Below are 72089 nucleotides of genomic sequence, written 5' to 3'. Positions count from 1 at the left end.
CGGAGCAGCTGTACCCAGTCCTTGCCCTGCAGGGTCTTTGCTCTTGCTTTCCACTGAACTGTGCTTAAATGAGCTTGGGCACATTATACTCACCCTAGCAAGAAATCTGGAAAAAAAATAGCTTATTAAAAACTGTTTTAATTAAACATCAGGACTTACCAAATATTTTTACCAGGTATCAATGGCATAACATGAAAAAATAAGAGAATGTTTTTGTGAAATATAGTACAGTTTTAATATCACTAACAATTAATGTGACAAATAGTCATGTTAGTATTTAATTTACCTTTAAAAAATATTTTTGAAAGTTAATTTTTCTTTGATTTCTAATTTACCACTGTTTATAACCAGGAAAAATAAAGCAGTAAAATAAGAGCTAGTAAGACACCAGGAGGTGAAGCTGGGAGATGTATGAGTCATGCCTAAAAGCAGCATGTTCAGAGTTGTTGGCATTTCTAGCGTGACTTTTCTGTTACTCTACAAATAAGTAGCCCTCTTGGGCACTGAACTGTTTATTCAAGTTCTGAGGTTCTGACTTTTCTCTGTATGAATCAAACTGTATTTAAGTCATGTCTGCTTAAAGCTGCAATGAGGCATAACTGATCTTGCCGTCTGCGAGAGCAGATCTACTCAGCTCCACCTCTGGGTTCTGGAGAGCTGGAGAACTTGTACTGGGCAAGCCTGGCGGACCACCAGTGTGGTGGTGGACTCATGCAGAGGGCATCAGTGCCAGCACAGCAGTGGGTCAGTGGCTAAGGGGTTAGCAGAAGGCAGAGGTGGCAGCTTGAAAACACTCTTCTCTCCTTAGTAAGCTTTGCTTTACCTCCACCTGTTTGACTTCCAATTGTTTATGCTGTAAGCAAACAGAGGACAAGGTAATGAGTTCTTTGCCTGCTTGGTTGCTGCTGAGATGTGTGATTACCAGTTTAGACACATCATCTCAGAATTTAAATGATTCTTTAACTGTAGGAAAGTATAGGGTGCATCTGCATACAGGTGTGTGCGAATACAAAAGCTCCTAAAGATATGGCACTGTCAGCCACAGACTGCAGCATCACCTGGTTCAGCTGGGCATGAATTAACACGGTATATCCCTGTTAGTATTTAGAGAAAATATAATTTATTAATAATCACTACCTACAGAGTGGCTACTCTATAGCTTTTGCATAGAATTTCTTTTTTTTTCTTGCTGAGAGCTACGAGTGCTGGTATTTTAAAGATGGAGAGATGCTGGCCTAGGGGTTTGCACAGCTCCAGGAATACATTAGTGTGCTGAGGTGGTGCTTGCCCTGAGGAAGTATAGTTTAAAAGACAGGTGGAATTGGAGTGGGGGAAAGGAAGCGTTTATGTTAGTTGTATAATTTGTGTCTTCATCACCTCTGGATTTGGTTGCATGAGTGAGAATAGAACTAGGATTTTGTGTGTTTTGGAAAGGTCAGCTTTCCTCTTCCAGCCCTGATATTTGGGCAGGCTTGCTCGCATGCTTGATCACAGAATTATTTTCAGCTCAGTTTCTATTTTCTGTTGGTATTTGAGGAAACGTGTTCCAGCTGCAAAAAAAAAACCTTAACGGTGAGAGAAATGGAGACATTTTCACCTAGCAGGCAAGTCCTCTGATTTTTTTCCCCCAGTATCTGCCTCTGTCTGTGTGCACGTGTGTGTGTTGTGTTTGGGGAAGGCTGTGTGTCAGGAAATCAAAAGTTTGCCAGGAAAGTAATGCAGGTGCCTGGGAAGTGAGTGTGTGTCCCAGCAGCAGACCTGACTTTCCTCACATACCTTTTGTAGTCCTTTGGGATTTTTAGACCAGAGTTTGAAAAACACAGGTTCTGTGAAACCCACTAATGAGAATTTCTTGTTTTCAACAGGAAATACCAATCTCTAAATCTTAGGCAGAAGAAAATCAGGGGTGGACATATCTTTATCGAGAAGGGGCGCAGCCTCTACAGCCGGTTGAGTTTGGACCCAGGGCTGTTGCCATATGCTGTAGGAGCCTGACCCCCAGTCTTAAATGCATGGCTTTGGGCTAGCTGTGTGTTGTTATTAGTGTTTGTTAGAAATGAAATACATTACTCATGAGGGGTACTGTGTTCCTGGCCATTAGGGTGGGCTTTTTGCACCAGGTGGTGTGGCCACGTGGCCACTCAGCTCCTCTCCTGGGAGGACAGGAGACACTGGTGGGACACCGGCCCCTGCTGCAGCAGAGGTGGGGAAGGAGCTGCCTCGAGGCCATCTGGGGACAGGCCATCAGCTGGTGGAAACAGGGCCCTGGGGGGGAGCTTCGGTGCTCCTGGTCACTCAGACTGCTAAGAGAGCTTTTCTAGTGCTTCTGGCTGTGGTCGATGCTATGAGGTGTACCTGGAGACAGGCGTCCCCTACACGTCACCACCCTTGATCCCGCTGTTTCGCTCTGTGCATTAGACAATGATAAGGAAAGAGAGAGGATGCTGTAGCAGGGGTAGGAATAGAAAAGCTTTGTGAGCTGGGTTGGAGCACTGATTCTGGCTGGTTTGAGCCAGGAGCCCAGCCTACCTACATGGGGTAAGATGGGGTCCCTTTCCTGAAGCTTTCAGCTTCATAGGTACACTCATGCTGCTCCTGTGCACCTCTCCCCTGGTGTCATTCCTCATGCCAAGAAATTGCTTCTCCCTTGGCTCTGAGGTGGTACCCTTGGTGTTTGATGGGATTTGGAGGTGCTGAGAACAGCTGCTCCTGGGTATTTTGTTCAGAGGAAGCAGAGGTGACAATCTGACCCACAGACCATGATGGTAATTCTCCAAAACGTGAGCCTTCTGCCAGTTTGATGAGACAACATTTGGGGATTCAGTGGAGCAGGAGGTTAAATCAGACAACCAAGGAATGGCTTTGGAAGCATAACTCTACCCTCAGATGTTAAGTAGAGGCACGGTTGCAATCTGAGAAATTCATGAATGTCACCAATACAGTCTGCTGAAGTGATAGCTATAAAATGAAAGATTTAAAGGAGGCAATCATAATGGTTAACAGCGGTATGAAAGAGCTTAAACATGTTCATAAATTTCAATAACTGCCGAGCAATATACTGGATTCATCTAGGAGAGATTTAATTTGAAAAATGCTAAATAGGAGATACAAAGACTGGAAACATAGACATTTCTCCTGAAGATGGAGTCTTTTGGTGAGAAATTTACATTGTACTTCAGCTGAAGTGATATTAAATGCAAGTACAATGTGGTAGAAAAGGAATTATAAAATAAATTATAGAAAGAGTTTTTAAATTTGCACATTAAGGAAAAAAGCTTTATTTTGTGTTCTCACTTCAGATGGTATTTGTGTCTAGCTCTATAAATGACCCATGCATGCTGAACGAAATGAGATAAAAAAATGTTGGTGTCAATTATATAGATATTTAATAGAAAATAAAAATGACTGAAGTCCTATCACAGGGAAGTATAAGCTTATATACTTGTGTGCAAGTATCTGGAATATATACATCATTTAAATAGATGCATAGTATTTAGAATACAAATACTTTAGATGAATTTTAAATTTCCTGTGTTTAAAATTAATTATATTCTGAGGCAGAACCTTTCATTGCAGATAGTTTTAGCAAGGTGCATCAGTGCACCAAGATTTTTGAAGTGGTGAATACCTTCTTTGTGTTGCTAATTGCAGCTGTGCAGTCTGCAAATGAAGGATATCCAGCATCTTATTTCCAATTTCAATCATTTTATTCCTGTTGATAAACAGCCCTTATCTTCTTCCCACACACCAGAGAGTTTTTACATTATTTTATAAATGAGAATTTTCCATTGTGCTGCAGCATATTGTTAGCAAGTTTGAGCTTTATTAAAAAGAAATAGAAACATAGAATTTGGAAACTTTCTCCTTGTTGAAGTGACTTATTTTTAGATGTACTAATGGTGCTTGCAGTAATGATTAAATTAATGAAGGCTGTGTGGTCTGAAGTGGCAACACTAGTCATTCCCATGCTCTCTTCTGATCTAAGCCCTGCTGCACTCTTATCTCAACCAGAAAACCAGCTCGCTTCAGATAGGCATGGGAGTGATCACAGCTCCAGCTGCGCTGTGATTCTTCTCAACTGAGGGCCTGAATTTAAGGAAAACTGAGCACCAGCTACCCCAGTTGAAATAGCTGCTTGGCAGGAATGCTGAGCATCCCTCGCCTGGCGGTCTAATTTCTTGTGTTATGATCACAGCGAGATGATAAATACCTGTGAGAAATCAGCTTGATCTGGGTTGCTACCTGTGATGAAGGAGGTATGTTCTGCTGTATATATCCTGCCCCATCCAAGAAACATAGATTGGTGTCTTGCTTATGGAAATGCCACCTCAGAAGTGTTTTAGGAGCTGAATCTGTCTTTTGAATTCTTATGGGAGCTGACTTTGGGGGAACATCTGAGTAGGTATCCTTGGATACCTAGTAGGTTTGAAACACTGATGACCTTTCTCTAAAGTAAAAAGTTTGTGTTTTCACTTTATGTCTCCCTGTAGCAGGTAAAGATACGCAGCTATTTTCTGAGTTTGGGCTAAATTTCGCTATCCGTTCTTGCTGGTTTTATGTATCTCCCTGATACTAGGGCAGTATTTATTTAAAAAAAAAAAAAAAAAGTACAAACACGTACACTTTTATCAGAGTGGCAAACAGAATGGCTGAAGTTACAAGGAAGGCAGTATTGGGACCAGCGCAGGGAGAGTGAAGCAAAGGGACTTTCCCTTTCTGGGGTCACCAAAAGCTACTCCTCAGTATTGGAAGTCCTCAGTTCCCTGCAACTGACACACGATGTGTTCTCCACAGTTGATTATTGAAGGAAGGTGATAACAAAAATGTGTGCTAAGAGATTTTGGAAAGAGGAAATACAGCTACTGGCAGAAGAGTGATTAACCTAGTAAAGAACTCAATACCGATGTTTAATTCTCAAGATATGTTACGTTTTTACCATGACAGTTTATATTCTGAATGGCTTTACTGGTGCAGTTCCATTTGCTTTACAAACCACTCAAAAGACAAGGAGGTTTCTAGAGAGTGAGAATAATGATTTCCAATAAGAGAATGAAATAGTTTAGCTGACGAATTCAGTGGTGTGGCTCTGTGAATCCTCCTACATTTCCCACCAAATACCACATCAATTTTGTTTGATTTCATGGAAATCTGGGTAGAGAGGTGGGGCTGTTATCTCTGTATACTTATATACAGTCTGTATGTGCGCTTAAATATTCCCAAATACATTAGTGCTGGTGTTTCAGCAAAGCATATGGAATTTCACATTGATTTGTGAACTCCATAAAACACTAATGGAGCTGCTGCTTCAGCTTTCAGTCAATCAGGAAGGACTGTGATGGGAAGCTGCAGGGAAATTCTCCCTTTGCTGCTCCCAGTAGTGCCTTCCTCGTAACTTTAGCCCTTCTGGTTTCCACTGTCCTCAGATTCATTTCTCTCATTTGTGAAGCCGCACAAACTCATTCACGATACAACTTAGAAATGAATTCTATCTCCCTACATCTGATACTCTTATTTATTTTGAAGCACAGCTCTCTAAAAGGGAAAACAAGCCACACAATTCCACGCGTAACGCGTACACCTACAGGGCTGTAAAACGCTTCATCAGGAAGAGATGAGGAGCATCGCTCTTCTCTCCTTCTTATTGTGAAATGTATTGTACTGCTTTTGACAGCCTACACATGCAGATTTGTTATCTCTGTGCTCTGCTGAAAATGATTGTGCATTACGTGTGTTTTATGTGTGCCTGCGGGTACATCAGTGATACCTCACACTGCTGTGTAGGCCACAGCCACAGGACACCTTGATATTCAGAATCGAATTCTATTATAATAAGGTCATCTGCTTCTAAAGAGCTTTTCATTGCCATGTACTTTTTACAAACTATATCATTAGTCCAGTCACTGCTGGAGCGGTTGTTTTTGTGATAAAATGATGTTATTCCACAGCACAGTTGCTGGATTGTCACAGACAGGAGCTAAAGGATGAAATTAAACAAGCAGAAACCTAGCTGGAATGTAGATAGCGATCAGATTTACTGAATTTTACCTCATTTGTGAGAAGGCATGAGATCTCTGATGGCAAATTGCATCTTCCTCACTCAACACCAAATTATTTTTTAAAAAAACGTCAACACCCTACCTATGCAGCAACATGATTCCATCACATGCTGTGCATTTGTGCCATGTGGAATTCAGGATCCGTGCTACCAATTGAAACATCATCTGCTTCTCTGAACACGCAGAAGGCTGCTTGTCTCTCCAGAAGCTGGAGGAGGCGGTAAAATGTTTTTTGAGAGTGTTTTGTTTTGGGTTTTTTTGAGGAGATAAAACAGACTGAAGCCATGCAGCACTGATCATGGACCGGTGCAGGAGCTGTAGTGACTGAGGTCTTGGGGATGGTGTGCTTATTGCTGCCCTGCGTGGAGGGAGGGCTCTGCACAGCAGCTGCCTGGCTCCAGGGCTTTGGCCCGATGCTGTCAGCAGAGGTCATGGATGATGACGTTAGCCACTGGGGCTAGTCTGACTTCTTCCCAAGCAGCCTTCATGCTAAGGATGCACTCAATGGACTGGTGGTTTCTGAAGCCAGAGACAGGCTTTTGACATTGTTTCAGTAACTGCTAGAAGGAATGGTTTTTGTTGGCTTAAACCAAAGTATTCATGTGCAGGACGCTGTTAAAATAAAGGGCTTTAAACTGAGTGAAATCCAGGCTGCTTTTCCATGTACAGGCTCAAGCCTACACATTGGGGCATTTCCTTGCTGTCCCCTGTGAGCTGGTGGAGAGGAAGGGTGGCACACAGAGATGAAAGGGACAGTCTGACTGTTGGGCCTCACTTCCCTAGCTGCACTTCATCGTCTTTATTCTTCCTCTAATCACTTTTGTTCATTTTGATCATTTGTTTTCCCCTGGACATAGTCCCCTGTGGGAACCTTTATCAGCTGAGTGAACTGCTGCACACATTTCATTAATGCATAAATGGGCAGGCTGAGAGCATCACATTGATCAGCAGATGCCTCGTTATCTGAGGTACCCTTGCTGTGATGCCCTGGGGGATAGAGGACTTTCTGCTCTGAGTATATACATTATTATTTCCCTTCCTTTCTTTTCCTAGTGTATGTTCACAAATAATTAAATAAATGTGTCATTATAATTTACTATAATATCTTCTCCCTTCTTCCCAGTAGAGTAATATATTTCAGATTCTCAATCTCACCTTTGAGGCCTATGTGAAGGCTTGTGGTTTTGTTCTTACTCTTACCCTTTGCACAAGCAAGCCTGCTGCTAGTAATGATGGGATTTGCATGGTCAACCTGCAGAACCTGGCACTGCATTTAATATGCTGAGAGTTAAGAGGCACAGTCCAGTGTCTTTAGAAGCTGGCTGGACATCGTTGCTTCTAGGTAAAGAAGAATTTAATCAATAAATAAATACACCTATCTTTTGCCAGTACCTTGTGTTTGGTGCAAAACCAAATGCTTACTGGGAAAGAAATATCAAACCTGCAACTCTGTTCATCATTGTCACCAGGAAAAATACCCTTTTCAAAGTGTAACGTGGACATGTAAAAGCACCAGTTATGTTGAAATCATTGCTTGGTTTAGTCTCCATGACCTTTTTTCCAAAGCTAGAGTGGTTTTGAATGTTCTTGAAAACTCTCTTCTAACATCTTGAGTCTTCACTGATAAAACTTTAGGCATTAAAAGTCTCCATTTTTGTTTGCCACTATCTGTTTTCCTGACACACTCATCTGCTATGGGCTTGCCGGTGCCTGAATAGAATAAGCCTGATGGGATCTTTGCAGCTGATAAAACTTACTTGACCTACACTTCCCTGGAGGCACAACTTGATGTAAAACAAAGTGAGTGCAGAAGTGGACCCAGTTCTTACCAGTCCCTCTCTTTGAAGAGAGAAATCTTCATGATGGTGCCTGGTAGCCCTGCAGCTGTGATAGGGAGAGGCTGGGTCTCCTATGAGCAGCACTATTTGCTTTTTCACAGTACTGTAAGCCATTGCAAAATAACACTGATTGCATCTAGTTCATGTTGTCAAGCTTTTCTGATTTGCAAGAACTAGGGGCTGTAATGTTAAAAATGCAGCATGTGACTCCAGTGGTTGGTATTTGGTTCCCTCTTAATTCGCTGGCCTTGATTTGCCTTGCTCTGAGTCTAGTTATGTTAGAGATGTACTCAAACCCTTGACTTGTGCTTTTAAATTAAGCTAACTTAAATCCTCTTTTATATCATAGATAATAACGGTAGCAATGATTATGAGAATTCATTGCATTCAGTTGCTTTTAGCAACTTCTTAATAAAGTAGTAAAGTTAATATGTAAGAAATGGATTTACAATAGAAATGGAGCAAGCTAATGCACATGCCATATACCCAGCTTCCCAAAATCTGACTCGAAACTTTCAGTTCCAGAATATTGTATTTAGAAAATCAGCTTGCTTTCCAAATTGCTGCTTTGCATTGATTGTGGAGTGACCCATTATTGGGAAGTCAGCATTGGTTCCACACACACATTGCAAAATACATGGTATGGTTCACCACAACACAATCTTTTGCCTTCTAACTCCGGTTTACAGTTCAGAATATTGCAAATAAGAACTTCCAAAATGTCAGATGTACAACACATATAGTATTTATTTCTTTGTTTTGTTTTCAACCTCTCTTCCTCTCTTAGTACAAAAGGGCAAGGGGACAATCCACAGTGCCAGAGTATGGCACGAGTGTGGGCACAGTATTTCAGTTTATGACATTCTTGTACAATTTCTTGGTGTGTACACAGCAGCTCTCTAGGAGCTGTCAAAAAAGGTTTCCAAGTGTAATAATTGTATACCTTTCACAAGTATACATTAATTTGTTTTGATTTTAAGTTCACTGAGAGGTGAATTTTTCAATGGGCCTGCTGGTGAACAGCCTTTTCAGTTTGTATCATTCGTCACTTTACGCATCACTAAAATATGTCTGTCTTTGACTGGGTTGTACAAATAGAAAATAGTAAGGTGAAAGTTTGCCTTATGAACCAGAATTAAAGTTAGCAAAATATACACACTGAAATGTTATGCTTTGCTGTTAAGTCAAGGTATAAAGTGAAAGGTTAATAGAGTATATTCATAAGTTATATATAAAGAGTGTGTTTACCTAAGACTTTAGTTAGGGAGTATAAAAACTTAGAGCACAGTCCTTTCCTCAGAAGCCTTCAGTGTGAATGGACAAGGCGAGTGAGAGGAATGAGGAGAAGCAGAGCTCAAAGAGTTTTCTTTTGGCTGCTGGTTGCAGTAAGAATGGGGCCAGTGCTCTGGAAGACTCTCCTTGGGCCCTGTGTGAGCAAACAGCTTTAGCAGGCAGAGACATGAGAAGTGAAAAAGTCTGTAACGCACTGGGGATCAGATTTGCCCCTCTGGGGTCCAAATTCTTGAATGTTCTGCAGAAAAAAAGTCTAGTAACTGATGATTCTTTAGATGACCTATACAGTGGTTCTCATGCTTGGTTTGATGGGTTATCATGTAAATCTTTGCTACAGATCCGTCAGGTTAGAGTCATTCTTTTTATAGGTTCCTATGTGGCATGCTCTGCAGGGGGTGTGTGGGAAACTTCAGTAGCTTCACATTAAGGTGACTTTTTTTTTTTAATGGACACAGATAAACTAGCTTTAGAACTGGAAATTAAACCCAGACCGATGCCTGGTCCAGAGCTTTACCAATTAGACTGCTATTACAAAAATATTTTTCAGTTAATGCTGTAATCTGCTGTATCTTTTGTTTTAAGTTTTCATTTCCTGTAGAGTTACGTTTCCACAAAACTTGCCCCGGATACTTGTGTAGTTGCATTCTAGTAGCTGGCAGCTCTCTGATTTCAGAATGATGAACTTTTGCAGCTGATGTTTCCATGTATGGGCTGCTGGAGAAAGCCTAGGGGTATTCCTGGCTGAAAAGAAACCATATGCACAGCATTGGGTGCCTCATCGCTATTTTAGTATTTCTTCTGCTGCAATCTTCAAATACACTACACACAGGAGGGAAGGATTTTGGAGATATGCAGAGGTATACACTGTGGCTCCATCAGATCTATGCATTGCATGCGGTAACACAGGGAAGTTTTTCAAATGTCATCTGTGTGATTGCTCAGTTGGCAATATTGAATCTTTTCCTCGATGCCGGGTGTCACAGAAGCTGTAAAAACCCCTGGTGAGAGAAGTGGCCAACACAGAAGGGGACATAACCCGCAATGGTGGGGTTACAAGATGCTAGGCAAAGTTGTGGCTTAGGAAGCAATAAAACCCCAGCAGATTGATCTGCTCTGCCTTTGACTTTCCATACAAGGAAGGTGGTAAATACAGCTCCTGATCATGTCTCGTGGCGCTGTTTACAAGCACCCAATTTGTGAGGCAGAACGTGAATTTATTCCATGCTAACTCTGTACGCTGACATATTTAAGAAGGCTTAAGAGTGATTTTGTGCTGGGTGGCTTATTCCATTCTGCAAACAGAGCAAGGTATCTAATATGGTTATTATCTTAGCACTTGAAGCTGCTGGTTTTTACAGTTAGCTTTAATGATCTGGCATTGGCACTGAAAGCGGCTGACCCGTGGCAGCCCATGGCTTTGTCTGAACGCGTCTGTTTTGCCAAGAAGCAGCACCTGAGCCTGGAATCCACTCTCTGCTCACACACAACCTGGGTGTCCGATGCTGTGTGGTGATGGAGGGACAACTCCCAAGGCTGGATCTGGTCCACACGGACTCTCCTGGCCGAGCTGTTCTTGAGCCAGGTAGTTTAAAGATCAACTTGTAAAGGAGCAGCAGCCACTGCTCTCCATGTGGGACATTCATGCCAGGTCACTGCTGTCCAGAATGACACCTGGGATGACTGCATGTGCTCGTTTTATTGTGGGATTGGTTATGGATCTGTGATCAATACATTGTGTCGCCATGCTATAGATGCAAGCCTGTAAAGTAGCCACATGTTTTAGATTCTTCGCTTTTTAATCAGACAACGGTAAAGAAGCCAGGGTCCTAAGTATTTTGTGTTCAGAAATTTAGCTGCAGATTAATACTGACAGTACTGTGTAAAATATCTCTTAGGGATTTCCTTCCAATTCACCTTTTTCCTCTAGTCTGACATTGATTACACTTGTAAAGCATTTTGTAATAATGGTCTTTCAAACCTTTAGTTAATAACATCATTCAGAGAAACCGTTTGTCAGAATAGAAAATGCTGTACTGTGTTTCAGGCTTGCAAACGCTTCTTGATTTTGCCACAGAGGGATGTTGAGAAAAGGGAACTTTAGCCTTCTACTCTGCTAAGGGCCTGTATTCTCAAGGGTATTGTGTTAACCAAAAAAAAGCTAGATGCTGCTTTTGGTTTCATTTGAGCCAGCCACTAGAAATAGGGGACAATACGGTAATGTTTGAGCAAAAAAGAGCAAGATTTATAGAAGCACAGCTTATATCTTGAGCTTTGGAAAGTTCTTCCCCAGCCCATAGTTATTAATCTTTTCTCAGATGGTCTCTTGACTGGTTCATGGAAACATTATTGCAAAACCAGCAGGAGAAAGTCTTGAGGTTCAAGCAAAAATTGGTTGCATGTGTTTAACAATAATCACTGTTTTCAAACAATCCTTTCTACCCCTCTCAGGTAGAGCCTTTGCATTACTGAATCAGAAAAGGAATTAAAAGAAAAGAATAGAAAAAAATAAAGCATTCACTTAAAGATACCAACAGCTGAGCTACGTTAGCTCATACGTGTTTCTTCATAGGTAAGGAAAGACTTAATATCTGTTCCTCACTTGTGACTTACCTCCTACTTCAGACATGAATTATCCACTGTACCTTATCTTCCCTCCCGTCACACAGACTGTAGGTTGTATCTGGATATCCATTCCCTGTGTTACGTGCACAGGATGACTTTGGTTGAAGAATAAATGGGAAAACTTGCAGCTAATGTTTCAATATGCTTGACAAAGCAGCAGGACACTCTAATTAAAGTAACACAGTGCAGCATGGAATGGGACAGCTTCAAATGCTGCCGATATGTGCTCATCTCTCACTGTTACAGTGTACCAAACAATTGGTGACAAAACCAAACATTCTGTAGCCGCTGCTCTGCCGGTGACACAACTGAAGAAAATTTGTGATCTTGTGATTTTACCCTTGAAAGCTTCCTTCTTAGAGACTTTAAACTTGTATTGTTTGTATGCTTTTCTCTTCAAATTCAGCCATAAGCATTTAATGTCTTTTATGCAACTACATGCCTCTAAACAAAGCAGGCTGCTCCTGCCCTGGAAATCTATTTATGGATCCTCCTGTGTCATGCTGAGCTTTCCTCAGTCACTACGTCACCTGGTTTAGACTCCTTAGAGGCTTCTATGTCAGTCACAACCAGTGATGAGTGGGTGCCTTATATGATGAGGTATTTTTTGTTTTAAAGGAGAGTATGAGAGACAGCTATAGACCTCTGATGGACTTCTGGATGGGGAGAGAGATTTGTGGAAAATTCCTAAATTCCCAGCCCTCTGTAGATGTGCTTTAATAAAAGAGTGTGCTCAACCTTCAGTTATTGTTAAGCACTCAGCTTAGCTTGGCATAAATGATTATATGAACAATATTTAAAGATACTGCACCATTCAACGTAATCCTGTTTAACTGATTTTGGAGCCGATATCCAGTTTTTTTTAAGGTGCTTGGGAATTTAAGTCTGCTTTCAAAGTGTCTAATTAATTGGGAATTTCAGTGCTGAGTGTAATAGTAGCTCAACACTTTAAGAAAGTAGCCTAAAGTTTTACACTTCCTAATTTCTTACTATGAACCATAATCAGAGAATATTCCATACAGGCACACAGAAAATGGGCTGAGCCTTTTACTGCAGAAAGAAATGCTCCATTTTTGTGGCACATCTGTTGTGCTGGTCAGTCTGTAACTGAAAAGGAAGAAATCATTTCAGTTTTTTGCAGGCAGAAAACTGACTCTCCATAGAGACTGTAGTTTTAGATTGTCTTGAGGTTGTCAATTCTCAATTCCTGTTTTGAGGATTCACAATTCAAACCCAGTTCCAGGCTATACTTAAAGTAGGGGAAAAAGTCTATATTTTCCCTTCTTCAAAGAAATCTGTGAAAGTGTCCATGTGAGTGAAGTTCTCCATATACTAGTGTTGGATCTTGGCTAAATAGACATACCTGTGTAGACAGACTCATACACACATACATGCATATGTACATAGATTTACGAGTGGGGAAAAAGAAAATTTCTATGCTATAGCAAACTGACATGGAAAGGAATGATTATAAACTGAGTAAGGGAATTCAATCCATTAAATTCTGGTAGTAAATGTGAATATACTTTAAGTGTAATCACTTTAGTAGTGAAGAACTGCTAAAGTAAATGTCTGTTGGTGAGAATTCTACATTATATCCTTTCACATCAATCCTGCCACCTTTCCCCTCTTTGTCTCTTTCTCATTTGTGTCAGTGGCTCTTGCTGTCCATTTCCAGGACTTGTTTACAGTGAGATCAGCAGCTGTACTAAAGGACACAAATAGATCATTTTATGTGATGGTGACATTAAAAAACAAGCTTACAAACAAAACGTGGGTATGAATCCAGAGCAGTAAAAGAAAACTTGTGGAAATGAATTTCAAAAACAAAATAATCCAACTCTTTTGAAGAGCAAGGCAAGAGTGACATTAAGCACACATGGCCAATGCATTATTGCCTCTTCTTGTCTCTGCTTGCATCGAGGCAGAGGTGGTTTGGCCAATGGCTGCTGCATTCCTATGATTATGGAAACAGGTTTAGTTCTCTACGTTGGTCAGTAAAAACCCAAAGTCTTACATTCTTTACAATTACAGCATCAGCTTTGTGGTTGTGACTGTAGTGGCCTATAACAGCAAAAGGCCTCTTTAATCCAATTCAATTAAATAGCAGAGCATCACAACATACATTTGCTATGAATATAGACTTATGCAAGCATGCTGGAGAAGTATTGTGACAGGATACAACTGTGTACTTTTAATTTCTAGTATTATTACTAGAGTAATAATTACTATAGTAATGCTATAGTATAATTACTATAGTATTATAGTATTATTTATTTTTTTTAATTAGATACTGGTGTTGTTTCCTTTGAAAGAGAGAAATTGGTGTCTTGCATTATGTTTGAAAGTGAGATTCATTAACAGCTTGCAGTGAGGCTGTTGGAGCTGAATGTCTAAGTCACCCTCCTGCTTTTGACAAGGTCTGTCTTGTTCATGAACTTGGTTCCTTAAAGATCAGCTTGCCGTGGGGTGGTGAGGCTGCAGAGACCTTTGGGTCAGTGCCTGAATGATTGGTTTCTTGAAAGGGGAAAAAAAACAACCTCCTGAAGAAATCGCTGTGTATCTTCCTGCCACACGTGGTGTGCTCAGGTCAGAGCAGGCATCCCTGTACCCCATAGATCAGCCAGCCTGTTGGGAAGTTGCGTGGTGGTGCCCAGGGGCTCCAGCCAACACAACCAGTAAGGAGGCCGTGCTGGTGCACTGGTAGAGGCAGCAGGAGGGAGGCCAGGGCATGGGGAGGCTGGGGAGCAGGAGCTGGAGATGAGGCATGGAGAGGAGGCAGTAAGTCTTGCATGGTATAAACACAAAACATGCCTGTTTGGGCGGGTAACATTGGTCAGATCTGGTGCAAACGAGCCTTCTCAGTGGCTCTTGAAAGGCTCGCTCGTCCCGGATGTGAACTGGAGTTCGGAATCGCTGGTAGCGATTGAGGCAGCAGCCATTTTGTTGAGGGGGAACGATACTCCGTGCAGCTCCCAGGGACAAAGTCTCTTAGAAGCTCATGCTGAGCTCTTGGAGGTGCATGAAAAATTCACAAAAAGTTATACGACAGCATTTGAAAACTCGGGTGCATGCTGGTTTATCTTTGCAAGTCTGCAGTCAGCCTGGATCGGTTCTGAGGAGTCACCTTCCCCTCAGGGGTGGTGCCGTGAGGCGGCCGAGGCCTCAGATTCCCCCTGGAACCCGGGAGGCCCTTCCCTCAGCGCCCGCGGTGCCACTTGTGAGAGGCCACATCCCCTGAGCTGGGCCATCGGTCTTCAAGACACAACAGAGAACTTGCCTTTTCAAGTTTGCCTTGAGGACAAAACTTGCTGAGGAGCTTTGAAAGCGGGAGGTTTGTCTAGTGTAATTTTGGTTTAATGGCGGGGAGGGATTATGTAAGAGCCAAAAGACTAGTGACGGTTTTAATTACCTCAGATTTAGCAGCTTAATGATTAGTAGAAAGTGAAGAGGTCTTGTTCTTTTGGTTACGTGCTCCAGGTTTTCAAACCTTTGTCTAATATTTGACTAAATTAGCTTGAACTTTCTAAACAACTGAATTTCCTCTTTGCTTTTTCAAGGCAGTAACTTATTCTCTACTGCTGCCAGTAGTCTGGGTTGAAAGTGAGAACTGTCTGTGTGCCAGGAGTTCGGGTGCATTGTGTAATTGATTGGGTTTTTTGGTGGGGAGGTAAGAAATTGATGTGGGGTTGTCCCTCCTGGCTCCTGACGCTGCCCCATGTCATCACTTTTCTGGAGAAAAGATGAGGTAAAAGCTCAACGCCCTTATTCCTCTCCACCTCCATCCGTGACTGGTGCCTCAGAAAGGTGGACTGACGGTGCTTGTCGGGAAGCAGAGACGAGCTTGCTTGCTTTGGGGATGTGAGGTATATTAGCTGTACTTCCAAATCCTTTGTTTTTCTCTGCTTGAGAAATTCCGGGATGTGGAAGTTGTTTTCCGAGGAAAGAAAACTGTTCCTTTTGTGAAATGTAGTAATTTAGTCAAAACCAGTTTGACAGGAAAAAGAATGGGCTTACCTTTGCTCATCATGGTTTTCATGGCTCTAAGAGCATGATGTGTTTATGTGGAATCCACACTTGCTCCCCAAAATATTTGAGTTTATAAAGTTATAAGATACTTTTATAGAAACCCTATCTTCACTGAGTGAATTTTCTCATTTATGGAGTTGAACACCAGAAGAGACTCTTTTGTATAATACATTTTCTAGTTATGATGAGACTGTATGATCTGTCTCTCCTCTGCCCCGCTTCCAGACTCCTGATGAATCAAGCAAGGTTTTCTATCTTTTATTATTCTTTTTTTTTGCTAGTTAATTACCCTCAGTGTTGAAGGAGAGTTTGAATTTGTCAGGCATAACTTCCTCCTGCAGTTTCTTGTTATGCCACCTTTGACCAAATTTAAAAGTTCCTCAGTACTAGATGTTTCTCTTCCCTCAGCTGATCTGTCTCCCTATCTTTTTAAAATTACTTTTCTCTCTGAAGACTGTCACCCAGTCTTTCAATGAAGCTTTATTTCTCTGAAATCTTTTCATGTATTTAAAAAACCTGTTTTGAAAATGTGGGCATGAGAAGCGGATGCAATATTTTGATAGCTGTTCCAGCTCTGCAGTGTATGAACCTAAAAATAAGTACTGGTTCTTCTCTGCTGCTGTTTTGTGTACCTGTGATTGTACTTGTCCTCTAGCAGCACTTGGGTGCAGTAACATTCAACTGCTGTGCACTCCTAGGACTATATTACTTTTAGAATCAACTTAGAGCTCTCTAGTGCATTGATTCCCTTCTAAGTATGTCACATATTTCTCAATACAAAGTAGTGCTATAATACAGCTTAGGGCTAAAATGCTTTGTTTTTTAATGTTAGTGTCTTCAGTTGAACCTATCATACAAAATAAGCCAAAGTGCTCTGAAAAACTACCCAGAATTTTATTCACAACTTATTCATCTGTCACTTAATAATTTTTCTTTCAGTGGATTAGGATGAAATAAATACATTGATTAGCATCAGTTGGTCATTACAGCTTTTACATTCCAAAATGATTTCTCACTGAATTTTTTTTTTAATTCTTTTCATTATCTGTAATCCATTTGATGTCAGTATTGTGTAGGGTTAGTATAGTCAAAACATTAAGTGGCATTCAAGTATGTTACCAAAATCTGAGATTACAGGTGTTTAGCATTTTCAGCTAAATTGGTAGGTGTATATCATGTTGCTACTTGGAATATGAATGAAATAGTTACTAAATATTTTATCATAAATGTGTAATTAAATGTAGATAGCAAAACTGTAAGTAACAACCTTATGCTTCTACTAGGATTTATTTTGTTTCTGACACGAAAAAGTACTGCTGAGCGTGATCTAACCAGAATTCTTGCAAAACTTAACAATGTCTGTTTCAGTTCACTTTAAAGTTCAACATGACTCTTACATTAATTACCTGATTTTTCTGTCCTCAGCAGATAAGATCTCTAAGGTTGATATTTTTTTTGAGTAGTTGAGATAATTCACTTCAATATAGTTTCTTAGGTGAATGATTAATATAATCATAAAATAAACACACTTCTGTGTCCTTGTAGGGAGCACTTCCTGCAGGCTTTGTGCCTCATCATGTGTCAGTCATTTAGATTCAGAGTGCCTTTTGAGCCCTGTACCTTAAACAGCTGTTCTGTACCACCTTTGAAACAAAAATAAAATGATCAAAGAGTCAAATGGGAATGCATTATCCGCCGGATCAGACAGGTTTTCAAGCCTATTTAACCACAGCAGATAGATAATCTGGCATTCAGATATCCAATAACATATTCAAAATTAAAATTACATATGTGAGAACTGCAATCAATATGAAGATCGGTCACCTGAATTGTCACTAACAGCTATTTAATCCTCTCAGCCTGACTGTGCATTTGGTATATCTCAAGAGGTGTGCACCCTGCAGATTGCAAACAGAAAGAGTTCAATTTGCCACACTTGATTTCCATTAGAGTTTTTACCACAAGAACAGGTTTCTTTGTCCCACTTCCTCTTCGTTGTCATGAGAACAAGACAACATCATTTATATCCCTGGTGTAGTCAGTAGCAAAACTATAAACTTTTAGTACACTTATAATCATCTAGTGTAACGTTTTTAATATTCAATGTTTTCATTGGTTGGCCTTTCACCTTTCCTTCATGGGTTATTGAGGCAATAAACAAGGGAGTGGGGGAAAAACTGGTGGCTCAAACTTCAGAATTCTGAAAATGTCACTGGCATCTATTTTACAGCTTCTCTTTGGTACACGTGGCACATGGAAATGCCAGTACAATGGACTCGGTTCAGATTGATCAAAAGCCTTTTTTGCTGCTGCAGATCAAACCCGAAACTTCCTTTATGAGTCTCCAGGGGGACCTATGGCTGTTCAGCACGAGAGTAACCAGCCAGGTGTTACCTCCAGCAGGTCACTTTCCTCCACCATACATCCCATTGTGGCTTCCAGAAACAGCACTTTGGTGGCCTTTGGCAGACAAATCAGCCGTGTCTTCTTCCTAGAAAATCCTAAAGTCATGTGTAGCAGAATATTTATTATGTGGTTCCCAGACTATGTTGAGTCTCCAGGGGGACCTATGGCTGTTTAGCACCAGAGTAACCAGCCAGGTGTTACCTCCAGCAGGTCACTTTCCTCCACCATACATCCCATTGTGGCCTCCAGAAACAGCACTTTGGTGGCGTTTGGCAGACAAATCAGCCGTGTCTTCTTCCTAGAAAATCCTAAAGTCATGTGTAGCAGAATATTTATTATGTGGTTCCCAGACTATGGGATAGGACTGGGATTAGCACCAGAGTAACCAGCCAGGTGTTACCTCCAGCAGGTCACTTTCCTCCACCATACATCCCATTGTGGCCTCCAGAAACAGCACTTTGGTGGCGTTTGGCAGACAAATCAGCCGTGTCTTCTTCCTAGAAAATCCTAAAGTAATATGTAGTAGAATATTTATTATGTGGTTCCAGACTATGGGATAGGACTGGAATTGAATATGGGATACAGAATGTGTTCAGCTTTTGATTTTCTAGTTGGGGCGTTGTTGGCGCTTGGCTTGGTAGTACGGACAGAGATCCTTGCTGTACCCCTAGTTTGTAGCAGTTCAGTGAGGGTACTTCAGGAATGTGTCTTTCCCTTAAAAGTCCCAAATCTGCTAATGCCTTGAAGTTGCTGTTAACCCTGTCCTTACTGAGCTCATGTCACGTCAAGTGCAGTGATGGGGCAGTACATAGGGAGAGAACCACTGCCATTCTCTGTGTTACATGCAGTGAGGTGGCTTTAGATGGCCAAGATGAATAAGCTGAGCTATATTGACTGAAAAGTAGGTACTTGGCTTTTTCTGGCTGAGAATCCAGCTATAGAAACAAAACCGTGCTTATACTTCAGGCTTAACAACAATATAAAATGAGACCTCTAGAATTTGTCAGCTGATACAAGACATGACGTGTGAAGTTCACTCAGCTTAGGACAGCTATAAATCAAAGCGGCCAGGGTTTTTTTGTGTTTTAATGGGGACAGCTGCGAGAACCCAGACTGAAGCCCAAAGCTGCAGTAACCAGGACAACACAAAGGTTTTAACAAAACCGAACATTGATAAGGAAGGAAAAAACCTGCCCTGCTGCATCATCTTTAAATTTTAATAGCTTAAGGACTGGCAGAGGTTTCTTTGTAATTGTTTGATTTGCATGAAATACTTGACCTTTTCTGATGAGTTACCAAATATCACAAGGGGGTTTATTTTTACTTTTGGTAAAAAGCATTTGATCCATTTCATTGATTTTTTAATTTTTTAGAAGCATGACAGCACACGATCATTCATTTAAAGTCAGGAATTTCACAGTCCAAATAGTTAGACTGAAATAAGATCTCACAATTTTTACTGCAGTTTTTGTGACTTGAATATTCTGGCTGTTCTGATGCCTCTCAGCATTATGAAGATCAAGTTAGTCCTTAAAGATGTTTAAATTTGTTTTGCATTAACAATGCAATTTCTGATTGTATTTGGAATGTTTCTTTGTGTTTACATATGACAGGCTTTACTGAATGCTACCAACTAAAAGGATATGGGACCATATAGCTCATGTATTTCATAAGAAATGGAAGGTCTGTAACATTATTTGTACTTGACCTGCTGATACTGTTGGTGAACAATGGACACAAAAATCGATATATCTTTTAAAAAAAAAAATAAATGTGTGTCACAAGGACTCAGAATGTTTTGTGGCCACAACAGACTGCCAGGAGAAGGCTAACAAAACGTAGAAAGTCCTAAAGCCAAACAATCCCTAATCTTGCAAATGATCCCATTCCCATTGATGTTGATTATTTCTCTTCAGCAAGGTACAGATACTTCTTTTGAGAAAGGATGTTTCCTCTTGCTGGTTGTCAGTCTCGTCAAAAGAAAGATGGAAGTTAAGTTTCCTCTGAGCTTTCTGTCCACATTCATCATCTTCTCTGTTTTCTTATCTCTCCAGACTGAAATATGGAATAGTAAACTGTGCAAACAAAACTCCTTGTGTATTTCTGCAAACCTTTCAGCACTGCCATTTTACCATACTGAAGACTGCTGATTTATTGTTATTGCAATGCTCTGTTTTCTCTAGGTGTACTTTGTATAGAATAAAAAGGAATACTACATAAATGATCATAAAGTTGCCTGTTGGTAGAGGTAGCCTACTTATTAGTTGAATCGTTCTCAGTAAGCTGGGTTACCAATCCAGCCAGCAGCTGGGGCTAATGAAATACTTGTCTAGAGCATGAAAATGCTTTAGAGAGTCCAGAATGGATGAAGCAGGTGTTGTCGTATTCCTTAGGCCTTAGGGAGTTATATATCATCCCAAGAGAATATATATATATATATATATGTATTATCAGTTGTCTAAGTCCAGCGTGTCTTTAGATAGGTGCACAAGCTAAGCATCTCTTGTTCAAGGAGATTTGTTCCTTCTTGTTTGTGCTAGGTACAAATGGCAGTACACATGGGACATCCCCGCTGCCCTGCATCTGAGCTTCTCGTGCTGGTGTGGAGGGAGTTGGGCAGAACGGCGGGAGCTGCAGTGCTCAGCTCTCTGCTCAATTCTGTCCTTGTATTGTCATTTGTTCTTCGATGGGAATATATTTGTTTTCAGGTTTGCTGTACAGTCTGGAGGAAAGAGTAGGCTGTTGATTTCATTTAATAGCAATCATTGTGATCCTGCTGAAATCCGTTACTGTATTACAGACAAGTTTCTCATTAATCTGTAAGGGTTTTCTGCTATGATATATCTTTAAAAATTTCCCTCTCAGAGGACCTTTTAAACCTTGAAGAATTGTCTTACAGGGTTCTGTGTATGAAGCCTAATATTTCTTAAATGCCCGAAGTTAGAAAATTGGAGTGGTCATGCCCAGCACTGAGACCATGCCTTCCATGGGCTGTGGAATGGCTCTGGCCTATCTTGAAGATCAATATCAGGGGTGACCCAGCATAATTTCTGTTTTCTTTCCACATCTGCACTGAGGGTTTGTGTGACCTTGACAAATGTCTTTACCTCTCTGTAGTTACTTGCCTTCCAGTCCATTGTCTTGTCTTTCCAGCTTGCAAAATTCCCAAGGCTTCTATGCACATATGATGCCAAGCACAAAAGTCATTCTGGTGTGGGAATAAAGATACAGACTCTAAGACTTTGCATAAATCACAGGGTGATGGAATCAACTGAATATCCCAATTTTACACTGGTCCCCTTTATCAGAAATATCCAGTCCTCATGGGCACTGGAGAACTAAGGAATGTGACCTGAGTATAAGTGCAATAAGTACCTCAGGCTGCAGGCTTTCTTGGCGGTTGTTAGGCTGCTCCATGCTCAGAGGAACAGCAGTGCATGGAAAAAAAGGACTCCCTAACTGCCCCAGTGGACAGAGAATCTTAATCCATCTAGCTCCAGTTGAGGAATTTCCATGGTGACCTTATAGCAAGGTAACTTCCTAAGCTGTATGATGGCTCATCATTGTAATAATCCTTCCCACACTTTAAATCATGTTAGCCAACAGGGGTAGAATGAAATCTTGATCTTGTTGAAATGAGCAGCAAAAGTGCCAGTTGATTTTATTAGAAAATCACACCTAGTCTAAAGGTTTGCCAAATACTGGAGTTCAAACTGTCATTTTAGACACTTGGAAACTGAGCTGCTTTTATGGCATGTCATTCCTTTAAAGTATAATTGCCAGGTAAGAGGATAAGTAAAAATGATACATACTCTAAAAAAGGTGCCTAGTTTCTGTGTTCTTAGTTATGTCATTAAGGTTTTACAGGTGTTCACTGTCTTAAGGTTTGTATCTTGTGCTCAATAAGTACCTCAAGGCTGGACAGGACAAGATCCAGCAGTGAAATAAAAAGGAACAAAATAAGTCTTAAATGTACATTTGAAAAGAAATGTGTCGCATTTCACAGAATTTGGAAAATCACTGCAGAAAACGGGTGAGCTGTTGGGCAAGGTGGGACTGTCTCGCTTGGAAGTTGTGCTTTGCATATTTTACAAAAAACATCAAACCTTGCAGGGAGTTGATCAAAGTTTAAGTGTAAATTAAAACAGCATGTTTTCTGGGGGAGCGGGTATGAATAATAGAAGATGTTAGTTTATGGAGAGCCAGCCATTTGGTAGCTGCTATAATTTGCAGCTAGAAAGGGAAATTAATACACATGTGGGTCCACTTCTTTGTCATTTGATGTTTTTAATAATGTTATTAATTCACTTTACATTAAACAGTCACCAAAGATGAGGTGAGTGACTAGACGTTAAATTAGTGGACTATTTTTTCTGTCCATAAAACCTGTTTAACACTAAGCACCAAGCCCAAAAGATATTAAAGAAGTACAACTCCTTCGTTCTGCCCAATATCACTTTAAAATAAAGTTAATCTAAGTCATGATGTGCATCTATAGGTTTTACAAGAGCCTATAAATTTCAGGAAATTAACTTCCTCGTAATGACATGTTCAAGCTAGTCTTTTGAACAGGCATTTTATTTTTAGGTTAATCACTGTTGAATTTTTTTTTTTTCAGAAATCTGTTCATGTTCAGTCTCTTGAAAGGGAGAAGAAAGTTACTTTTATTTATCAAATTGGGATTTCTTTCAATCACTTGTATCAGGAAAAGCTCACTGCTAACAAACATACAGGCGTATATCACCGGATATCTGCATTCATGCTAATTAGCTGATTATTCAATTACTGTGCACATCAAAGAATTTGTCATGGTTTATTTTTCAAAACAGAGGGACAAATTTTGAAGTAAGGTGAACCAAAAATAGCGCTGTTGATTTCATTAGTCTTGGGCAACTTTCTCTCAGTTGAATGGATGGCTTAAAAATCATAATGCAATTATATGAGGTCATCCTGGAGATGCTTTTAGAAGGTCTCAGTTTATTCTCTTTATTGATACTTCTCCTTTGTGTACCATCTGACGTCCCTGAGTTGACTTTTCAAAGTTGAAACAAATATAAACTCCGTATCAAGCCGGTGGTATTAGGAAGTTGTCTCTTACATTTTATAAACATGCACAATTCTAATTTCCAGTAAGCATCACATTTGTCACCTCAGTTGTTATCTGCATCTTAAGTCAAGAGCACTTCAACAGCAGTTGCTTTCTGCTGATTAATATTTACTTGCGTGGTCTTGTCAGTTAGTACTTGAAACCCTGAAGGCACCAAAACAGAGTTCAGTTTCTGTAATCATAGACGATAATGCAGCATTCTGAAGTTATTGCAGCAATTTTACAGAAAAAGATTAACACAATTTGCATAAATCAAGCAGTGACCTTATACGTACCATTGACAGAGTTTTTGTAAATTATAAGAACACTCTCAAAAAAAAAAAAAAAAAGGAGAATGGTGATTCTTTCCTACAGTATGACTTTCAGGCAAAGAAAAAAAAAAAAAAAAACCAAAGAAAAAAAAAAAAAAAAAAAAGGAGAATGGTGATTCTTTCCTACAGTATGACTTTCAGTCTCAGAAGCTTGACTCAGTGGTTTGAAAAAAAAGCTTCTTTCAATCTTTTTGAGAATGGAAAAAGTAGTTTTAAGTGTAGAATTGGAATATAGTAGGATTTATCAGGAAACATGGGCACTGGGATTGTTCAATACAAAGGTAAGGGCTTACACAACTCGCAGCCCTACATGAGTTGTCACCTTTTTTATTCCACTGACAGCAAAGCCAGTTCTCTTTTGTATGTCCACATGAAGTGGATTTGCTGAAAAATTTCCACAGATAGTATTCTTCACTCACTGTCAAATACAAATAAAAGCAGTTTTGCAGTCTCATTGTTGGGACACGTTACCTTCTTTCACCATTACCTCCAGTTATTTAGTGAATGGAGATATCTGCTGGCTGTATTCTGTCTGAATCTGGGACTTCTTGTGTCAGATGCTCTCACTGCAAAATGAGTTTGATCTAGCATTTCATAGGGTCTGGTTTTGGTGGTATTCCCTTCCTTCTCACCACCAAATGAGCTACTTTACTTTTGGGAAAAACAGGGCTTTATGACCCCTTTAACCAATTGTTGGATAAAGACTGGGATATTTTAGTGACTAGCTGTATTCTATTGCTGCTTTTGCATTACAAGGTGACATATTCCATGTAAGAAACTCATAATCAACCGAGATAGAGCAGTCCCCTGAGTGTGAATGAGGCATAAGCTGCTGAGAATTAGCTCAGGAAAGGCTGCATTCATTCATAGTTCATCTCTTTTTTTGTGTCACTGAGCTAATCAGGAGAATAGCTGAGACCCACAGACTGCTTCCTTTCCTATTGTCCCCCAGAGTGTAGCTTGTGGGACTGGAAGAGTGAAAATTAAATTACCTTCTCATGCTTCAGATGAGTTGGATACCAAGGGATGCTTGAATAAAGTTCTAATCAACAGCGGTTTTCTGCGTGTAGTTAGAGAGGAGAAAAAAACACCTGTGAACGCAAGATAATTATAAAGTCAGTCCCTGGCACAACAATTACTGTAAAAGGGAATTCAAAGAACAACCTGCTCCTTTGAGGCACAAGATGGTGTCGTCAAGGTATCCTGACTCCTGACCTTGTTTTCTCTGTGTGCTGTTATGAGCAGGTGGCAGGGAATATGGCTTATGTGTGGCTTTTCAGTCCCAGAAATCTGGGAGGCTTTTATTTTACAATAAACATTCAAACTTCCATGTTATCTCTCCCCAATATCCCTTGTTGACCTTGCTTTGTCCTTGCTTAAATATATACCTGTCAGGTGAAAGACCACATCTATGTGTCTTTCATTGTATAATAAAGCTTTACACGATTAAAATTGGAGTGGCCTGAGTGAGACTGAGACGTGACCATCTGGTTGTACCCTTGCAAATTTTCTGCAACCTGCAATTACCTGGGCATAAACTAAGTACTTTAGGTTTCTGAGTTCTCTGGTTGTAGCTGCAATTGAGTATGTTACTATCTCTAAATGACCAACTGTTTCTTAAAAAGCTTAAGCTGCAAAATATAGGATTTTAGGATGGGTTGAAAATCGGACTCTAGGTTTGTTTTCTTTTACTGTTCCTAATTCTTGGCTTGGGCCATGGGAAGGGATTGTTTAACAGGGTAGAACATTAAGTAAATTTTTATATTAAAACCTGGTAGTGTATTTTGAGTCATTTCTACTGTGGCTGTACAAGTTGCATCCTCTGGAAAAATAATATGCAGGGAAGTAGAGGCCCCCAGTTCATCTTAAGAATGACTTTAATGAAGCAGAGGGAACTTTCCACACGTGCACAAATGGCAAGTCCTGCATGTCCTGTGGCTTAGTAAACCTAAGCTGCATTTGTCTGGGCCTCGCAGAAGGTTCTTCATTATTTTCAACAGGAGCTGCTTACCAGTCCTGAGGTTCATACGTCATGTTTCAGAACTGCTCTCCATGCAACTGCTTTTGAATATACATAGTTGAAAGTACAGTGGGCCCTTAAGGGCCCCAAAGGGGTTGGGACCATATAACTTCTGGATTATCAAAAGTTCGTATTTCTGCAGTATGTTTGTTGCTTGTACAAATACGAGCTCTTCAGATATGCTGCTCAGGTGTTTCCCTGAAAATGAATGCGTTGACATTAGGGAAAGTGCAAGAAAATGTTTGCACTAAATGTGATAAATACATAGAAATAAAAACCAGAAGGACAATGGCAAAAGGAAAAGCAGAGGCAAACAGCAAGTTGTCCAAGTTAGTGAGTAGAAAATAGTAACATTTGCTGTACATGGATTTTAACTATTTGTATTCTTCAAGATTTTAATGCCCATCCTAAAGAAACTCAACTGAAATAAGATTTTAATGCCCATCCTAAAGAAACTCATCTGAAATACTCACCTGAAAGGCAGACACAAATTGAATTGTGTTTAACTGGATGAAGATGAAAGAAGGTTACATTGAAATGTTTTGGACAGTGATATTTGGAGGTGGAAGAATTGACAGTCTAGAGAGTTTAAATATATGTGAGGGGGCCTTTCCAGAATTAAAGTCACTGGACCTTTGCAAGCAGATCAATGTAGTCCATCCAATAACTCAGCCAGCTGATGACTTCTTGCTTTGTTTTCTCTCATAATTTTTCTGGAAAGTCTCAGAAAAAATTGCGTGCTAAAACATGGGTGAAATAAATGCTCGTTCGTTCTTGTGGACACTGCAGGAGGATACTCTCCACTAAACTGTGCCAAACTTTGGCAGATCCTTCTGTGAGCTGAATAAGAGAGCATAGCAAAAGAAGGGATTTAAAAACAAACACTACATGTCAAGACATAAATCTTTATTTTATAAAAAGTAGCATAAAGTGAATGATAGGTCTGCTGGATGTTAGGAAAAGGGTTGCAATATTAATGGTTTTGAAGCTGACCCACACTAGGGCACCAATCAAAGTTAATGAGCTGAGTGTACATTAAAAGGACAATACAGAACACATCTGCTTTAATGGCATCTCTTCTCTGCTTTTGACTGCACCTCCAGGTAACGTAGAAATGATGAATGAGGCACTTAGATTAAAAACCTTGTGGATTATGATTAACTGAATTCAAATCAGAAAGACTACCATTGCTTATCATAGAAAAGGACTTACGACAGATATGACAGCCCTCATCCAAGCATTTCAATTTACCAACAGAAGGTTTTTTTAATAAGTATGTATTTAAACAGTGTGTATTGTATCTCTTCTCCTCTGGCTGCCAATCTGAAAGACATCGATCAATGCATCTTTCTTGCTATATGCTTGGTGGCTGTATGTGGCTGTATGCTTTAAGCTTTTTCAAAGAAAGTAAGAAATAATAGAACTTACTTGGTGTCATGGAAGCAAAAGAAAGCAGTGAATGTTCTGGGGTATTTTGTTTGTTTGTTTTGGTGTTTGGGTTTGTTGTTTTTTTATGACAATTGTGCAGCCGTAAGGATGAGTAGTGTTACATGCAAAAAATTTCTTGGAAGTGATTCCAGAGACTGTATTTTTTTATCAAGAGTGGGAATATGAACATATTCTCTCTTTCTTGTGCTTATTTCATTTAGTCCAAGAGAGGCAGAAGCAGCTAGAGACTCTGCCATTATTCAGTTGTGTTATATGGGTGGCTAGCAGTGAGATGGAGCTCCTACAATGTTGGGTGGTGCATGGATGCATGGTAAGAAAAGGGTGCCTAAATTCTAAGACCTTTTGGAATTTATAGTCTAAATGAACACAACAGAAAATTTATAACTGAGGCTGCCTACATCTTGTAGGTCATTTTATGTTGTGAGTTCTTGTTTAATTCTGCTGTTCTTTCCATGCAAAAGTGAGTCAGTTTTAAAGAATATTTATTGGTTTTCTTTTCTTTTTCTTTTTTAAAAAGTCATTTTAATTTTATTAGTTTTCTTTCCTAAACAACTGTTCAAAGATCTTTGAGTTCTTAATGCCCCAGGAAGCCCAGAAAGGTCCCCCAAGTAATTACTCCCAGTGTCTCTCAATTTAGAGTTTATTTCCTTAGGATTTGTTCCTGTGTCTTTAAAGCCAAGAAGAACTTTATGCAGAGGCTACTGCCTGTGAATGCCATATAAATTATGTAGCACAGTCTGAAAGCCTTTATTAAACTTGAGCTGGAGATCTGAAATTGGGAATTAAGGGCTTTTTAGAGTTTGGATCATTGTATTTCTTCCCGAGGGCAAATGTTATATGGCTAGATTCATCCTATGTCTTCTCCTGCCTTTGGCAGTATCACCGTAGGCCATTCTGTGGGGAGATGTCTTGAAAGAAGACTAGTATTACAAGGATCCCTGCCTGGGAGACACGGAGCTGAATAGCTGATGCCCATTCACGCTGCTTTCTAAGAGGCAGATGCTTTAAACAACAGCAGGAAACAACTGCAGCGGCAGGCAAAGAGCTGTACCCAGTATCTGCTGATTCTGGAGAAACTGCTGAGGTGCCACTGGGTTGCAGAAGACTTCGTGGCTGTTTAATGATTTGTCTGTTTGCCTGGAATTAAGGAGGATCATGAGATTTTAGACATAGCAATATAATTCTTGTTTAAATGTTAACCTGCAGCTATTGGTGGTTATATACAGTTAAAAACGAATGGGAACATATGTTCTTCTAACTGAAACTTCCATTTGTAGTCTGGGCTTTTCCAAAGCGCCGAAAGCAATATCTGCATTTCTAAGGACTTTGTCCAGAAAACAAAGGAAACAGCTAGTGGGTTCTGTGCAGAGTTTTCTCTGGCTGAGTAAGAGGTTTGGGCTGCAGCTCAGCAACCTGCCTAATCGTAACCTGAAATCTGGGCACTGTGTGCCTTGTACTGCAGCTCCTCTGACTGCTGAGGGGCTGCACTGGTGCTAGCTCTCGTCCAGGTGGAAAGCTGCAGTATAGGAAGGCCATACAGTAAAATTTGGAAAACGTACTCATAACTGCTTTCTTTCTCCCAGAAAGGGGAGTGTCGTGAGAGCTGAGGCCTGACCATGACCCTTGCTTTGTATCAAAGTAACTTCTGGGTCTGTGACTGCAGCCCAGGTCTGGGAAGGGATCCCTTTAGGACCATTAGTTCAGTTTGCTGGCTCCAGGACGAGCCCTGAAGGGACACGGCTGGAGGGAGGGGAAGCAGGGAAGGGGATAGAAGACCTGAACATGATTTATGCTACAGAAAGACCTCAGAGAACAATCTGGTGCCCTGGAGAATTGCCACGAATGGTTGAAGGCACTTCATCCTTAGCATCCTGCAGTAGTGTCTGGCCTGAGAGGTGAGCTGTTGCCCTACCAGTCAGAAAAAGGGCCTAATGTGGAGTGTTCATAGAGGAGGGCTGGGAAGTTCATACGTTCAGTTAAAGGGCAATTAGGGCATAACCTCACCTCTCTGAAATCATAACACGTTTGTGCTAAGGAAATTGAGAGTTTGGGTCTACAAGGGAATGATTTAGCCATGGGAAAGTAAATACCAGTTTAAAAAAAATAACCAGAGGGCATTTCTGGGGGCTAGCCTTACTGTTTCCTATGCAGGTGAGAAGACTTATCACATTACCAGGGTTCTTCTACAGAATGACTCTCATGAAGTGAGAACACATGGAACAGCAAGTTGCCATCAAGTCTAACAAGTTACAGAGATTTTTATTCTACATTGTAACGTTTGTGTGTATGCAGAGTAGAGTCAGATGCATGCCTCGGTCAATTTTTAATGGCATGGAAGATGTAAGGGAATTGTTCTTAGCATTTCCAGCATTATAATATGAAAGCACAGGAAAGATCTTGGTATTTAAACACGGCTGTGTGTAGGCATAGTACCCTTTACTGCACACCATTAACTGAGGATTAAAGAAGATGTAAGACTCTGGCAGTAATGAGAGATTTCATAGAAGCCTTATGGTTTTCCTGTTCATCTTGTCAGTAAAAATAACCAAGACTTGTTAGGGCTCACTGGTGGTATCTGTTACCATGGAGACTGGGGTTCAGGTTATTTTTAGGGCACAAAAAACTGGTGATTGTGGACCCATATCAAACCTTTCTCCTTTAAAGCAAATATGGTGTGTAGGCACAGTTAAAGACTTTAATTTGCAGAAGTGCCCGTGCTGTAAGAAGCAGGAATGTTAAGGATCAGACCAAAGGTCACTGGGAGCTCAGTTCTTCCACCGATGGGGAAGCTAAGCAATAAAAAGTCACTCTTGATGAAGTGCCTTAGAAGGTTGTAATTACTGATGTCTGAGAAAAAGCAGTGCTTTAACAAAAGCAAAACTTGAAAGAACTATTGCTCTGCAGATGATATTAAATAGCACACATAATGGACTAGAAACAACAGGGAGCCAGAATCGTGTCTTAGTGTGGCCTACAGAATTATTGTGCCAGATTTTAGCATCTTGGGGCACTTCATAAAGAAGAAAGCTCCTTGGACTGGATTTTTAGCATCAACTGTTCATACACAGAGTATCTGGCACAGTGTCCCTAACTGTTATCCTCTTCAGCTGGCGTACACCTGCTTATATAAATGAGCTAGGTGTGCTCTATGTGTTCATATGTGATGCAATTTTTGCTCTTAGAGCTTATTGCTAATCACAGTAACCTTAACCTGTATCTACTCTCTCTTGTGGCAGTAGGAAGTTTTATTCCTGACTTCTAGCATCTGGGTGAAGAGATGAAAAGTAATGTTGATACTGTGCAACTTTCAACTCCATGGTGTTAAAGTGATGCCTTAAACTATCAGATACACGTAGTATTCTGTCCACTTTGACCAGTGCTTTTAAGTTATACCAGACGTTTTTCTGTCCTGTCACAGTATGTCGTTTTATGCTGGTTGAGAGAAATGCACAGGCATTATAATCTAATTTCTTATTTCTTAGTTTTAAACCACCTCATCAAAAGTGACCAATGTGTAGTGTTACCATTTACAAGCTGATAAAATGCAGCAGTGTGTTCTAATGAAACTGTTCATGTAAATTAGGAGGAGTTTCTGAGACTAATATCCCGCTGATTTTCAGTTAGCAATCCTGAGTACAGTTTTTGGAAATCTATGCAGGGAATGATCAAGAAGAACATCTGTTTTTGAAAATGGTAATTTAAATTTCAAAGAAACTATTTACATTTTAATAGCCCTATTCTCTGAAAGTTCCTGGGGTCTGATACTTCTGATTAGGAAAATGATCTCTGGACCCACATTTTGTATTTGGTATTCATTATAGTAACAGCCCTAATGAAATTATCTTGTATTAATGTGGATGCATGTAATGTGCAATTACAGAGGAATTCCATTGTCATTTAGCAATGAATTGTCATAGCATTCCTTTAAAGTCTGGGATTTCACCAAAAGGCATGGAGAACGGCATCTAAAATAATTCTCAAAGGATCAAACTGAAAAGTATTTCAGTCACTTCTTTTAATCAAGAGAAGCTCTTTTTTGTTTTCAGTTTCTTTGCCAATATAACTTGCTAAAAGGCTGACTGATGTAGGGGTAGACTTTCAAGCAGGCTTATTCTATTTAAAATTTAGGCTCCTTTGTGATTTGGATATTTTTAAATACTCTCTCATTGGTGTCTATTAACCAGTGCCACAATATTTAATAAGTCTTTTTAATATGCAAAGAGCCTAGTATTGTTCTTGATCTTTTGGACAACTTAGAGTTACTGTAAGGTACACGAGTGTGCCTTATATAAAATGCATCCTGATACTTCGGCCCGGGGCTTACTCTAGGACAACTGGCAGCGTCGCCTGATAATGTTGCCAGATACTTCCCATGATAAGATCTTTCTGTCCTTGGTACGTAATTTTGAATGTTAAGAGACTTGACATTGTCAGTGTAAGATACTTGCTAAAAACTGGTTGTTTGATTGTTTGGGGGGTTGGTTTGTTGGGACGGAGGGGTGGCACAGAGCCAGAAAAGCTTCACCGTGGTCAAGAGTGAAGCTGGGACACAACACGTTCACCTTTGCTAAAGTTCTTGTGACTTTCCCTTTGAAGAGGCCTAATACCCTGACTCTTTGAGGCAGGAAATTGAAATCTGGTGGGGATTAACCACTGAGTCAGGGATGTTCCTTTGATTTTCTCCTGAAATTGAAATTAAGCTTGTCCATTTGGGTATTTTTTTTAAAAATTGTGGCCTGCGATGTGCCAACTGGGTAATGGCTTTTTTTTGTTAGCCTCTGTCTATGCTTGCTTCCAAAATCTCTGCACAAAGAGGGAGGTACACAGAGCACAATCATCTGTGACTTCCTTCTGATCTTTCCTCCACGCTAAATTTGTGTAATTCCCATAAAGGACTCCCTCCTGCTACCTTGCGAAGATAATCCTAGCTTTTGTTTTCTGACATGATACTCCTTCTCTTTCTCATCTCATTCAGTTCTTTGGCATTCTCGTGGGCTTAACATTTGGCACCCTTTTCTTTAGAAAATTTTAAACAGCTCTCATCAAGAGTTGTATGTACCATGACAGGTTTATAACTTAAGCAGAAGTTTTCAAACATGCTTAAGGAATGCGGGGGTTCTCATCTCTGATGACAAACCTTCAGGAGGTTTTCAAAATGTCAGGCTAGATTATTAGGAAACACCAATGTGTAAAGACAAACTCCGTGCCTAAGCGAAGGCCAGAACAGAGATCTGTGAAACGGCTTTACAAAGTTCAGTGGGTTAAAGAATATATATATATGGTTAGAATTCAAATTTAGATTGCCAGCTTGGCAGTTAGGCTGTGGTGGGCAGTTGTTTATCACAACATCACCTAAAGTTTTGTCGACAGATCATCACAGTTGCTGTTTTTTATTTAAGAAATTAATGCCTGGAGCATCTGATGTGAAGTGTATTGGAAGAGATATGTGCAGTGCATCTGTCTGTACTGAGACAGTGACTAGTCCATGCTGTCAATCTAATCACTTTCAGAAGCCCTAAAAAAAGGCAACGTAGTTTTAGAGAAACATTGATGTTTGTGAGATGCTCAGATACTACATTTATGGAAGCCAAACGCCTCAGCGGTTAGGCAGATAGAGCCAACATTTTTATAAAGGCAGAGAATCAGAACAAAGTACAATAAATGTTTAATCATTTGTTTTATTTAGGTTTTTCTATTTATTCACTATTACAATGCCTAAGAAACTTTAAAATACTGGGATTTTTTCTTTGTTGTGTGGTCATAGTCACATTCCCACCTTATGGGAAAAGAACAGAAGCCAAAATGTCCCCTATAAACCTTATTTCAAGCTAACAGAGGAACTCCTTCCAACTTGAATAGACTTTTGATCCCACCCTGGGAGATTTTACGGGCTGCCCAAAACCACTTCTGCAGTCTGTGAGGGAGCCAGAAGGAGGTCCAGTCCTCATACACCTTAGTTCAATGCTGTTTCATCAGCCACTCTTAAAATTGTGTTGACCTAAATCTGGTGGGAGAGGTGCAAGAGCACTTCCACTGCCAGGACTGAAGTCACTCCAGATGTCCTACCAGTGTAGTGGTTCCCCAAACCCTTCTGGGCATGTCCCACAAGCCATTAAGCTCTGCCAGGATGCTTTTCCTGGGGGATGCCTGCAGTAGGGTGTGGGCCAGGGCAAGAAGAAGGATTGGCAAGTAGTATGTAATCCTCCTTTCTGTGAAGAATGTGGAAGACTGAATGGCAGCTGCATGTGGAGGGAGGTGAAGCTAATCTAAGATGTTGGACATGCTACTTCTCAGAGTCCCTGGTGGATTGACAATGCCTGACCCTGGTTTCATTTGTACCACTTCAATGGAATTACTCTTCTTAGAGCCTACAGGAAATGAGATGGGACTCGGGTTCAAGACACGTGGCAAATGCAAATAATAGGAAACAGTATTATTTGTACTGTATTCAGTTTATATAATTTTGAACCAAGAAATAATTTTTGTCCCTGACGTGCTGGGTGTCCTGGTAATGAGCTGTGGCTGTCTCATTACTGCAGTGAATAGCACCATCTAGGGATCAGGATGGTTTTAAAGTCATCTTTCTAAATTGTGCATGTCAAGAATGGCTTGAATGTCAGAGGTACAATGCACATATGATGTCCGCATAGTTTTTTATATTTATGCAGGCACACATAATATTTTCCTCATTTTTACATAGATATATGCATAATATTTCATACATGTAATATTTCTCTCAGGTTTTATACACATATAAATATAAAAACCGGGGGAAATATTATGCGTGTGCCCACCAGCAGTACAAAGCTTAAATGAAGAGTATATCCATATTAAAAAACACAAAGTTTATAGATATATACCTCATTTACAGAATTCTTTGGCACTGTGGTTATCAGCTGGTAGTAATGCAGCAGCTAGTCTCTCCTGGGCTATATAACAGGCTTTTCCAAATATTTGTGCCAAGAATGCAGCAATTTATGCTATGGTGTGTTGTACATTGCACTGCAGAGAAATTTGGAATTACCACCTATGCTGCTGTAAAATCTCTCCGTGTCTTGACTGTGCAAAAATGGGGAAGATAACGATAATAGTACTAATTTTTATTATAGTGAAGCTGGGTGACTTCGGGAGAGGTCAGAACTGCTGTTTCAATAAAACTTGCATGTACAATAAAGCCATTTCTGTCTTGGTATTTAATAAGAGTGTTTTGGCCAGAGCTGGGATGATAATCCTCTTGATTAAAACCTTTATGGATTTCTTGATTCAGAAAAATATTCTGAAAAACCGCCTATAGATCGATAATTAAATAAATTTGGAGGCAAAACCAAATGAAATAGAGCAGAATCACAGCTGAAGTAACTGTAATAACAAAATAAAAACAAACAAAAAATAACAAATTCTACAAAATGATCTTTTAAAAGCACAAAATTTGTCATGCCCAATTCAGCTAGTAAGTTTTATTTAAAGTTAAATGTTTATCTTCTGTATGCTATCAAGAGCCTTCAAGTGGGCTCTGTTCAGGTCTGTCGTCGAAAGGTGGTCCAAGTTCTCTGTGTACAGGCAGCACAGAACTGCCTTCATTTCAACTGCCGTGACCTGCAGAGACAGAAGGGCCTATTACCAGGGCAGGAAGGTCTTCAGGCACTGTCACTACAGACTTTACTGGGTTTCACAGAGTTTGGGTGCTTGGGCCTTGATAGATTTAGAGCACTCTCTCCTACTGTCATAAACTGCTTCAAGGAATCCAGCCACTAGGTCCCAAGTAATCACCATCAGTGAATGCATAGAGTAGGTATGATTTTCCTCCAGCCATTGTCAGACTCGTTCAGCTTGTCTGCTTATGTCCGTGAAGATACCAAAATTTCAGCAGAAACCCAGCACTGGCAGATTAAGCCAGCCATTGAAGTAATACTTACTCTCTGTGAATTTATATTTTAATTTGAGAAGAACGTGTAAACTCCAAATATTTTTTTCAGTGAAGGAGCTGCTTTGCAGATGCACCTAATTTTTGTGGAGCTATTTGCACTGGTAAATATTAAAGTTTGACTGTGTTTGTAAAATTATATTCATTAATGCAAATTGTATGCAGTCTTTAATATACTTATGTAAACAGTGTTCATATACCATGTTCCTATTATGGATGTATCTGAAATTTAATGCAGCTCATGTTGCTGCTTGTTTGAGTGCGGTTTGGGAGGGAGAACTGATGGCTATCACACTTGGATACAATGCCTTTGGTTATTTTTGTCTTGAAGGAATAACACCAGGTCAGTTTCCTATAAAATTCTCACTAGCCATGACAGCCTTCTGCTTAAATCAGTGGTACAACCAAGCTGAGTTAAGATGCCAAGTGAAATTTTTCTTTTTGCTTTTTTCTGCGCTTTCATTTCAATGAATTGTGAGGTAACAAATTCTACCATTAAATGTGAACAATCACTTTTATGGCTTTACATTACTATTAAGGCACTAGTTTACCACTTCAGTACTACCGTACTGTGTACTTCATTTTGTATTTCTATATTTTTGCACAATGCATAGGAATCACTGATGCAGTAAAAATACTGGCTATCCAGTCTCTCTGCAAATAGCAAGAGTTTTTCTTGCGGACTTGATTGAATATTGTTGGCGTTTAATTTTTTTACATCTGCAATGTGTTAGACACCAACTATTCGAGAAGCATTTTCCTTCCAAACAATGCTCTTTAAGTTCCGTGCTAGAACTGTCATGAGTTCACTCCTCATTATAGTTTATAGTGCCTATAATTTCCCTGTGTTGCATATTCATGGAGCTGGAAGAAATCTTTTCCATTTCTCTGTAAGATGCCTGTTTTCGAGGAACTTCTGTCTGATACTGGGAGATTTGGGACAGAGAAGCTGAGGTGTTTGCTTGAATGTAAACACCATTGGGACTCCATTTCTGAACTGCTCTTAATAACCTCCATTACTGGAAACTGTACAGCCCTTTCAAGCAGTCTATTAAAGAAAACTACGCATTAATTTTGAAAGAGCTGCTACTGACTTATGCTAAACTTAAAAGCAAAGTTGTTTCTAAATACCCTGTTTCTTCTTTTTCCTAGGTAATAACAAGAATTTGGCCCTGGTCCTGCATTGAATTCCCCTTTGACAGAGCTGCACAGTTCCAGGATTTCCAATGATACAGTTATTCTAAAAAAAAAAAAGCAATCCTACTTCATCTTAGTGGAGGTCGGCAGCTTAACTGTTCCCACTGTCTGGCATCTGAATGGCAGCTAGATGCCTTCAGGTGAGTTAATGTTCTCCTGTTTGCTAAAATAAATTTGTCTAATCTTGGTATCCAATCTTGTCTAATAAGCACTGTCTAGTCTTGGGAAGCAAATACAGCTTAACCTTATGTATGTGTGAGAGTAATGTTGCCTCCTGGCGTCACTGGCCTCTTACTCACAGGTAAAACATTAATCTTCTGAGAATTGCAACTGCAAATTGAAACTGCAAAGACCTCGTCAGAAACACGGAACGCAGTATGTTTTAAGAGAGGCCATATGGACAGAGACAGCTGAAGAAGTGTGGGGATGAAGTTAGGACAGAGGTCTCCATTGTCACAATGCTGTGGAGGTGGTGAATGGGGAGATTATGTTTCTTACAGTGCGGAAATCAGAAAGCGCCTCTGATGCAGTAAAATGAGCATGTTTGAAACAAACCAAGAGGAGGTATTTCTTCATACATTGCGTAGCAATAGTTGGGGAATGTTGCCAGAGGCTATAGAGGAGACTGGAAATGCATTTAGAAAAATAACTGACAAGTTCAGGGATGATGGTTTCCATCAGTAACAAGAAGCCTGAGGGGCTGGATACAGCTTCTAGAAATCCCTCAGCTGCTGATTCCTGGAGTGTAGGGAAATAAACATCCTATAAGGAACTTTCCGTAAGGAAAGAGTGGGTAAAAATTTGCTATTAGCCACTGAAGAGTAAAGTTTACAAGATCAGACAAATCCACAATTCCTGCGTTTGCTGTGTCCTTTGTGCTCCTGCAGTGGGCTTATAGGAGGACAAAGCTTAACTAGGTACATTTCTTACCATTTATTTTTAATTCCTGGTAGTATTAGGTAAGATAATGACTGCATACTAACCTAGGTTATCCTATTAAACATGGTTACAACGGTTTCGAAGGTACTCCATGACATTTGTTACTTTATATTGCCTTTTCACTTTAAAGCCAAGTGGCTGTTGGAGAATGGGCAGCAGTATTCTGTCAAATGTGGCATCATTGTGCATTATTTTGCTTTCAAAGAGTTTATTGTGCCTTTCGATATCAGAGTAATGACTCGGAGCGTATTAGGTATGTCCCATTTGTGTTGCAGGGCTGGTTATTCCTGCAGCAGATATGAGATAAACTAAAAGGTTGCTTACAAAAATACTACCTTTTCATTGCTTGCATAAGCTGTTTTCTCCATTTCTTATGAGCTTCCTCACTGAAGGACAGGGCTAACAACAAGTGATTGTGGTCCTGCTGTTCTTCCTGGCCTGCTAATGGGGAGAGCTTCCTCACTGAAGGACAGGGCTAACAAGAAGTGATTGTGGTCCTGCTGTTCCTCCCTGGCCTGCTAATGGGGGCTGCCATGAAGAAGAGTAACTCCTTGATTCAAATCATGGAGCCCTGGGGGTGATCTTTGTGCAGGGTGGAACAGGGAGTTAGAGAATGTGTGTACCTCTAAGAGATGTATTGCTTCTGCAGTGTCCCCTCCCAAGCAATCGGACATAAAAAAACATTATTTAGCCCTAATCAACACAGTTTCATTAATCTGATAAACTCTTCTCAGGAATCGTAAGTCTGATCTAGCTGTTAAAAGTAGAACAAAAAGATTGGTCTCAAAAATTGTTCTAGACCTACTATCATGAGTCAGAATTTCTTGCTTTTTTTGCAGCTCAGGGTGGAGCTTAATCATTAACAGATTCCTTCAGACTTTGAGAAATGCGACAGCTGGCTATGAGATCCCCTTCTCTATACCTTTTCTATAGAAACATGTTAACAGTTGTATTTTCAAAGCACTATGCAGGGATTCAACCATGTGACTTGTGATAATAACAGCAGGAAATGCACAGCTGAAGCTCTGCCTACTCCTTTAATAACTTGCCTTTTATTGTCCCAGGGTTATCTTTTGGAAAATAACACTTATCTTTAAACTAAGGCCGCTTCCTCAAGAAAAGGGTAAGCCTGCTCTTTTCCTATGCCATTGCTTGGATGAGCAATGCCTGTGAAATACCACTTACAGCAATGCCAGTTTTAAAACTTGCATCCATGCATTAACTAGATGTTCTTGGCTGAATGTGTCTTAGTATAGTTACTAACAGGCCGCAGAAAATAGATAATTGGAAAATGAAAATGAAAGATTGTTTCTTTCTGTAAGTAAGCAAAATATGAGAGGTGGCTTTACGGACACATTTACAAAACCTCCTGCAGAGAGGAGAGAGGAGTGGCTGTGAAAGAGCCTTATATAGTTAATGGCTTTTATTGGTTAGGAATTGTAACTCACTCTTGTGGTTTAACCCCAGCTGGCAGCTAGAACCATGGAGCTGCTCACTCACTGCCCCCATCTTGGATAGGGGAGAGAATCAGAAGAGTAGAAGTGGGGAAAAACTCGCAGGCTGAGATAAAGAGAGTTTAATAGGTAGAGCAAAAGCTGCACACGCAGGGGAAGCAAAACAAGGAATTCATTCAGTGCTTCCCATGGGGAAGGCAGATGTTCAGCCAGGAAAGCAGGGCTCTGTCACACATAATGGTTACTTGGGAAGACAAACACTGTAACTCTGAATGTACCCCCCCTTCCTCCTTCTTCCCCCAGCTTTGTAGGCTGATTATGATGTCATATGACATGGACATGACCCTTTTGTCAGTTGGGTTCAGCTGTCCTGTCTGTGTCTCCTCCCAACTTCCTGTGGGCCAATGTGAGGAGCAGAAAAGGCCTCAACTGCTCAGCAACAAACTAAACCCATCCATGTGCTATCGCCCTATTCCCATCCCAAATCCAGAACATGGCACTACACCACCTGCTTACAAAAAAAGTTAACTCCGTCCTAGCTGAAATCACCATAATTATTTGGAAATTTTCTTGGCCAGAACCTATTGGACATGTGCCTTTGACAGCTTTCACTGCAGAAAGGTAGAGGGGGAGAGAGACATAAAGGAGGGAAGAGTGAGGAAGAGAGCCTTAGGTTTGTTCAGCTGGACTACTCAGGATAAAGGTATAGGTGGCTTTAGGAGGTTGAGCCAAAGTCTCTCTCACCCGTGGCTGAAGTCTGTAGGATAATGTGAAAACATGGCAATGATGTGCTGTTCAGCCTTTCACTGAATAGTCTCCCAGCCTCCTGCAGTTTCACACTCAGGGTCTTCCGGAACCAGATGATATTTCTGTTTTTTATAATCCAAATTAGATTGCTTTTCTGTGGATATATTCAGATAGTTTTGCTTTATGGCATTTCCAGTGTCGTGTATCAGGGAATGCTATGCTTGAGAGTGTTGAAGGAGTGTTCAAGGAGCAAATCCTGGTTTGTTTGGTTTTGAGATTGCCTTTTCCTAATTTAGTCTGATTACCTAAAGGTACTAAGAGGTGGTAATGACTCTGAGTCCTTAATCATGTATGTGAAGTTAGGATTCTTTTCTGTCATGTGTATAAGTTCACTTTTCATTACATATAGTTTCATTTCCTAATTGTTTTCATATTTGTTCTATCTTGGGAGGTCTTTTTACAACATTTGGTCTTTAATATCCCAGATGGCTTTGTATTATTGCCAGGTTTCACTATTATTCACTTCGTTTCCAAAACATTTTTGAGTACAGTGCACAGTGTGCACCCAGGATTGACACCACACTGTATCTGAAGAGAACCAGGCAGTGGAAAGAAATGGACATGAAATTGCCATGGCAATCTGTCAGTTGGGTTCAGCTGTCCTGTCTGTGTCTCCTCCCAACTTCCTGTGGGCCAATGTGAGGAGCAGAAAAGGCCTCAACTGCTCAGCAACAAACTAAACCCATCCATGTGCTATCGCCCTATTCCCATCCCAAATCCAGAACATGGCACTACACCACCTGCTTACAAAAAAAGTTAACTCCGTCCTAGCTGAAATCACCATAATTATTTGGAAATTTTCTTGGCCAGAACCTATTGGACATGTGCCTTTGACAGCTTTCACTGCAGAAAGGTAGAGGGGGAGAGAGACATAAAGGAGGGAAGAGTGAGGAAGAGAGCCTTAGGTTTGTTCAGCTGGACTACTCAGGATAAAGGTATAGGTGGCTTTAGGAGGTTGAGCCAAAGTCTCTCTCACCCGTGGCTGAAGTCTGTAGGATAATGTGAAAACATGGCAATGATGTGCTGTTCAGCCTTTCACTGAATAGTCTCCCAGCCTCCTGCAGTTTCACACTCAGGGTCTTCCGGAACCAGATGATATTTCTGTTTTTTATAATCCAAATTAGATTGCTTTTCTGTGGATATATTCAGATAGTTTTGCTTTATGGCATTTGCAGTGTCGTGTATCAGGGAATGCTATGCTTGAGAGTGTTGAAGGAGTGTTCAAGGAGCAAATCCTGGTTTGTTTGGTTTTGAGATTGCCTTTTCCTAATTTAGTCTGATTACCTAAAGGTACTAAGAGGTGGTAATGACTCTGAGTCCTTAATCATGTATGTGAAGTTAGGATTCTTTTCTGTCATGTGTATAAGTTCACTTTTCATTACATATAGTTTCATTTCCTAATTGTTTTCATATTTGTTCTATCTTGGGAGGTCTTTTTACAACATTTGGTCTTTAATATCCCAGATGGCTTTGTATTATTGCCAGGTTTCACTATTATTCACTTCGTTTCCAAAACATTTTTGAGTACAGTGCACAGTGTGCACCCAGGATTGACACCACACTGTATCTGAAGAGAACCAGGCAGTGGAAAGAAATGGACATGAAATTGCCATGGCAATCAAGGAGGACTTGGTGGGTGCAAAGCAGGATAGCAAGGGCAATGTAGAGCCTGGGTAACTGTGACATGAGACCTTGTAGGTGCCACCAGCTCTAATGGTTGAATAGAGATGGCTGTGGTCACCCAACAGAGTGACCTCGTGGTCTTGCACCTCTCTTCCAAACCAGCAGCAAACACCAAGTATGTCCCTTGTCTCAAGTGCCTTAAAGCAACCGTTCCCAAACTAGAAGCTGAAACCTTAATGAGGTTGTGGATCTGAAACCTTAATGAGGTTGTGGATGATTTGAGGTGTTGGTGCTGATATTTAAAGACCTTTTTTTGCTTCATTGTCTGCTTTCAAGGTAAGAATTGTAGCTTTTTTTTTGTTTGGAGCATTGCCATTGCTCCTAGGTAGGTGACAGGTATGTTGGGGCGTTACCTCTCCTCTCTTATCCACACACAGGAGAGCTGCCTGTGCTGGTGGTGGAGGTGGGCACCATCTGTGGTAGCTGTATTGTTTCTCCCTGGTTCAGAGCTGCTGCTTGAGAGCTTCTCCCCTATATCCCTGCCCATCCAGAACAGCTCTTTGCGATGTGTGCAGCAAATTAGGGATCTGAGGTGAGCAGGTGTGAAAGCTCCGGGCTGGCAAATCTCTCTGAACAATCTGTGTTCATTTGTCATGTGTGGACATTGTAGTAAAGACAAGGACAATGAGATTTATTACCAGAAGTAATAGAAATTTCAGAAGCACAACCCAAAATTGTTTCTAATATCCTTCCAGATTAGATACAATCAGAACTAGAATGCAGCTTGTGTCAATATGTCATTTTGTGAATAACAAAAAAATCTGGAATACCAACGTTGCTCATGGATCAACTGTTACCTTGCACAACTAGACTTTAGAAGCAGATTCTTTGGACCTCAGGCAATTTATGGTTTGTGTACTTACTGAAATCTTAAATGTTAATGACAGAAGATAGATGTTCATACACAGCCTCTCTTTTCCCTAAATTCCCTTTCACACAGTTTGATTGAATAAGTAAAAATGTATTCTCCTCTAACCTTCAAATACAGGACACTATTGTATAACAAATTTTGCTTCTGGTCGGAGTAGGAGAAAGTTGTGTCCTTTTCCAGGGGAGCTTCTGCAGGGGAAGAGGTAACCAATGCATGTGTCCAGTGCTGTCCATCTTTCACTTACAGTATGTCATTGTCTTCTGGGAGGTCTCTGAACCACATCAGGTTGGATAACTTGTGGAATATGACCTGAATATAACATCAAAAGATGTTCTGAGGACAAATACTTAGGTTCTGGGGGGGTTTTTTGTGACTGAAGCCCAGTGTGCCTACAGATACCTAAAGATGTCTTTCTTTGTACCCATATCTATCTTCCGTGCTCAAAACCAACAGTGTTCTTATTGGTAAAGTGTTAGTCTGCTTTTTTTTTTTTGTGATTTTGTTTTAAATTATGAACTTGCCTGAAACACACAGCTATAAATACTTCTCTTCTCTGGGTTATTGACAAAATATGTCACAAAAATATGAGTCCCTGCTTCTAAATTTAGCAATAGTGGCTTGTTACTCACTTCAGAGATCAGCAGTGGAATCTGCAGCAGACTATTCTGCAAACATCCTGCAAGATCAGTACACCTTACATAAATTTGCCAAATCCAAATAAACAGAAATATACCTTTTGCCTTTGTTATGGTCACATTTGTATGTATCTGCTTGTGTTGCAGCTATTTGAACATTTATATTATAATTATGCATGCATAATAATGAATGTTAATCATCTGTGTCACAGATTAAAGCCTTTTAGCAATGCAAGTCAGCCTTTTTACTCTGCAGCTGCAGTCAGGGGTTGTAGCTGATGGGAGAATTTGGTTTGTGTCAGTTACCACTGAAACCTGCCTGTGACTTCTTGAACTGTATTGGAGAAAATAGTTAAGTTACTCATTAGTAAGGATATGCCCAGTTGTTGAAGATGCTTGTAAACAATGTGAATATGATTACTTGAAGGAATGACAGACAATTAGTGTCCAGCAAAAAGGAGCCGGTGAATTAAGAGTAACTTTGTTGTTAAGCTAGAGAGATCACACGTTGCTCATGCTGTGTTCATTCATTTTCTAGTTTCACTTTATAGGGAAATACTCAGTTTTTGAAGTAAAACAAGATATGAAAGTGATTGAGGGGTACAAGTTTCTGGTAGGGAAAAGAGTCGTTTTTAGTGTGTATAGTAATAGGGTGGTTCTCTGTTGCAGGCACTCTTTAAATGTGACTGGGCAGCCTGTGCTGCCATGCATTTCTCTCACCACCTTCTGAAAGGTACAGTAATTGGCAAAGTTACTTTGAGAAAAGCATTTGGTGTAGTTATTATTTCTAGTGCTTAGCAGTAGCTGGAAAGCAGGGGTCACCATCATCAGATAGACGAAAGCTTTTGGGCCCTGGACTGTAATCTACCTCTTTTATGGTTGTGCTGTTTGAGCTATGGTACCAAGAGGAGGTACTTGCAGCAGGGGACCATATTTGTAACAGGTGACATTTAATTTGAAATACCTTTTTCCTCAGTTTTCATTTGTAGTTTCTTGTTGCTTGGCTGCCATCCCATTGTAAATTTGCCTTTCCCACCTTCTGACTCAGGAGAAAACCAAGTGTTCCTGTGATTTCCTGCTTTGCTGCCTTTAACTAGGGACATCTTCTAGAACTTTCTGGCAGGATAGGTGGAAAAAAGAGGCTGCTGTTGTGGAAGCCCGAATGCCACTGTGAATAACAGAGATATAAGACTTTGCAACAGGGTACAAATTTAACTGTTTCTCTCCTCCTCTGCTTTCTCCTGATTGAAGTGAGGTAAGGAGAGGGATCAGTTCAAACAATTTGTTCATACATCCTTATCATTGGTGCCTGATGGAGTAGCACAGGTATGCTGATAGCCATTTGAGGGGAAAATGTGGCAACTTCAACTCTTGTGCATTATTGGAAATGTGACTATTTGAAAGAGCCTCTTGAGAAACATCATTTTTGTGAGAGACCCAGGAAAGCAACAGTCAGATAATCCTATTCACCATATTTCAGGCAACCCAAACAATACGTTGCAAGATACCACAGCAGAATCCATATTGTATTAGTTATTCGTTAGTTAGGATTTAGAAATGATGAGGAGCTGTGCCCTGGAGAGAGTCCATTTCAGTCATTCATGGGATCTACATTCTTGCGTCAGTCAGGACGGGACTGCCATCGGTTAGGATTTAGAAATGATGAGGAGCTGTGCGCTGGAGTGAGTCCATTTCAGTCATTCATGGGATCTGGGTTTACATTCTTGTGTCAGTCAGGACGGGACTGCCATCACATTATTGGAAATGTGACTATTTGAAAGAGCCTCTTGAGAAACATCATTTTTGTGAGAGACCCAGGAAAGCAACAGTCAGATAATCCTATTCACCATATTTCAGGCAACCCAAACAATACGTTGCAAGATACCACAGCAGAATCCATATTGTATTAGTTATTCGTTAGTTAGGATTTAGAAATGATGAGGAGCTGTGCCCTGGAGAGAGTCCATTTCAGTCATTCATGGGATCTACATTCTTGCGTCAGTCAGGACGGGACTGCCATCGTTTGGATGCACTGATTTGTATCTCGATGCACAGCAGTATCCTGCCCTCCTGCAGTTCTCCGTTGGAAAGGACTGGTGGGAGCAGAAAACTTAACGTTGCATCAATTGCTTTTGAAAGCATAGTGGGTATGTAACTACCTCTTGGGAATCCACAGGAAAAAGAGATTAAATGCAACAGCATTCTGGCTTGTTCTGTTTTTTTTTTTCTTTTTTCCCCCCCTCCCCTCCTTGGCAGCAATTTGGCATCTGTATTGCTGTACTGTTCTGTGGCCAGGCCTCTGGTTAGGGATCCAAGCATGAAAGAGGGTTAGTAGTGCTCAGACAAGCAGTACTTGGTATGTACATTTCACAGAAGAATTGCGAATTGCTGTGGTATTTCACCTGACACGAGTTCAACACAACCTATTGTGAGTATGGGCAGTGCTGCGCTGCAGGAGTAGGATTGTTTCAGAGCAGGAGTGGATCATGCAGCACTGCTAATTTTTCATGGCTGTGCACTCAGCCCAGTTGTACTTAGCAATGTCTCTGCCATTTATGTTAGAGTAAGCCATACTGGAGCGGGCAAAGTACCAGGAAACACCAGTTGCTTTCAAATAATTCTTCGGTACCAAGTGCAAAGGGAGATTTTTAGAAACCCAGATACATGTTCTACCAATGCAACCTCAAAGTCCCTAAACGTTTCTCCAAAAAATATTCAAAGTACAGCACAGTAGAAGGGCATTGACAGTTCTTCATATTAATTGTAGGGAGTTTCTGCAGTGTCTCAAAGATATGAAAGATTTTATCAGCTTCTTAGAACGGCTGTGCATAATGTGACATTTAAGTATCTTTTTATGGAGATATGATGCAGTTTTCCTCCAAGTTCTCATTCTTGTGCAGGACTTTTAAATACTAAATGCAAAAGATCCACCCTTACTACTTTTTTTAAATGCAGAGTTGGAGTACTCAGATTTCCTAAACTCTGTCATTTCGGTACTCCCCAGCTACTGAAGTCTGAATTTGAGTTACTCAGTGCTTGTGATCTTCTACCAAACTGCTATAAAGTACTTTTTGGCCCCCTCTTCCTTTCTCCTTTCCTCTGTCTCTCCTTCTTTTTGTGCAGCAGAGGGCTGTGACCACATTACCATTAAAAACCATAAAAAATTGCATTATAAAAGCGAGCAATTCAACATGAAATACTGTACAGTAGAACACTTTTTATCAGTTCCGACTATGAAGTAATGTCCACTTCTAAATAATTGGGACAAAAATAGCAGTAATTCTAAACTGTCTTAATTTTTAACTTTGCATAGATTTCAGAAAGGTTTAATTGGGAGAAGCATGACACATCCGAGTTCTGTTACGTTTGGGAATAATTTGTTCTAAATTTCAGAGACTGTTTCTGTTTGATGCAGACTTTGTTTATTCTACAAAATCTTGATACTCTTGGGGCGATCTTGATACCCTTGTGAGCTGATACCTTCAGAACAAATTATATCCTTAGCATGGGAAAAAAGCAAATCTCCCTCAAATTACTAAGTTCTTTTCTGTTTTCCAGGGCTTTAAGCAGCACTACAGCATTTAATATTTTCAGATGGGGTGTCTAGGAGGGAGGTGGATGTCAGAATATCCTTTCCTGCTCATTTAGAAGTTTCTCTGTAAAACCAGGGGCTTGGAGACATTTTCCATAACTTTTTTTTCTTTTTTTTTTTTTTTGAACTCTGGGGGGAGAATGTCAGCTGTGAGAGGTCCCTCCCATTCCCTATGAAACTCCTCAGTGATGTGATGATGTGAAGCCCTGGTGCTACCATGGTGTGCCACACAAATTCAGCATGTGTGAGTGAACTTGTGCCAACACAGTGCATCATTGACATGTTATCTAGTGATGGATTGCTACTAGAAATGGCATTCTTTTTAGTAGGTAGGGAGCCATTTCTAGTGGAAGAGGAGGAAAGGAATCTTTCTGTTCCTTCCGTATTTTATGGCATAACAAGTTCTTTGCTCCTCACTGGAGTAAAAAACTGGCTTATGCCAGTTACCAGTCAGCAGAGTGGCTGGTAAGTCTGCATCCTTTCATGAGAAACTCTAACAACTTTCTGCCAGGACAGAAAATACACTGTACTAATAGATTGCCAGTAGATCCCACTGATCAGTACTTCACACTGAGCATGGCCTTTGTCATTGTAACGCATCACAACTTTTTTATCTTTGGCACAACATGCATCACTCGCAACACCTTGAACATTGCAGCTGATTCTTGTAAAACAAGAGTTAAAGCATGATATTTAGTGAGATCAAGAAATTTATTTACAAGAAAAGCTGCTGAGCTACTATCCCAGGGGGATTATTGAGTGGGAAACTGTTGATGAAGTTAGACAGTGGGTTGGTTTTTTCCTTTTTTCTTTCCTGAAGGTGGAATTCCTCTAGCTGTTTCTTTCACCCCAGCAATTGACTCAGTTTACTTTTTCTTCCACTCAGTGGATGAGGAGATAGTACAAGAAGATGGTTTTGTTCATTTGTTCCACCTTCTCTGCTGTTTGCTGTAGCAGAGCTGTCAGAAGACAGTAGCTCCGAGTTTATTTCGAGTGACAATGTTAACATCCCAGGCGAGGCACAGCTTCTCTAGGCTGTTGCTCTTTGCTGATCCTCCTGCCGTGTTTTGACTGTTGTATTTATTTCTTAAAATTTTTATGAAATTGTTCTGTTCTGTATATCATTCTCCAGTGGCTGTGGATTCATCTACTAAACCCCATCAACTCTATTCCTATACCGTCTCCATCTGACAGAACATATCCCTTCGCAGGTGAGAAGATGCTTAAATTAAACTCCTATTTTTGTGCCTGGTAAAGGTAATTAATCTCACAGTTTTCTGAGAGATTCAGGGAGAGGTTGAACAGAAGATGGGGAGATTTGATGACATTTCTAGTATCTCCCATGATGTTCTGTCCAACATGAGTCTGCCAGAGAAGAGGACTGAGACAGTGCCAAGCCATCATCTAGGCAATAGGTATCAGATGTGTTTTCAGCCCTATCTATCAAAGTAGCTCCATGTGTTTGAACCCATACAAGATAATGCAAAATACAGTCCCGTGTAATCCTCCTTCATCTGTACCTGTGGGACCACGCTTTTGTTGGAGGGCTTGGCATCTGGACACCTTCTGCAATATTTTTGCTATACGTCTAAATATATATGTATGTATTTCAAAGTATTTAGGCAGCTGGGCTGATTTTCTAATATACTTCAGGAGAGAAAATTATGCCAAACGATAGAGCCAAGTTGTTCCCTACCATCACCCCTTTTTTTCCTCATCTGCTCAGAGTAGCAGACTGTAAGAGTTCCCTTCTTCATGAGGAGAATTAACCAGTTTTGGGAGATGAAGAACATTATATTGCAATATATCCCTAAAGACAGTAACAACCTACCAAGCAACAAATTGAAATAATGAGAAAATGTTGTAGTACTGTTTGCAGTGGAGACAGTTCCACTGTCTGTCATATGTTCTTAACGTCAGTTTTTTCAGCCATCTTAAGTAAGAAAAGAAAAAAGCATAATCTAAGCTATGGATGGAGATTGAAGAATGGCACACTGCAGGATCATTTTAGAAAATTATTATTCCCTGTTGCAGTCTGAGGGTGGGGAAGAGTGGAATCAAATTTCCATTGCATTGCCTTTTCTAAGATAATTAATCAACATGCTTTCTCATGAGAACATCCAGCCTGTTAGTAACTAGGCATTAAGAGGCTATTATAATAATAGGTGTGCTTTCAGGAATTGATCCTGAGGCAGCCCCAATCCTCCTCAGTAACAGTAGCATCTTAAGGAAGGTAGTATTAAGTGTACTTCCAAGACTCAATCATGTTCCTCAGAAGGTTTACAATGCTAATGAATAACATACCAGAAAGGAAAGGAAAATCTGTTTTGATATTGTATGTAGCTTTAGAATTTACTAGCTTGGGTTTGCATTATTTTGGGATGTCATCTGTAGTGACAGTGGTTACCTCTGAACTGATGGCCATGGGAAGTGTTTTTAGTTGGTTAATTTTTTCCTTTTTTCCTTTTTTTTTTTTGTATTGTGAAGAGTGTAGCTGAAGAGCCTCTCGATGGGGAGAGTGCTGTGCAGTTCTGCTCTTCAGCAGTTTTAGTTCTTAATTGTGCACAAATGTTGGAGATACCAAGGTACTACACCTCACTTTTCATCGGCTCTTAAAACACTTCACCGAGAAGATGAATATCCTGTCACTGTACAGAGACATGAAGCTCACGTTCCAGCAACTTGGTTAAGATGTTTTAGCAGCACTTGCAGAGCTCTGGCTCCCTCCTGGTCCGGTGTCCTGTGCAAAGGGTGACTTAAGACAGAAGTGGGATTCTGTGACTGTGGCCACAAGTGTCTAAGGGGAATAAAAGTCCCTTTGTGCAAGCAACAGAAATTGTAAAGGCGGCTTATGGATGAACCTATCCCTTTGAGGCTGACAGTTATTCCCTCTTCTTAAAGAAGACATCTGTTGCCAGCGTGTGGGATTTGGCCAGCAGACTTCCCAGCTGAGGAATTAAATACATAATAGGGCGAAGCACACCCGAGAGTGTTTGGTCCCAGGAAACAGAAACAGAGATGTGACTTCGTGCATTGCAATTCTTTCTCTTTCTGGGCCCTGCTTTATTTTTCTAAAACTGAGTTTTCTGGGCTTCCCCTCTCTCTTCTGTGGTATGCCTTGCTACCGTGGGTCACCAGGCACCTATGTTTAAATCCAGCAGGGAATGTTTTGAATACACGCTGCCATCTTTCCAAAGAACCCACACCAATTAATCTTTGCCACAAAGGCCATTCTTATGGATTATATGCTATTGCTAACTTGAGTTTTGACAGAAACACTTGTCACAGTATTTCTGGCGAGGCCCTAAACTTGCTGATTTTTCTGCTTTCATCAAGTAGAGCAGATGACTCTTTTCAGCATTAACAGCGATGTCGGAATAAGCTGATACTTTTTCCATCAAGAAAAGCAAATGGATTTCAAATTTCACTCTCCCCTTCTTTTGTAAAAGCCTGTTGGGCTATATCCTCAGGACTCTGGTAATGAATTGTTGGTGAGATTATGTAAGGCACTTCTAAAAGACACATGTGGATCCTTCAACCAGCAGGAATAAGGAAAATAGAATTATATTAAACCATTTTTGTCTTTTCCTAATAATGGATTTTTTCTCTGTCTCTGATGTCCTTAGACCACCTTGAGGATCTGCTTTTCATGGCTGCCTGGCATAGCTGTGGTGATTTCTCGTATCAGAGTACAACCCTGATACGTTTATGGCTTGGATGGGATCTTTGAAAACAGACTTGGGTCTGTCTTCCCTGTGCCAAAGGTACACTGGCATTTTGTAAAGAAGCTAGACTGGACATAGGCATATTACATTAAATACTGAGGAAACTCAGTACTATTTCAGACATTTCAAAATGAGGGGATGGATGCCGATATTGGGAGATGAGATCTTTCTTCTTAATCTTTCTTTGCTTGTTTAAAATACTGTTACAGGATGTTTATTCTCTATGGAAACTATGCCATTCCATACTCTGGAGGCTTCAGGAGCCATACACTCAGTTCTTCTAGACCTTGGATTCTATCTTAAATTTGATACAGTGAATTTTTCTGACTGTCCTGTATGTGTAGCATTAGATGGCAGAGTGACCTTTCTGAAGTGCAAAACTTGCCCAACATCCACCAGATTCACTGGGAGCCCTTGATGTATACTAATGTTATTTGTAGGTTATCTGAAATAGCTAATTCAATCTACTTTAATAAAATATTCCTCTATTCCAGTCTTGCATTTTCTCAGCCAAGTATCATTGTCTTAAATATTCCATTTCCATAAATCTCTGATGTACGTTTGATGGTTGTTATGTTATTCCTGTCATGTATTAATGCTGTAAATGCTGTGCAGCCCTCTCTCTTTTAGGTCTTCAGTAGCCAAAATAGGCATCTGAAAATGTTATGGATGTGTTTTTCCAGAAGGTTTCAAAAATTTTGTCTATTTTGTCCATTTTTTAGCTAAAATTTAGTCTTGAATGAATCACGCACAGTGTGACAGCTCTGACAGTTCCATTCACACCATGTAGCCTTTCCTTTTACCACACCACCTTTGCCCATAAGTACTCTTCCCTTTGGAGATAGAATCATAGAATCATAGAATTGCCCAGAAGGGACCTCCAAGGGTCATCTAGTCCGACCTCCCCACAGTCAGCAGGGACACCCCCAACTAGACCAGGTTGCCCAGGGCCTCGTCGAGCCTCTCCTTGAATATCTCCAGGGATGGGGCCTCAACCCCCTCCCTGGGCAACCTGTTCCAGTGCTCCACTACCCTCACAGTAAAGAACCCCCTTCTAATCTCCAATCTAAATCTGTTCCCCTCCAGCTTGAAGCCATTTCCCCTCGTCCTGTCACTGCAGGCCTTTCTAAACAGGTTCTCCCCAGCCTTCCTGTAGGCTCCCTTCAGGTACTGGAAGGCTGCTATTAGGTCACCCCGGAGCCTCCTCTTCTCCAGGCTGAACAACTCCAGTTCCTTCAGCCTGTCCTTGTAGCAGAGGTGCTCCATCCCCCTGATCATCCTCGTGGCCCTCCTCTGGACCCTCTCCATCAGGTCCATGTCCTTCTTGTATTGAGATGTTGATGGCTACCTCTGTAGTTGCTGGTAGTTCTCTGAACTGCATTTAGGCATCATTTGTTTCAAAGGTCCAGTATTGATGCTGTCTGTAGTAATTGCCATGTTCTCCCCTTGAATGACTGCAGCAGAACTACTGCTGTTATAAGGAGTCAGGGTGAAACTAGGGGTGTGACTGTCGTTTGCTTGAGGCAAGAAGTGTTCTCACTAGGTCTGGAAAAAGGCACTTTAAAACCAGCAGAAATATCATTGATTTTGATGCCAACTGTTTAGCTTCTGTGTGGCAATCTTTGCCTCCTGTTTTGAAAGGAGATGTCTGTTTTTCACTCCATGGTGTTAGTGTTGCAAAGAGTCACGCAGTCAGTTCAACCTAGACTGTTTATTTCTAACTTTATATAGTTGGGGAAGAGAAGTTCCCAAAGAGTTTGCCTGTGTGATATGACAGAAGTTGAGCTGGGAGTCAAAGTGCAACCATTAACTTCAGTCATCACTATAGAAAAGAAAATAGTTATAACTATTTTCTATAACTACTACATCATGTTGTATGACAACAGTAATTTTTTCTTGTAGGTAAGTTGGTGTAACTGTAGACTTTTTATTAGATTTGTGTTGCTCTGATGGGAGAAGAATTTTTTTAAAATTGTTTTTCAATGAATTTCCTGCTGTTAACCGTCTGATTTATTAAATAAAAGATTTTCTGCAGCCACATCCTTTTCATCCAGGGAACCAATTTTCAGCATGTTCTAGAGCAAGGTTTTATAAAAGGCCAAGTCCTATACATGCACAGGTGTATAGATAGATTCATGGCTTTTCCAAAAATTGAAGTGAAGGTTAAGGCATAGACATAACTGTTCACCTTTTTAATGAGATCCTCTGTTGTTATTAAAGCAGTGACTGTATAAAGGGGTCCATTCTGTTGGCATGTCTCAATGGATTTTCTCAGGGTGGGCTCAGAAGGAGCAGAAATAGGAAAAGACAAGGAAGGTCAAGTGCCACAAAAACTAAAATGTGCAGACAATGTAGCCTCCTAGAAACTGAACAGGCACCAGCAGGGCAGCCTGCTTTCAAATTCAGTTTGACAGACTGAATTGAGCAATTTTTCTGCTGAAGCTCTTTACTTGGCTCTCAGAAGAAATGGCTCGTCATGGCCAGGTTACGATTTACTGAGAATAGAAAAGTAAACTGATCTGCAGGGCTTCTACCTGAGTACCAGGAGCAGAGCACTGAATAGTCTCTGGCTGAGTTTTCTGTGGACTGGAATGATGTGAGCAGGCCTGAATCCTGGAGCAATGGAGACCTGGTATGGAAATATAAACACTTTAATTCCAGAAGCTCAGGGGAGGTTGGTGCAGGGAAGTTCTCCTACTCACTAGCTTGTGGTCTGCGTGTCCCACTGTCCTCTAATATGTGCTCAATGTATATTTTGCAGTTTGTGCTGTCATGTTGCTCTTGGGTTTTGGAAGTAAATGCAATTATCTGAACTCTCAAACATTTTGCTGTTCTGGATTTAAAGGTTGTTGCTGGATTAAAATGTACTTAATTTTTGTGTTGCTGGATTTAAAGGTACTTGGTAGAGGGTTAATCAGATTTATGAAGGAGAGTAATTTTTAAATCTAAAAACCAATATAGGTTCTATAAGAAAAGAATAAATGAATTTGGCGTGTTTAAAGACTAAGGGGAAACCTAATAGAAAGATGAGTAAGGTTGTTTTCAATGTTCATTGGAAGTAGAAGGAAGTTAAAAGACATTGGAAGAAAAAGCAGTGTTTAACGGTAAATATGTTTAAGCAGTGATATATAATGTGGACTCAAAATCAGCAGATACTACCAAGGACAGGTTTGGCGCATTGTTTAGGGGTGGTGCAAGGTGACTGAACTTCTGTTGGGGCACAAGAGGCAGGATATGATGCCCTTTTAACTAAATTTTCTCGTTTCCTGTGACTTTTTATTGGAAGCTCATGAATGGGTTTAATATTCTGAAGCAAAACAGAGAGGAAAAATGTGGAAGCTGAACTGATATATCCTCTGAAGAGATGGAGCATTTCTAGGGCCACAAATATTTAAGGACAGCAGTTAAGAGAAGCAGGGTGAAAAAGCCCTGTTGTTGAAAGAGTTTTTCTACTCTAGAAGGTTGGGAAGCAAGCATTTAATCAAAGATGAACTGGAAATTCTGATGCACTTTGCTTTTTGTTTATTTTACTCTGTTTTCTATTCCTTTTTATTTAAACTTAGATAAGCATGTTGGGAATTGCCTCCTGTGAGACAGTTACTCCCTAAAAACTGTTGAGCTGCATTGAAAACTTAAATTAATCTTCACCCCTTTATCCATGATGATTTTGCTACATACAAAGAAACCCTATCTCTTTGCTTAGCTGCAGCAGAGACCTGTTCTCTTCTGGTGATGAAGCCGTAATGCATCTGTCCACACTTGATCTGGGCAGTCAATATGGACCATCTCTGCTCTCTTACGGTCTTTCTTCAAAACAAAAGCCTGCTTTAAGGGCTCTGCTGAGGGTTAGACCTCCCCTCGTTATCTCATAAGAAAGAGCTGTCAGGTACACAATCTGGCAACCAAACTCCCCAAAGGTCTGGAAGTCTCTTGGAACATGGCTATAAAAATCTATACTCAAATAAGGAGAAAGAAGAGCTGAGCTCATTTAATGTAGAGAGACTTAAAGCAAAGGGATTTCCCACTCTGGCTGTGGAAGGCAGTGTTGGTTTGGAGTGGGAGCCTGTGAAGAGGTAGGTGAGGGAGGACTCAGAACTGGCCTCTGTGATGGGGAAACAGTAGTAAGGAAGGGACTGATGTGTTAAATGCTCAAGGCTCATTAGGGGCAAAACCTGACCCTGAGCAGTGGAAGGACTAATTGTTCCCTTTGCCTTGTGGCAATCAGTGGTAGGCTCACGTTCTGTCCTTGCTCTATGATCTCACTTTTGAGCGCACGAAGCACTAAGAAAGAAGATTCAAATTATGCATGCAAAATCTGAGCATGCCAAGAGCTATCTGCATGCTGAAAATGTATGCTCTGAAAAGTTCGTCTGTACTTGTACAAACAGATGTGGGGTTTTGTCTGATCTGTGAGGATCAAGCGAGTGAGCTGCAAGCAGGTAGTTGGAAATGAAAGAGAGCAGGAGTTAGACATCGTCCTGCCTCACACCTGAGGTCTCTCGCTGTGGAGCTGCAAGAGAACTCTTTTAGTCTGCACCTGTATTGAAGTTGTGGGCCATAAAGAGCAATGTTGTTTTTCTATACTGTGTCAATACATTAGTCTGTTTGATATCATGTGTTATTTCCTCAATGCTGAAGATCAAGTCCTATCTATGAAGTGGTTTGCTTCTCGCGAGCTGTGCAGCTGTTTTGTGAGCTGATCAGTAAAAATGTCATCATCTGGAGAGAGGGTAGGCAATGTCCAGTAGTTCTGAAACTGGAGCCCTATGCCAATAAGGTGAAAAAGTTTACTACTGCAAGTGTTGTGCAAATCTAAAGGTTTGTGTAGTTTCTTCTAAGTAAACAGGAGCCCCCCAGGGAGGTAGTGATGCAGTTGAACAGTACTAGGCATATATACTCTTTACTAAGTAATCCATTCTATAACAAAATAAACAAAAACTTGCTGTGGCTTTGCAGTGATGAGCTTAACACTCATTAGACTTCTTTCCCTTCCCTTCATGTGTATACACATGCATTCTTTCATCCATATGCTCTTTACAGGTGTTGTTTCTTCTTTTTCCCTGAAGTTTGCTGCACAATATTTCTTTCTTTTTTGCTCCTCAGTTTGTGTATGTATGGAGGAAGGCAAGTCAGTAGTTTGAAACTGTAAAATTCGCACCTGAATAACTGTATATGGCTGTTCAAGTTGCACCACGAGGAAGTCTTTGGGGAAGAAAAATGGTTCCTGCTGACTCTAAGTCAGATCCTGTTAGTGGCTTCAGCAGCTTTAGTGTCACATTAACTGTTGATACTGCCCAAATGAACATCATCCTTTATTTTCCCCCAAACTCTGTAAATGATGACTCAATCACAATAAATATCACAATAAACTCTGGCTGTGCCCAAAAAAAAAAAAATAGTTTTTTTCTGCACAGTCTAATAATTTCTGTTACTAAGTTGGACAGCTGTCAAATATGCCCTAAGTCTTTCGAACTACAAAAGCGCTTAAAATTCTGTGAAAAGGCTGATAAAAAAATTCTCTGAGATCTTTAAGCTTTAACATCTATAAGGATTCCACTGAAAATATAAACAACAAACAACAAAGGCTGACAAATTACCAACTATTTATAAAGTGCAAATGCAGCCAGAATTACCTTACTCTATGATTATATGAACTTTTAATTAACTTAATCAATGAAATTCATATCCCAAACAATTTATCTTGGGAAGAAAGACAATCCATCTATTTTATCTTAAAAGAAAACCAACCAAACCACCCACCCCACAATTAAATGAATGCTGGTGTGACTTTGAGACCTTTTTTTAATGTAGAGAATCTATGCTAACTTCTGTCTAATGAGTCTGCTTTCCCCTGGATCTCCCAGAGCTCAGACCTGCTCCTACAAAGGCCACTTCACAGGACAGGGCTCCCATTGAGGCCTGATCCCTCACCTTTCTTACAGTGACAACAGTAATGCTTAATTACATCCTCTTCAAAGTCTGCATCTGTGCTAGGTATTTATTCTCCTTGGGTGCAGAAGTTAGGTATTAATCTAGAAAGAAAAAAAAATCGTCTGTGCTTGTTGAAGCTCTGACTTACCAAGAGCTGCTTTCCAGAGTGGAGAAGTCTTTCACTTGTACACCTTGTATGACCCTCACAATTGGTTTGGACAGACTCTCACATTACTCTGAAATTCACAGTTCTTTCTGATCACCTGCTTTTCTTCTACCTCCAGGTCTTTTTGAATGGTGTTACACTCTGTCCTTCTCGTGTTGGTGGTATTTTTTGATGGCAAATACAATTGAACTCGGGCAAGTTATCAGGAGGTAACAGGTACAAAAGTCTGAAGGATTGGCAGTTTGGATTTTAGCTTCCATCTAAAAGTCTTTGGAAGAGTTTGGGATGCTGGGCTTTAATAAGTGCTTTAAAAAGGAAAGGTCTAAAACAGGACCTACAAGTAGGTGGTTACACTACTTGAAAGAACATCCTGTCTCAAAACTGCTAGAAAATCAGAAGTTCTCAAGTTGATATTGCAATGACTCCATGGATCTGGATAGTCTCACCGGTTAGAGGTGGGTGATAGAGGACTGAGAGCTGCAGCAGAGCAGAGGTTTCCTCTAACAGGGGTTTTTGAGCTGTACACCATGGCAAACAAGGACTTGTCTGCCGAAAAGGAAGGGTGAGGAGGAGTTTGTGCTCCAAGCAGTATGTTGCCTTCTGGCACCGCTACGGCTCTTCCTACACAGATCTTTTGGCAAAGCCACAAATGTAGCTGACAACTGGGAATTTACAATTAGCTGAATGCACAATTTATAATAATGATCATCCTCTTTCACACTGTTTTATGAATGAGTGATTTTATGGAACGGAATTTGATATTAGGATATGTTTTTCTAATTGACCTTTTCAGCTGTCTCATCATTAGATTGCAAAATCTGGTAGTGAGCTGAACAATGTTGCTAAAATAAATAGCAGCACAGAGGAGAGGAAATCATGCTAGTGAGAAACTGGACAGGGAGCCTGCTTTACCTTGATTACATCTCCAAACAGTTCTTACAGCTTCTTTAATAAAGAAACAAGCTACGTCACCCACAGCCTGGAGAAAGGGCCACAAACTCTGCACTAGACCATTAATATGGAAAGCAGTAAAGAATTTGCAGTACAACTTTGGTGATAGCCAGTTTGCAGCTGACGGGTAGTCTAAGGGAAACTTCTGCGTTCCAGCAATGACAAGGTACCAGCAGGCCCATCAGACATGGTTGTGCCTGTCCAAGACTGTGGTTCTGCCTGTGATTTTTACCCAGGCTCTTGGCAGTATCTGGTTTTCCTGGCTCTTGACATCCCACCAGAAACCATTCAGGCTTCTGCTTCCCCTGCTTGCCTCATTCCCTCCAACAGGTTCCAACCATAACTAACCCAGTTCTGTTTAGTAAGCTCTGCTGCTGGCAAAGTTAAATGGAGACTCTGTGGAGGGGCTGCCCATGTTTTCAGAGAATTTCATGGCTTTTCTGGTTCATGTTGGAAGGTACGGCCTCCCCCTTTTTTTGCTTGATTCTACAGTTCAGCCCATCTAATTTTGCCCATCTTTGATATGCAGTTTCTTCAGGTCCCAAGATTTCTCTGTAATATCAAGACTGGGTCTAGAAATCAACCCCCTGTTAATTGTAGATTCCTGCTGCTGTAATGGCAGCCCTCATTTGTAGATGATGCATCTCATTGCACAGTCCCTGTCCAAAGCTCAGTTACTAGTTTTGCATTAAGGAGGGAATCTGCCATTTCTTGCTACAGTGTATGTGTATTATCTGGTTGGTCACCAGTTCACATCTTCTGCCAGTACTGCCACTCAGTGCTACAGCAAAGCTTGATACGGTGGGTTGTGCTGCCTGAGGGGGTAGTCCCAGTCCTCCCTTCTCCCTTGTGTGTTTGTAGCCACAAATTCAAACAAGTTCTGCTGCTGCTTTGACTGCACCATGGAACGACTCACCTCACTGGTCCTGCAGAAGCTTTTCACAGCTCTTTCTGGCTGCCTCATTAGCACATTGGCTTTGCTCACCTGAAGTCAAGTGAAATGTGGATCGTAGGATGACAGGAGCATGGTGTCCTTCAGGAGACACAAGGGGTGTGTATCCTACACATTAGAGCAGGCTTCTCAGCCTTCCCTGGTCACCTGCATCTCTAGAAACGTACAGCAGGGACACCTCACTGAGCCTGCCCTCAGAGACACTGAGGAGGGAAAGCAGAGAAAGCCGGGCCCAGCCTTTCACATGTCCTTTATTCTCTTGCTTTGTATAACCTGTACAGCATCATTTGACCCACACAGCTCCTTCAAAACAGCTTTCCTTTTCATTCATTCACAGATGATCCCGTATAAAACTGCTGGCTGTGGTGGTGGTGTTGGATCCAAGAGCAAGAAGCACAAGTGATACACCCTATTGCACAGATAGAGGTAAGCCCTTCTGCACTTTGATCTTTCCTACAGAAACTTTCTTACAGGAATTCCTTCATTTTCTCTTTAATTCTTCATTCCAACCTTTGGAATTCTTTTCACAGAATTTCTTTTTACAACCTTTTCTACATGGATTTTCTGAGAGATGGTTATTTCATTCTGAGAGGAATATAAAGTAGATAAAATTCTTTCTTGTAGCTGCAGCAATCACAGTGCTTTAGTTAAGAGTCTGATAGTGTTTTCATTATAAACCTCTGGTTTCAGGGATTTATGTAATGTCCTGAAAAGGCTTGGCTTAAAAACAGTCATTTAGAAGAAATGTATGTAGGTACTTAAATTTCTAAAATCAGTGGTGTGTTTTGCAAGTCGGTGAGATGCAAAAAAGTATCAGCTTTTCATATGCCTTTTTATTTATTCCTCATAACTCTAAACTTTTAGAAATGTTTATGCTAAAGACCTATTGCTTAGGTATCTTGATGCAGATGCTGAAAAACTCAGTAAACAAATGTTTAACAACTAACCTTCCTGTCTTTACTTCAGTACTCCCCAGCCATAAGTAGTACCACAGAGATCTCTGTCCCCAAAGGCACATCCACATTTGTTCTTTGTTTACAAGGTTTCCTTTCTTTTGACATCTCTTTCAGCTTCATTCTATTTATTTACAGTGTAACCATTGGCAGATTAAACATTGATGGCCATCAAGGCGTTCAGTCATTGTAGAAAGAAATGCAACGTAATGGGGTATTATTTTGTTCAGTGTCTTAATGTTGGCATGTATTTTAAGGAAACTGCATTTAAACCTTGTAGAAGCTTCAGTGTACTCTAAGCACGGACTGCCTAGATGGTAAGATCTTGATGCATCTGCTTGAGGAAACAAGCATCAAGCCTGCAGCCTTTCAGACTTGAAAACATTTTTTTCTTTAAGCGGCATACTTCTGGGAAAACCAGTTAAGGATAACCTAAGGAATGTAGTGAGAGCTCTGTGAGGGAATTTTTGAAGTGTGAACTTAACTACTTTGGACTGGTTGTCATGTCCTACATGCTTAAATGTGAAACAATGCTGCTCTTTCAACCCCAGAAGTGTTAGGAAATGGGACAAAGCTTTTCTTCACAGCAGCTGAGCAGCAGAGCTGGTGCTGATACATCAACCTTTCACTATTACATAGAGATCTGAACTGATTTGATTTCTAAGAGTTTTAATTGAATTCTAAGTCTTTAAAAATATGTTATGCCAAACATGGATTCTGGATTTTGAAGCAGTAACAGAGAAACTAAATAAAAAAATAAAGGTAGGTTAAGAGCAGTGGAAATACATGATACACCAAACTTCTGCACATTATCCTGTAGTCACCATTTCTGGATTGGACCTGATTAATTTATATCTATTTTAAGCCAAACATCTGTTGCTGAGAAAATACTTCTATTATTTTAGAACAGTTTTGTAGCAAACTATAGCAAATATTTGGGTTTGAAAGTGTAAGCTCCATGCATATATTAAGTCTGAGTCAGGTCACTTCAGTAAATACCGAGTTACATGTTCTAAACCTCAGACCAGAGAAGTGTTTTCAAAACAACTCTATGACATAAATTCGATCCCTTTGTTTGGAACAGGAAAGATAAATGAAAGAGCTAATTCAGAGCATAATTTCAAAATATAAAATGGAAGAGGAAAGAAAACCTGGTAGAAATTCAGGCTGTAAAAATGTGACTGCACTTAGGGTAAGGTTCATGTACATATGCTCTGTTCAGATCTTGATGTCGTTACTTACTAGTGCTGCTTAGGAATTAAATAGCACTTCCCACTGTGAGTGAATTTAGATTTTTAACTCATTCAGGAAAGCAGTGATGGATTTGGTGCCTGAAAATTTTTGATAGAAATAAACCCAAATCTGAATAGATTAATTTTAAAGTCATACCTAGAAAACACAAGTTCAGTTTAGTTCCATGTACACCTGTAGAAAACTACCATATTGCTACCAGCGTGATAAATAGCCTTAACATCTCTTACAGAGGGAAAAAAGTCCTCCAAGATTCTATCATAAGTAAAATTACAGAGATTCCTTTGGTGCCCTATTTAATTGTGTTCTAATTATTACCCAACAAATGCAACTACATGTGATACAGCTTTGAAGATGAGATATTTATGAACCGTGTATTCTTTAGGCTCTTTAGAGGCTGTTGTTTCTGTCTGTACACAAATTCTACAACACTTTCTTAAATGATTTTGATCTTTAAGTCCAAGACAACTGATAAGGCTGCAGGTGGGCACTAGACCTTGGTTACTCCTTTCATGCCTTTTTGCAGGTAGGATAGACTCTGTTCCAGCACTGGTGCTCTCATCTCACTTTTCTATGTGGCTGTATACATGTCAGCTAAACTAATCCAAGTTCTCAGATTGCCCAGTGGTAGTTAGCTCCACAGTGAAAACACACTGTAAAAATAAACAGATTAGGTGGATAAATGAAGTGAATGGATAGTGAATGTTACAAGATTTACAAAATCAAATTATTCAGAATTATGGATAGTGGTAGCCCAGTGCAAGAGGTAGTACTTTAGTATTTTTGAATTCTTTGCGATTGTAGGTTCTTTGAATGATGGGCTTGGTCTGAAAAGGTCATATGAAATTGTCTCTATTGTTGTTTAGTTACATGTGCTCTCTCATCAGAAAAGAGAAATAAGATGATACAGACTGTATAAAAAAACCATTGTAGACCAGTGGTGTCAGGAAGTTGGGCTAGAAACGTGGTTAATAATTACCTTGTTTAACTTTGATTTTGAACCTGCTCGGTGTTTAGTGCTGCATTTGGGAAATCATCTGTGTTGCTCATGGGATTAAATTAAATTATTTTGAGTGTTTTGTGAGCCCTTGTGGACCTCCTTTTCCTCTTTTGTGATAATTCACAAAATCTGGCTGAGCGACACGCTGGTAATATATATGTGCCTGCATTTAATAGAGTCATTTAGAGCCAAGGTTGGCGGGATGTCCTTCGATACTGCTGCTGTTATAGAAGAGTAAAGGCACTTCAGAATTGCACTTAAAAATATGTTTAAAATTAGCATCTCTGTGTTTGCTTTCTTTGAATTAGAGCCCAAACTTACAAATTGTGTATCTCTGCTGGTACCAATTAAGCCTGGCTAGATGATGAATGAGGTTTTTTTTAAATCTGCAACAATACTGGAAATACTGAGCTGCTTTGTCCGTAATAGTGAAAGCATTTTTAGCACAGGAGTAGCAGATACCTTGACATTCTGGTGTTAACACATTATTTGCAAGTCTATGTTAGGCTGAGCATTAAATGTAATGGTTCATGAGTATTCTTTTTCCCAGATGCATGCTATGTTTGAGACTGCAATCACAGTTTAAAGTCAGGGCTAGAGTCCTTCCTTTGCCTTTTTCTCAGTTGCTGTTTGTCAGAGGAATATCAGTTCCATTTCAGCAGACTATCCTGCTGAATATTTTCATTTTGCTCCACAAAATGAACATTTTGTGGGTTTTTTGCTCATTTGGCCCAACAAAGGTGAGGACTGGAACTTTAGTCCAAATCACCTGGATGCAGTGGCTGAACAACTGCAACCCAAAGCAGCACACATCAGAGTCTCCCAAATATTAGGTGTGTGAAAAATCAGAACAAAAGCAGCACACATCAGAGTCTCCCAAATATTAGGTATGTGAAAAATCAGAACAAAGAAATCTTCTTGAAGATCAGGGAATAGTGCAAGTTGTGATTGTGCCAAGCTTTTACCAACTGAGTGGTTTTTGTTTTTTTTAAATATGTGTGCACACTTTTCAGTGAACTAACCAGAAGTGGAATACCACAGGGCTGTAGCAACTCCTTCTGCTTCACAGATTCAGATCTGAAGCACATTTATTCCATTTGGAGTTCTTAGAAGTGTAGCAAAGCCATGATAGTATAATATCAAAACGTAAGGTTTATGTGTGATACTAAATCTGGACTTGTCAAACTCAAATGTAGTAAGTAAATGACATCATATAAATAATTCAGTAGGCTGCCAGAGTTCATAGAATTAAAATACATTTTATATCAACTCTTAAACTATCTTGTCAGTATGCACACCAGAGACTAAAAAATACCATGTATCATAGATAACAATTCTTGCACTTGCATGACAAATTGAAATCTTCAGACAGATACTCGACAAATGTTTTTCTTTCAGGAAAGAATCCAGTGACTACATTGTCAGTGCTGAGTTTTTTTTACTTGGTCTTTCTCTTATAACCTGGAGCATCTGCGTCAATAATTTAAACAAAGTAATTGCATTATGTTTTATTATTAAAAAACTGGAGATTAGTAAAAACAAAATAAAATGTTTACATTACATTTATTTATGAGGGGGCCCACAAAAGGGATTTTATAGTTGGAATTTACAATTTTTCTTCTTTTTCAAAATATTCTTAATCACATAATGTTTTTCACTCTGAAGAAAGGATAAAAATGGTCTTAAGTATTATAAATTACTCAGTCAAAAAAGAAAAAAAAATTTAATTCTTTTATACCTTTAGTCAGTACATTTTATTCCCCGCCTAACACCAGTCTTAAATACAGTTTTAAGCTCTCTTACTTTAAGATTCATAACATACGTAGTATCAGCAAAAAACAAGTTTATAGTTGTCCAACGATGGGTTAAAAGATATAGAAGACCGGACACTGCAGTAGAGCTGCCAATTTTTCAGGGTAATGCCTTTTTTTTTTTTTTTTTCCCCAGAGTTCTTTATGAATTTTTGCCTCCATGTGGGATTGTGTGACACTGTACAGATGGTACACTCAATTTTTTTTTATGGCTCGGTCTTTTCAACGCTGCCTAACCTCATTAAAAGCAATGGTTTACTTCAAGCAGTGCTCGCTATGTCAGCGCAGAGGACTGGGTCTCACCTTAAAAATGTGCTGTGGTAGGGAGTGGAGCAGGTGAGGGCACTGCCTTTTTGAAGGGTTAAAGTGGAGAGTGCTGTTATCTTTTTGAAGGCATTTGAAGATATTTTAAAAGCCTTCTTCAAGGACTGCAGTCTGGTGGAAATATTGTATTAGGTTTGGACATTAGTGATCGGAGCACCTTTTACCTCAGAGCTGTGTATCTTGTGTACTTGTTCTAGCTTAGGAATCAAATTGAGCTCAGAAGCTTGTATTAGGAATTTACTATTTTATTAAGAGATGATAATTGAGGGTTTAATTAAGTTCAAAGGTTGCATTGATAAGAAAAGGATGCCTATTCTACTTCTAAAGGAATGACCATTTCTGAAGAAGCTGCTCCTGGAATCTGGCAATACAGATTCTTGTGCTCCTGCAGGGAGTTCACGTGTTCGACTGCCTGCATCTCAAATGCATCTTTGGTCTGTTTTCTTTTTTACTGCTCTTATGAGTATTATGGTTCACAGTCCCTGACCAGACTGTGAAACATCCTCTTTGGGGCAGAGATGGGGTGTCTGACACTGTGGGGAAGGAATGTAACGCTGCTATGGGAAGAGTAGTGCAGACCATGGTTGCTTGCTGTAGAAATGGTGCATAAAACCACAATCTGGCCAGAAGTCCCACAGCCATCGGTCTGAACTACCTGGCAGCATACAGTAAAAGCCACAGGGTAGAAAGGGGAAAGTACCAAGTCACACAAAAAGGAGCAGCGTGCAGTTTGCAAAGAAAACAAGCTGTGGTGAAATAAGTGACTTGTAGTGCATGGTAGCAATCATCAAAATGACAGTTTGATTCCAAAACATGAAATAAAATGAATAAAGTTGGATTCTGTCTCTTACTCATCTTCACTGGTAGCTCAGTTTGTGGCTATCCTCATTGATTTTAGTGAGCCTATTTGCAGTAGGAGGGGGAAAAAATGGTAGTGCTGCATCCTTTCTGTCTCTGTGTGATGGCTGTTCTGTATCCCCTGGAGAAAACCATGGTTCTTCCTCTTCTAACACAGAGGCCAGAGCAGCTGGAACCGTGTCCTGGGGAAAGCAGGCTGTGCTCTTAAGGAGCTGGGGCAAGCATGTTTCCTTGCCTGGGGTTGGAAGGGTAGTGGATGAGAAGGTAAATAGTGATGTTTTGCTTCACTGTTTAGTTCCCTCTTTGTTCCCAGGTTGGAATAATATTGCATTGTCCTTTCCTCTGCTTTTATTTCAGCAAATAAATAGTTGAGTGCAAAGCCCTTAAACCCTGTGCGTTTTGGAAAGATGCCACAAGAATGCAAAGAAAGTGAATCAAAATTTCATGCACGCACCAAAGAAAAGTTAAATGAAAAATGAAGGCAATTTTTTATTATGATTAAAAATAAACATGACTTTAAACGTCCTTGATATCAACAGAAAATAGTTATTGCTATAGAGCATACCAGCAGGTGGTTTTTTTTTTTCCTTTTTCCTCAAGTAAGTAGGTTGAGCCAAATTGTGTTCTTGGCAGAGGGGACAATGAACGACCGAAGATGAAAGCACTGGAATCAAATACCATTGTACTCTGCCATTGAGGCTATTATTTGAGATAAGCGCATGAAATGAACTTCTGTCTTCTGTGCATGTAAACAGCAGATTGGATGTTAATTGGAAAGTACTGGAGTAGTGGGAAAACCTGGCTGGAATTGTGCTTTCGGTATTTTCTTCCCTGGTAGTTTTACAGGCTATTGAATTGCTGGACAGATAAGATATTTTAACACTGTGCTACAGTTCTGTACTTAAAGGTTTTTCCTCCAGAGTGCATGACGTTGGAGAAAAGGAGAAATACTTCACCAGTGATTTTTTTTTCCCCCCCTTAAGTTGATTTAAAATCTATCCTTTCCAGACAGGTCAAATCTTCAGTGGATACTAAATGGCAAAGTTCCGTTGTAGTCAGGGTATTCTATGGTTTTACAGCAGTTGAAGATTTCTTTCAAGAAACATCCAGTGAATAAAGATAGAGGAACTGGCCAACTGGGTTAACACTGCATTGGAAACCTTAACATCAAACCTCTTTTTGAAAGACTCTGAAAGTTGTAAAGAAAATGTTCCTTAGGAGGTGGAATGTGGCCTCCCATCAGAGACAAGATGCTGGCTGAAGGAAGGCCAAGAGGAGTTTCTGGTGCAAAGAAACCCACTAAGCTCAGGATGAAAGGCTTGTCCAGTGAGTTGCTGGGTTCCTTTGCCTCTAGGGGGAAGTAAGTGGAAGCTGCATATTGGTGGTCTGAGCCTGGAAAAATGGTTTATGCGTGTGTCTGTCCTTTCCTGTATCATTAAAGCGATCTTTTGTAAAATAGAATGAAGCAGAAATATGAGGGCATTTTTTTCTTTAGCTGAGAGTCTGGCCTGGCATTATCTAATGAATTCCTGGAAAGTGTTGATGTGATTTCAGCTACAATAGCATCAGTGAAACTGATGAATAGAGTCCAGTGAAAGAGAAGTCAAATAGGCTGAAAAGCATAACCATTCATAGTATTTTACTCATTTTTCAAGGAGTTAGAAATGAAGCCTTTATTAGGGATATAACAGGAACAAATTTTGCTTATACCTTCAGCTGATGAGGACTGGAATTTTTACATGTAACACGCCATATGCTTGAAAGGGAGAATAGCCCCTGGAGCACAGATTCTGAACTGTCAATAAATGGTGTTGCTCCTGAATGGGGAGTTTTTTGACTCTCTGGGTAGCATGGTCAGCAGTTCCCATAGTGAGCCTTGCATGAGGTGATATGTTTAATTGGGAAACAATTGGGAAGCTCTTCAAGATTCTGGCGAGGATCAAGGGGATGATGATATGAAAATTATAAACAAAATATTTTCAAGAACTGGTAACGATGCATTCTCAAATAGGGCTTGCATGCAACTTGCACTGTCTTTAGAGGAAACAAAACTTCTCCATACGCAATTGGACAAACCTTTGAGAGTTGGTGAACTTTTACTGTGGCAAAGCCCATGCGTTCACAATTTCACATTTGAATGCAGAAAGGCAAAATTCTGCACTATGAAAAATGAACATCTTAAAACATGACAAACAGAAGAATCCCACCATAGTCACTCTGTTTTCAGTTTTGTAGAACTGTGGAGTCTCTCATCTTGACTATATGGTCACTGTTGAGCAGTGTTGAACACTGTTGAGCACTTCAAAGCAGAGATCAACCATCTCTGTTCTAAGTAGGTCTGTTCTGTGGCTGCACCTTCCAGGCCCAGGGTTACAGGTTTTATCCAGTGTATAATGCAAGTTTTGTTTTTGAGTCAACAGTGGTAGTAAATCCTGCAGTAAGCTGTACAGAATGATAGTACAAAAAGCACCAGAAAACAAGTGTCATGATTGCATCAGAATTCTGTGTCGGGGCCTTAAAATACCAGCAAAGTCTTCCTGGAGATAGGGATTTCAGAGGAATCGCAATGAGGTGTTTCAGCCTCGCGTTCATTGCCAAGGTTCCCTTGGGACGTCCAGGAATGACACCGTGACAGGTTGCTGCCTATCACTTCTTAAATCAGAATCATTATTTCCATGGCAACGGCAAGCGTATAATGTACCCGAGGCCCTAGGGCACTTTGGCATATCTGATGGTTATGTAGCATTGTGTCTAGTCACAACTAAATTTCACTTAGCAGATAAAAACCAAGGGGTAATTTACGGCCCCAGTTTTTGATTCTTAGATAAACGAATGACCTTTCCAAGTTGTGGTTGTGTAGAGACTCAGTAAGTATCTCGATGCCAGGATGCCTTGTGCTGCTCTGAAGTTTACACCAAGCACTGGGGAAATACTTGCATTTGTTCTGGTAACCCTTTGCTCCACTCTTACGGTTCCAGGGTGCCTTGTAGGGCAAACTCCTTATGGGTGAGGCAGGAAGAACTTCCCTAGGAAATTAATTAAGTTTTCTTGCCATAACTGGCTAGTTTTGTCTTTGCAGCAATTGCTTTTGGTGGGCTTTACTATTCAATAAAACAATCTGACATGTTAGACTTTTCGTATAATGTCTTTGTGCTTCTGTGTTTTGTGATTTCTGCCGGGAATGACAATGATTCTGCTTTGCCAAAGTCAGATGAGAAACTTAGGCTCGTCTTACCAATAGTTTCTACCTGGAAGGGATGGTTTCAGTTAGCATTTAAGATAGAAGAACAGTTCGATTTTCTTTTTTCTTCTAAGGCACAGAAAATTGATTTTTTTTTATTTGTTTTCATATTAGCGAAGTAAATTGCCTTCCCAGTTTTTCAGCTTAACTTACTGTGTTATATTTAAACCGGAGAGCTAAGAGGGGGGAAAAAAAAATCAGTAGAGATTTCTGCAGTTCCATAAATCATGAGAGTGAAGCTGGTGTGTTTGAATGAAATCCAAGCAAGCAACAGCTTTCTGGTAATGTGTAATGTGATTACCTGCAAGCTCAGAGCTTAATTTTATTTCTCCTAAGCATTCATCTGGGCGGGCGACAGTTTTGAATTAGTATCTGTGGAGCGGTTCTGGATTTTCTGGTGCTGAAATAATTTTTCCTTCCCACTACAAGTTCACTGAAATGGAGCTCTGATTGCAGCTTATCTGCCTTCGAGGCAGAATCAGATAGGAACATATAACCTGGGGTCCACTTATCCTTTCTCTTAGAGTCTCTCAAACTGGTCTGTATGGGACAGCTGGTCTGTATTGGGCAGCTGAGAGCACGTCCTCACGTCCCTCACCTGTGAGGGAATGGGTTAGGGAGTTGGGAGATCAGAATTGCACATTAGGGCTTTTAGATGTACCTAAGTTATGAAGTATTAAAGAATGTAATTTTTCATTTTCTTTCTCCTTCCTTATTGCCTTTCATCTTTGAGTGGCCCTTATTTCACTACATGATGGTATCTGTGTCTGAGCACAATACAACCATTGTTTTAAAGGAAGAGAAGGAAGCAATTAATGAAGAACAACTTTTATTTGCTAGCATAAAACAATAATTTACAAGTCACACTAAGTTGACAGTTTTTGCTGCTCTAATGTCCACGTAGAATCTTAGTTCTAAATTAAATGCAACTCAAAATGCCACAATAAAAACCAAATTACAGGTGTTGCAAATGCCATATTTTACAGCTGTCCATTGTGCCCATTGTGGAGGAGATTTGATCCTGCTTTGGCAGGAGTCAACGTGTGTATGTTGCATATAGTCCTAAAAATTTCTTTTTGTGTATGAGAGGAGTATGCAATCGTGAAGGAGATGCTACTACATTGTTCATTAGTATTGCATTAATTTTGGTTGTGGTGGAGAGGGAACAAGCTAGCAACAAGACACTGTTTTAATCTCTATGAAGTTCTGTTATTTCCTGTGCATTTATTTTGTGTATTTAGGGAAAAAACAGCAGGAATATATTCTAAAAGCCTCCAGTTCAGACAGGTCTGTGACACCATTCAAACACGTTATCACATGGCTGATTTAGACTTCTCGAGCTCGGATAAAATAAGAGTTCATTCAAGTAGGACATAAGCAACCTCTATCAGTCATTAGGGCAGCTGGCCAGAAATTTGGGGTGATGTTCATTAAATGTCAGTCTTTGCAGCAGTATTTAGCTTGTGTGTACAACAACCACTGTTGTAGTGCACTTTAAATATCCATTCATGGCTATCAAATGGCTAATAAATTTCAAAGAATTTGAAATTTGGCAAAACAGTGGTGGTTTGAGCTGCTCTCTGGCTGCTGCTGGGTAATACTCGGATTCAGCAGTGGTGATGAGTGAGTGTTTTTCCTTGGTGCTCTGAGAGGGTAGGGAAGAAAACTGTAGAAAGCAGGTGTGTGCACTGAAGGGCTCAGGAGCACCAGAAAGCACAGGTAAAAAGCTTCTCATCTTTTCTGCAGGAAACTGGACTGTGTATGTCAAAACTATTTCAAAGAAGCCTGGCACTGTAAGGTTTGGCATTTTCCTGTTCTCATGGCTCCTGAAGAATGCTTCACAGTGGGTTGGCAGGGAGGGGGCGGTTTTGGTGTGGTTTTTTTTGAATATACCATTCAATACAAATACCTTTTTACTTTTTTCCCCTGAAGAGGTGACTAGGGTTACACCTACAGTGCTTTGCCTCTCTTCTGTACCTTTTGTATCCTTCCAGGGACTAAGAATCGCTTGCTGTAAAATCCATTTGACACTTGGATGTCAAGTCACAAGTTCCTGAGTGGTCACCAGTACAATGTGTAAATGCAGGAATATTTCATTTGTTACTGTTAAAATTTCACTAGATAAATTTTTATGCTGTTGAAGGACAGGTTAGACATCACATGGGTCCTTTTTTGGATTTCAAATCTGTTCAATTTATTATCCTTATGGTATTGCCTAGGGCTTCTGGGATTCCTGAGGCACAAAATCTTGCATTGTTCTCTGTGTCTGTATTCAGTTGTGGTTTTTGCAGCTGGGGATTCTCTTAGTTTTGTCCTTGTGCAACTGCAAATATAAACCTGACGATTTGTGCTACAGCATCACTGTAACTACTGCACTTGTAGGTATTTTATTCTGCATTTTTGATTGATTTCTTACCTCAACTAGACTTCCAGGAGTTTTCTTTCTTGTACCTGGCACTTTCCAAGCTCTCCATGTTGACTTAAATGGGAGCAGAATTACCTTGACAAGTGCCTTTTGGGAGCATAGAGTCAAACCAGTGCTGAGCAGGCTGAGGTACCTGCTTGAACGTGTTCTGAAAGCCATTGAGCACTTTTACTCTCCTGCCTGAGAAAATGACATCACCTGCAGGGTGAAGAGGTCTGCACAGAGAATCTATTCCTCTAGCAGCTCATTCATATGTCCTTGTGTTGATCGTGTAGTCTTGGCAACGTTCCTCAAACTCGCTCATATGTCAGTCATCACAAATGCACTAAGAGTATGTTCTGTGCAGTTTCTGCACTGTAAAAGTCCATTAAAGTGGCTTTTTTCTATAGCATCTTGAAGTGTATAGAATCATAGAATCATCTGGGTCGGAAGGGACCTTCAAGGTCGTCTAGTCCGACTCCCGCCGCAGTCAGCAGGGACACCCCCAACTAGACCAGGTTGCCCAGGGCCTCGTCGAGCCTCTCCTTGAGTATCTCCAGGGATGGGGCCCTGGAGTTTGGTACTGAGTGCTTGGGTGTTTGGTACTGGTAAGGTTCCTGTGTTCTTTCTACACTAGGATTTACCAGGTATGATAGCTTGAGGAGCACTCATGGCTGTAGGTATGTCATTGTAATACCTGTTGACCAGGTTTGTTTTCCATGTAAATGTCAGCTACTTATGGTTAACTGCCTGTACTCGCTTAATAACCAAGGGGATTTATTATGTCTGTCAGATGTAGTGATGTGGTATCAAAAACTCAGATCACAAAACGTTGCCGTCAGAATCCTTTCCAGACTGAAGATGACTTTCACATTCCCATAATATGTGCTATTACTCTTCTCCATAGGGCGCTTCTACTGTTGGTGTCACCGGCTCCCTGTCACAGATTAATGGGGCACACTAACCTTTCTGCTCTCGTAAATTGAAACCTGACTTCTCCATATTTCTTGTGCACAGTACATTGTCATTAACATAAGCACCATTAACATCAAGAAGCAGCCGCTCTTCATCTCTCTGCCCCGAGTACCTGCGTGTCCTGCTGAAATGACCATTCATTACATCGAGGAAGGGCTGTGTGATACTCTCTGGGAAGTTTCTGAGGCCTATAGGGAACCAACACGTAACGGGCTTGTTTAATAGCAGATAGATTTTGTTACAAAATTACTTGCTGGATTTGTGAACGGAGTGATTTTTTTAATTAAAATTTACATTCCATAACTTATCATTTTGACTCAATTGCTCCTTATCCTCTATGGACATTCTGAGTGCAGATAATTTTAATTAAAAAAAGCCAACAGATGCCTAACATGAAAAATATGAAGGAATGATATTGTATTCCTTTTTAAACACAATAATTGCTATGCTAATATTTTGTACTATACTAATAGTTCATGCTAGACAGTTTTAAAATATTCTTTACAAAGAAAAAGATTTTTGAAGAGAGAAAAATTAGCTGCTGCTTCTAAAGTCTGATACACAAATTCACTGAGAAAAAAATCCTATTGACTTCAAGGGCTTTGGATCAGACCCACACGAATAAATTCAGCAAAGCATGTGAAGTACATGATTAACCTTCAGAATGTGCTCAAATCACTCTCCTCAACAAAGCACGTAAGCACTTGCTTAAATTTGAGTATTTGATTAGCTGTCTGAAGTATTCACTGAAGAAAGACCAAAGTGCTACCACTTTTATAATGTTATCTACCTAATGCTGTCTCCTCCATTGCATCCACGTGTGAATCTGTTTTGTGCAAAATGCCAAAATGTCAGTTTTTACTTTCAGTCCTCACTGGGCTTCTAATGCAGTGACAATTTAAAAGAGCTGGGGGTCACAACAGTTCATGCATTTTAATCAAAGCTATTAATTTTGGATTGGATTTCTAACACATTTTTTTAATACCAAAAAAATACAAAAAATTAAAAGAAAGCTTGAATCAAAATATTGAAATTGAATTTAGAAAGTTAATGTTATCAGATCTCTACATTTTATTAAAAAGTAAATCCACATTACAACACAAAGTCAAAATAAATTTATTTCTATGGAAAATTTATCCTCATTAAATCATTTTTCAGCTGGAGAAGTGCTTTACTGTGAAATGTCTACTTGACTCTAATGCTGATATATCACAAAATTGTTTTGAAATGAGAGCAGGCAATCAATGTTATTCTGATTCACTCTATTAAAACCAGAACAAAGCAATTACATTTAGTTTTGCTTGTGACATTTGA

Source organism: Calidris pugnax, unplaced genomic scaffold (genome assembly GCF_001431845.1).
Source record: "Calidris pugnax isolate Ruff unplaced genomic scaffold, ASM143184v1 scaffold117, whole genome shotgun sequence".
Taxonomy (NCBI): Eukaryota; Metazoa; Chordata; class Aves; order Charadriiformes; family Scolopacidae; genus Calidris; species Calidris pugnax.
Note: the sequence above shows the minus strand (reverse complement) of the source record.